We start from the raw sequence: 55,286 nt of genomic DNA on the forward strand, positions 1-55,286 counted from the left end.
GCTGTTGGAAAAACATTCCTCATGAAGCTGGTTGAGAGAATGCCAAGAGTGTGCAAAGCTGTCATCAAGGCAAAGGGTGGCCACTTTGAAGAATATCAAATATATTTTGATTTGTTTAACACTTTTTTTGGTTACTACGTGATTCCATATGTGTTATTTCATAGTTTTGATGTGTACACTATTATTCTACAATATAGAAAATAGTAAAAATAAAGAAAAACCTGGAATGAGTAGGTGTGTCAACTTTTGACTGGTACTGTGTATACATAGATATATATTATAGATAACACCCTGTTCTTTCTAAACAGTCTGCTCTGAGTGTCACGGATACTGATCATGAAAAGTTGTGATTGTTAATTTGTATTTATGTATATTTCAGTGGTGGATACACTATGGCTGATTTTTTTGGATGAATTTATAATGCAGCAAGCAATAGCATTTCAAAGAGCAGCTCAGAGCACTCCTTGTTCCATTTAATCACGCCCCATGACGCCAACCAATCAAATCCTTTCTCTTCAGTCTAAAAAGGAAGTAAACAGTGACCGATAACAATTTAAACGTTAGCGTTTTTATTGTTATTTTTTAGACATTTATTAACCTAATGGAACTAAAAATATGACTAATTTAACTGCTAAGCATCACATACTTACCCCATGTAGTCTTTAATTCGCGTTGGAGACAGGACTTGGTTGATCGATGTTATCTAGGTGACGCTAACTAGCTGCTAACAATGGCTGACTGTATGGTTTTTCACACTCAAATAGCCTCCATTATGGAGGTGCTAGCGAATGCAGCCGTGGCAGAGATCTGTAAACTCGTAGACGATGACTACGCAGTGTTTCGTTTGGAAATAACTCAAAGCCAGAAAGAAAACCGGGGTTTGCGGAGGAAATTACAACTACTGGAACTGAAGGTGGCACGGGAGCGCGCAGAGAAGACAATACGAGAGCGCGTCGTCGCCAGTCGTCCCAGTAGTGCCAAGATCGTCGACCGATACAGAGGAATGGCAAGAGGTACATTTTGCCCCGTTCCCTTCTGACCACATGTGTTTGGATAATATGAAATAATTCCAGTGATTACTTTATCTTGTAAGAAGTTATGAGAAGTGTTACTTACATCCTTGCCAATTCTAGACTGCGTCAAAACTCAATAGTGTACAATGGTCAATAAAGCATTGAGCATTGACAGCACCTAACCTAACTACCTCTTTTCACCCAATCACTCTCTCAGGTGAAGGACAACTCACTGGAAGCCACAGGAACTTTGTGAAGCCAGCGGGCCACAATACATGGAGAAATAACGAACCCATAGCTGTAGATGAAGGGAGTGGAACCTCAACCCAGCACGTTATCGTAATAGAGGTATGTGCAACAGTGGTCCATTAAAATTACAGTACATCAAATGTGACAAGTTTCAGAAAGGCTTTCCTCAGCTATTCACTTGCTTACATGTGCATCCAAATGTATCTGCCATAGGGGAGACTTCCCCACAGCATTGTTATCCATTTCCACTCATGTACTGGTAATAACCTCCCCTCTTTTTGTCAGTCTGCAGATGCAGAGGCTGCAGGCCCTGGGGTCAAGCAGGAGAGATCTGAAGGAGAGGAGAACCCACGGCACAGCAGAGACATCCAGAATGGACCCTATGAAGCCACGGAGGACCCCACCACCGCTGCTGCCGCATCCCAGCCCAGGACCCGACGCAGCATCATGGAGGTCAGTGGAAGGCCGGATGCCGTCCTCAATTCAGAGACAGACACCAAGACTTTAACTGTAACACACAGGCTCTTAGACACAGGATCTGAACAAATATCAGACCCAGAGAGACTGGGGCAGGGGCCACTGGGCTGTCCTCCTGCACCCGGCTCAGAGTACTTACCGGTATTTCACCAGAGCCAGAGGCCTGTTCATTCCTGTGGTGATGGTGACACGTTAGACACTGGTGGTGATGATGATCCGTCTTGTTCTTACACTACAGAGATGGACCCTGGCAACATATCCTTGGGTTTAGAGAGACAGACTGATATGTTTAGAGGGGAATGGAACCGGTATAGTAGTAGTGTATACTCTGAAGGGTGCCTAGATAAGAAAGAGGGGGTTATAGTCGTGGATGACGTGACTGTGAAAGTGGAGGGCGACACCCCTCTTCCATGGAATGTAGACAAGACTCACTTAGGGGAAGGACACTCACAGGGCAACACCAGTGACTTCTTAGACTACAGGGAAAGACTACAGACAAATCCAAATGTTACGACCCACTCCCCTTTACACGTGTTCACGAATCGCGACCCAGTGTCTACGTCAATGGCACCTTCCGATTCACACAGCCGTGTCCTTTTCGATCAGGCATGGAACTCAAATGACAGGGCTAGAGTCCAGGCTCGGGGAGGGGGAGGAATATCAGGCGGTAGTAAAGAAAAACGGTTCCTCTGCATGTTCTGTAGCAAAGGCTTCAGCTGCTCCCAGAAGGTGGAGATCCACCAGAGGGTCCACACAGGGGAGAAACCCTACAGCTGTACCCAGTGTCACATGCGTTTCACCCAGGCTGGTGACCTGAAGAGGCATCAGAGGGTCCACACAGGGGAGAAACCTTACAGCTGCCCCCAGTGTGAGAAGAGGTTCTCCCGCCACCACCATTTGAAGATGCACTTGAAGGTCCACACAGGAGAGAGGCCGTTTGTCTGAACGCACAGCTGGTAGAGGTTCACCAGCAGAATACACCAGCAGAAAAAACATTCCACTCTATAAAACAGCTTCTGACGTTTAAATCAAACCCTGCATTAAAGAAGATTTTTTTTTTATTTGTTGTCTGCAGAAAAGACCCACAGATGCATTTGAAATAACGAGAGTAACAGATTTCAGTGTTTAATATTCCTGGGTAGAATATTGCATCCAGACATTGTGTGATATATGGAAATGTGTGAGCTGAAAAAGTCTGTTACATAGTGTTTGTACCGTGTAGGCTATATGATGTTCACAAATGACAATTTCATTACTTCTGTTCAACTACTTAATTTTTTCTCAAAGACTCTTTTTGCAAATTTTTATTTGAGACATTTGTATGTGTGGTTTTCATATGGTGTATTTAAAACGTGTTTGTTTAATAAACACAAAATGGGACTTTTCATTCTGACTTTCATTTAAATTTCCTTTTAATATACTGTGCTTTAAGAACATATTCAGACCCCTTGACTATTTCCACATTTGTTACATTTTAGAATAAGGCTGTAAAGTTTAAATTATTTTTTTCCCCTCAATCTACACACAATACCCCATAAGGAAAAAACGAAAACAGGTTTTTAGAAGAGAAAAAAACTCATTTACATAAGTATTCAGACCTTTTGCTATGAGACACGAAATTGAGCTCGGGTGCATCCTGTTTCCATTGATCATCCTTGAGATGTTTCAACAGCTTAATTGGAGTCCACCTGTGGTAAATTTAATTTATTGGACATGATTTGGAAAGGCACACACCTGTCTATATAAGGTCCCATATTTGACAGTGCATGTCAGAGCAAAACCATGTCATGAGTTTGAAGGAATTGTCCTTAAAGCGCAGAGACAGGATTGTGTCGAGGCACAGATCTGGGGAAGGGTACCAAAACATTTCTGCAGCATTGAAGGTCCCCAAGAACACAGTGGCCTCCATCATTTTAAATGGAAGAAGTTTGGAACCACCAAGACTCTTCCTACAGCTGGCCGCCCAGCCAAACTGAGCAATCGAGGGAGAAGGGCCTTGGTCAGGGAGGTGACCAAGAACCTGATGGTCACTCTGACAGAGCTCCAGAGTTGCTCTGTGGAGATGGGAGAACCTCTCTGAAGGACAAACATCTCTGCAGTTCTCCACCAATCATGCCTTTATGGTAGAGTGGCCAGACGGAAGCCACTCCTCAGTAAAAGCCACATGACAGCCCGCTTGGAGTTTGCCAAAATGCACATAAAATCTTCAAACAAGATTCTTTGGTCTGATGAAACCAATATTGAACTCTTGGCCTGAATGCCAAGCGTAAAGTTTGGCAGAAACCTGGCACCATCCCTACAGTGTTGCATGGTGGTGGCAGCATCATGCTGTGGGGATGTTTTTCAGAGGCAGATACTGGGAGACTAATCGGGATCGAGGGAAAGATGAACGGAGCAAAGTAAAGAGAGATCCTTGATGAAAACCTGCTCCGGACCTTATCCTGGGGCCAAGGTTCACCTTCCAACAGGACAATGACCCGAAGCACACAGCCAAGACAACACGTGAGTTGCTTCAGGACAAGTCTCCAAATGTCCTTGAGTGGTCCAGCCAGAGCCCAGACTTCAACCCGATCTAACATCTCTGGAGAGACCTGAAAATAGCTGTGCAGCGATGCTCCCCATCCAACCTGAAAGAGCTTGAGAGGATCTGCAGGGAAGAATGGGAGAAACTCCCCAAATACAGGTGTGCCAAGCTTGTAGTGTCATACCCAAGAAGTCTCGACACTGCCTAAGGTGCTTCAACAAAGTACTGAGTAAAGGGTCTGAATCCTTATGTAAATGTAATATATCTGTTTATGTTTAATAAATGTGCAAAAAATGTCTGTTTTTGCTTTGTCATTATGAGGTATTGTGTGTAGATTGATGAAAGGGAAATAAGGGTTTAATCAATTTTAGAATAAAGCTGTAACATAACAAAATGTGGAAAAAGTCAAGGGGTCTGAATGAACTGCACATCAGATCTGATCTCACACTATTCATACACACAACAGCGCTTTATAACCAATATACACTTACTAAATATACTTACACATACCCAGACACTAACAAACACCTACTGTACACTTCAAAATAGTCTAGTCAGGGTTGTATGACTTGATTTATGATAGCTAACTTATTTATCCACAACAACATATTTATGTCCACCATGATGGGTTTAACAACAATTAAGTAATTCTGTAACTACAGTATAGGACTCAAGTGTAGTGGGGATGGGTAAACACTCCATGTTGAAAGTGTGTTTATCTGTGTGTACGTACCTGAGGGAGTATATGTCTGTAGTCTGTATCACCTCTCTCTTCCAGGAGGAGGGTCCAGAGGTGCTGCTGGTGAAGGAGGAGGGGTGTGAGGAGGGTCTGGGGAACCCTGGGGGTACCATGGTCATGGAGGACAACCAGACTACACCTCCTGAACCCACAGAGGACCCAGCTGAGCAGCACAGGACCACACACAGTCTCAGTGAGGTGAGTTCACTGTGAACTACTGTCTGAATGGTATTAGCCTCTCAGAGTAGGAGTGCTGATCTAGGATCAGTTTTGCCTTTTTAGATCGTAATGAATAAGACCTGATTCTCAATCAGCACTTCTACTCAGGGTATCTCAGAGTAGGAGTGCTGATCGCTGTTCATAATAAATATGATTGTATGGACAAATCCTATATCAGCACTCCTACACCAAGACACTTTGTGGATACGGGCCCAGGTCTTGATTAATTTAGTCTTAACCTTTCTCGGGCAGGCGTTTCGCTAGCGGAACCTCTCGACAACATTCCGCTGAAAAGGCAGCGCGCGAAATTCAAAAATATTTTTTAGAAATATGTAACTTTCGCGCATTAACAAGTCCAATAGAGCAAATGAAAGATAAACTTCTTGTTAATCTACCCATCGTGTCCGATTTCAAAAAGGCTTTACAGCAAAAGCACAACATATGATTATGTTAGGTGATAGCCAAGTCAAAAAAACTGCAATTTTTCCAGCCAAAGATAGGAGTCACAAAAAGCAGAAATATAGATAAAATTAATCACTAACTTAATCACTAACTAATCTTCATCAGATGACACTCATAGGACATCATGTTACACAATACATGTATGTTTTGTTCGATAATGTGCATATTTCAATCCAAAAATCTTAGTTTGCATTGGCGCGTTACGTGTAGTAATGTTTTGATTCCAAAACATCTGGTGATTTTGCAGAAATACTCATCATAAACATTGATAAAAGATACAAGTGTTATTCACAGAATTAAAGATAGACTTCTCCTTAATGCAACCGCTGTGTCAGATTTGTTTTTTACTTTACGGAAAAAGCATAATCTGAGTACAGCGCTCAGAGCCCAATCCAGTCAAAGAAATATCCGCCATGTTGGAGTCAACAGAAGTTAGAAATAACATTATAAATATTCCCTTACCTTTGATGATCTTCATCAGAATGGACTCCCAGGAATCCCAGTTTGACTATAAATTACTGATTTGTTCCATAAAGTTCTATAAAGTCATAATTTCTGTCCAAATAGCCACTTGTTGTTAACGTGTTCAGCCCAGTAATCCATCTTCATGATGCGCGAGCACTACGTCCAGAAAAAAACTCAAAGTTCGATTACAGGTCGTAGAAACAAGTCAAACGATGTATGGAATCAATCTTTAGGATGTTTTTAACATAAATCATCAATAAGGTTCCAACCGGAGAATTCCTATGTCTGAAGAAAAGCACTGGAACGAGAGCTAACTCTGTCGGGAGCGCACGTCACGAGCCTGAGACACTCTGCCAGACCCATGACTCATTCAGCTCCCATTCCCCCCTCCTTTTTAGCAGATGCCTGAAAAAAGTTTCTAAAGACGGTTGACATCTAGTGGAAGCCTTAGGAAGTGCAACTTGACCCCATAGACACTTTGTATTCGGTAGGCCAAGCTTTGAAAAACTACAAACCTCAGATTTCCCACTTTCTGGTTGGTTTCTTCTCAGGTTTTCACCTGCCATATGAGTTCTGCTATACGCACAGACATCATTTAAACAGTTTTAGAAACTTCAGAGTGTTTTCTATCCAATACTAATAATAATATGCATATATTAGCATCTGGGACAGAGTAGGAGGCAGTTCACTCTGGGCACGCTATTCATCCAAAAGTGAAAATGCTGCCCCCTATCCCAAAAAGGTTAAGTCTAGGACCATGCCTTTGAATGATCAAACCATTAAAGGGGTAAGTCAGATGAACTGGTGGATACCATTTTTCATCTCTGCGTCCAATATCCAGGAAGTTAGATGGAATTTCACGAGCCAGTGCTAACTTGCTTAGCACAAAAACTGGATTAGGTGTAACCGAAGACTTCCATTCTTTGCACTAAGCTTGTTAGCACAGCCAGTTGCCAAAATCCCAAACTATCCTTTTAAAGAGTGCCAAGTAATCAAATAAATGACAATGTTTGCATAGTATCCATGGCAATCCCTCATTGCCCAATCAAATCATATCAGATTTCTTGATCCTCTCCCTCTATCTACAGTCAGTAGACAAAGAGGATGGGATGCCTGATCTGCAGCTGGTCAAAGAGGAGACAATAGAGAACAGACCAGAGAGTGGACTAAAGATCTGGGATGAAGGTAAGGGAGAAATACATATCGAGAACATATATATACTATGTGTATATATACATCAATAGGAATAGAGATGCACCTGCATAACATGAAATAAATACAACTTGTGTTTATCTACTAAAACAAACATTATAATGTTTGAACTTGACCAGGTAATTGACTCAAACTCCATATGTTGAGTTTTCTGCCATGTAACCTCTTCCTGCAGGTGGTTGGCTCGAAGCTAACAGAGGAGACTGGGCAGTCATCTTGGATTCCCAGACCGGTGCAGCCAAGGTTCCTGTGGACGACGTCACCGAGCAGGCCAGGACCGGAGGCGACATAGTGGAGGTCAGTGGATGGGAAAGTGTCCTCAGCTCTGGGCTGGGCAACAACACTGTTAACCACAACCAGAAACAGACAGTCAAACACAAAACAACATCTCCATGACCTCAGACTGGCTGAGACTAGGGCGAGGTGTAGATTTGGTCTACGGGGACGGGGTGTCCGTATGTGGTGGGAAAGAACAGACACGGCTAGTGATGCTCCTATAGTTGTGATTCACAGAGACTGATGGCGCATCAGGTTAACCCCGAACAGGTATTACCTTTAGCATGCCTTCGATTAGCCTGATGACTCACACCAAATTATTTATCTTCTTATTTAGCTTCACACTTTACTCTGAGACTGCCATCATTGAAGTCGTTTGTGGTGATGAGGGGCGTTGTACAAAACAAAGTCATCAGCGATTGTATCGTCTCTAACCAGTCAGAGTATTTGTATTTATAAAGGATATCGTTGTGGAAATCTGTTGAAGCTCAAGTCGGCTACACAATGCAATGCTCTTTCTATTGGCTGGCTGGCTGGCTAGCTATGTAGCAAGCTAGCAAACATAGCTACAAACAATAATACCAAATATAAAATCAGCATGTGACGTAGCTATTTAGCTGTTAAATCGCCTAAACAACCTGCAATATCAATCTCACCATGTTCAACCTGCAGATTGATGTGCCTCACAATGGAGTCTAACATTGGCAACAGCAAATATACTTTTGAGGAGATGCCAGCATGGTGCATTCTGAGCAATTCAAAAACTCAACATTAGCACAATGTTTGTCAAGAAGAAGTACAACATTACAAATATTGTCAGTGATTTTAAATAACTAACTTGCTATCTGTAATATCATATAGCTTTGGAATCGTGACATTATGTACTTTAGAGGAAAATAGGCATGTTTCTCGACATATACACTGACTTTGAGAAGGGATTGCGTGATGATTAGCTTAGAAACTGCGTGACGCAGTATGACAACATGAATGCGATTGGTCGACAGTCTGCTGGGTGGGGCTTTAAACGTTGCTTCATTCATTGGATTCCTATCTCCTTTCTGTAACATCTTTGTCAACGGCACCATGCAATGCACCCTGGACTAAAGAGGCAGACAAATAGGAAAAATGTGCAAGACCCTCTGTTAAATTACACATTTCTTGAGGTAGGAATATCGCCAAAATATGTTCCAAGGCTCATTGGAGAGAAGACATCCTCCCTGAGTTATGACATTGGCCAGTATTGAAATCTGAGATGTATGATAGATGTTTTCACGATCTAAAGTAATATTCCTATTAACTTCCAGAGTAGTGAGAGACTTAACGCGGTGCTACATCATACCGGACGCATTTCTGCCTGCTTGAACGCCAGTAACTCAGATACGCATGAAAACATGAAATGGCCCAGGGAATCGATAGAACATCACTCAGAGATGCACAAAAACAATATAACATTCAAAATGGGTGAACCTTGCCTTTAAGGCAGCTAGTATATATACAAATATTACATGACATTACACTTGCACTTTTCACAACACCTTAAGTATGTGCCCTCAGGCCACTACTCCACAACATCTTATTTACAACACAAAATCCATGTGTACGTGTGTGTAGAGTGCGTGTGTTAGCATGTGTATGTTTGTGTCTGTTCCTATGTGTGTGTGTCTCTTCATAGTCCCCGCTGTTCCATAAGGTGTATTTATCTGTTCTTTAAATCTGATTCTACTGCTTGCATCAGTTACCTGATCTGGAATAGAGTTCCATGTAGTCATGGCTCTATGTAGTACTGTGGTCCTCCCATAGTCTGTTCTGAACTTTGGATCTGTGAATAGACCTCTGGTGGCATGTCTTGTGGGGTATGCATGGGTGTCCGAGCTGTTTGCTAGTAGTTTCAACAGACAGCTCGGTGCATTCAACATTTTAACAGTACTTACAAAACAAGTGATGAAGTCAATCTCTCCTCTACTTTGAACCATGAGAGATTGACATGCATATTCTTAATGTTAGCACTCCGTGTACATTTAAGGGCCAGCCGTGCTGCCCCGGTTCTGAGCCAATTGTAATTTTCCTAAGTCCATATTTGTGCGCCAAAACTAGGGCCTGTAGAACCTGCCTTATTGATAGTGTTGTTAAGAAGGCAGAGCAGCACTTTATTATGGACAGACTTCTCCCCAGATTTAGTTGAAGTTTGGGGTTTAGAGTATCAAAGCCAATGACAAATTTTCAAACCGCCGCTTTACCCATGTGTGTTCTGGCTCTGGCCCAACCCATCGGTTTCTGGACCAATCAGTCGGGCCCGAATGCGTTCGCATTGGTGAAGGGTCGGGGAGGTACTCAGATCCAGACTCATTGCGGAGAAGAAAATTACAGTTGCAGTCGGAAGTTTACATACACCTTAGCCAAATATATTTCAACTCAGTTTTTTGCAATTCCTGGCATTTAATCCTCGTAAAAATTCTCTGTCTTAGGTCAGTTAGGATCACCACTTTATTTTAAGAATGTGAATAGTAGAGAGAGATTTATTTCGGCTTTTATTTCTTTCATCACATTCCCAGTGGCTCAGAAGTTTACATGCACTCAATTAGTATTTGGTAGCATTGCCTTTAAATTGTTTAACTTGGGTCAAACGTTTCGGGAAGCCTTCCACAAGCTTCCCACAATAAGTTGGGTGAATTTTGGCCCATTCCTCCTGACAAAGCTATTGTAACTGAGTCAGGTTTGTAGGCCTCCTTGCTCGCACACGCTTTTTCAGTTCTGCCCACAAACTTTCTATAGGATTGAGGTCAGGGCTTTGTGATGGCCACTCCAATACCTTGACTTTGTTGTTCTTAGGCCATTTTGCCACAACTTTGGAAGTATGCTTGGGGTCATTGTCCATTTGGAAGACCCATTTGCGACCAAGCTTTAACTGATGTCTTGAGGTGTTGCTTCAATATATCCACATTATTTTCCCACCTCATGTTGCCATCTATTTTGTGAAGTGCACCAGTCCCTCCTGCAGCAAAGCACCCCCACAACATGATGCTGCCACCCCGTGCTTCACGTTTGGGATTGTGTTCTTCGGCTTGCAAGCCTCCCCCTTTTTCCTCCAAACATAACGATGGTCATTATGGCCTAACAGTTCTATTTTTGTTTCATCAGACCAGAGGACATTTCTCCAAAAAGTACAATCTTTGTCCCCATGTGCAGTTGCAAACCGTAGCCTGGCTTAATTATGGCGGTTTTGGAGCAGTGGCTTTTTCCTTGCTGAGCAGCCTTTCAGGTTATGTCATGTCGATATAGGACTTGTTTTACTGTGGATATAGATACTTTTGTATCTGTTTCCTCCAGCATCTTCACATCCCCCCTCTACTGGGGGATGGATGTAAAAATCGCTCAAAATCAGCCATTGGAGCCCATACAAATTAGAACCAAGGTTGTCTTGTTAAAACTTTTTAATTCTCTTACTTTAAATACTATGACTGTTTTCTCATTAGCTGAGATTTGTGTTTGAAATGTCCCATACTTTGTTGTTATCTTTATCAACCCACTGCATACCCCTAATAATATATATTTTCGGGTGCAGGGTGTGCTATTAGCATGCTAACAAACAGGCTGGTAGAATAGTTAGCATAGTTAGCCATCGTTAGCATTCACTGTCTGAAGTAACCGTAGTGGAGTGTAGTGGAGTTGACTAATGACTGACATGAATATATATATATATATAATTCACAACATTTGGACGGAAGCTATAATCTAGTTAGTTAAAAATATATATATATGTGTCATTATTGCTTGAATTCAGGCTTGGCTTAAGTGCTTTCAATGGGAAAGATTGCTTCAGTACCACACTTCTGTGATTTTTGTTGAAAACGTCACTGTCCCATATGGAGTGTATGACCATCTTGTTGAAATCAAATACAAAATTGAATCTGTGCTGACGGACTTGGTTATTTTTGTATCATTGCAGGGACTGAGTTTCCTATATCTCAGCCCAACCAAAACATACTTCATTCTTGAATCAACACAGGGATTTTCTTTTAAAAAAAGAAACTCCAATGTTTCCATATGGTTAGGTAGTTGACTGTGGTTAGCATTTTATAATGTCATGTTTCTGTGTGTACAGCAAGGTGTTTCTTATATAAAAATGTATCAATGTGTATTTACAGTCTGCAGTCCATGAGGACGTGCTGATATCTGGTGTTGCTGGCGGGAGAGACTGGACCTCTGAAGCGGCTGGTCTCAAACCCTGGCCCCGGATCAGGACACTGGATCAGGAGCCGTCGCTCTTCCTTCGCGAGTCAGAACCAGGACCCAACCGCGAAGGACAGAGACCCCACCACCACACAGAACACAACCAGTGGACAGGTGGACTGAACAACAGTCCTGGTGGTCATCAGAGAGACAGAGGCTCTAGTCAGGGATCCAGTCTGCAGCCCAGACCCTTCTCTTCACAGTCTCAGTGCAGGGATGAAGCAGGGCCTGGGGCTGATAGAGATAGACCCTCCTGTTCCTATGATACAAACACCACAGTATCCATGATGAACAGAGCAGGTCACCTTGGGCTTCAGCCTTCACAGAGAGTGGTGGGAGACCCCCCTGGTGGGAGTCTAACAGGAAGTCTGTCTTCTCCTTCAGGGTCTCGTCTAATGCATGGTGACTGGGTTCATAGAAAGCCTGGGCCTGGGTCTAGCCTTCCTCAGTTACCGCATGGTTTCCCCACCAATACAGACAGGGTCAGGATGGGCGTTCACCACAATAAGTACTTATCCTGTAACATAGCACATAATCCCAACCACACCCAAACAATGGCTAGAGGTCAAGGAGGGAGCTCAAATACTAACCACCTGAGGGTGGTTGCTCCTGCTTCTACCTCCTCTGGTGTCATTGGTACACAACGTGGGAGGCCGAGCATTAGGACGGACGCCGACAAGCCATACACCTGCCCCACATGTGGGAAGCGCTTCACTGAGGCGAACTATGTGAAGAGGCACCAGACCGTTCACACCAAGGAGAGGCCCTTCAAGTGCAAACGATGTTACAAGAGCTTCTCCTTCCTAAGTAGCCTTATCAGACATAGGAGTATCCACAACGTGGAAAAATTGTAGCAGTGTGGCTTGAGATGTACACAGGGGATATCTGGGAACCATTATTTAGCTTAGCAATTCTCAACTGGTGGGTCGCAGGAAGGTTTGGAATGGGTGACGGGTGTCTAAGTAAAAATGCTTATATGTACAGTTGAAGTTGGAAGTTTACATACACCTTAGCCAAGTACATTTAAACTCTGTTTTTCACAATTCCTGACATTTAATCCTATTAAAAATTCCCTGTTTTAGGTCAGTTAGGATCACCACTTTATTTTAAGAATGTGAAATGTCAGATTAATAGTAGAGAAAATTATTTATTTCAGCTTTTATTTCTTTCATCACATTCCCAGTGGGTCAGAAGTTTACATGCACTCAATTAGTATTTGGTAGCATTGCCTTCAAATTGTTTAACTGGGCCAAAAGTTTTGGATAGCCTTCCACAAGCTTCCCACAATAAGTTGGGTGAATTTTGGCCCATTCCTCCTGACAGAGCTGGTGTAACTGAGTCAGGTTTGTAGGCCTTCTTGCTCGCACACGCTTTTTTAGTTCTGACCACACATTTTCTATAGGATTGAGGTCAGGGCTTTGTGATGGCCACTCCAATACCTTGACTTTGTTGTCCTTAAGCCATTTTGCCACAACTTTGGAAATATGCTTGGGGTCATTGTCCATTTGGAAGACCCATTTGCGACCAAGCTTTAACTTCCTAACTAATGTCTTGAGATGTTGCTTCAATATATACACACAATTTCCCTTCCTCATGATGCCATCTATTTTGTGAAGTGCACCAGTCCCTACTGCAGCAAAGCACCCCTACAACATGATGCTGCAACCCCAGCTCTTCACGGTTGGGATGGTATTCTTCGGCTTGCAAGCCTCCCCCTTTTTCCTCCAAACATAACGATGGTCATTATGGCCAAACAGTTCTATTTTTGTTTCATCAGACCAGAGGACATTTCTCCAAAAAGTACGATATTTGTCCCCTTGTGCAGTTGCAAACCGGCTTTTTTATGGCGCTTTTGGAGCCTTTCAGGTTATGTCCATATAGGACTTTTACTGTGGATATACACTGCTCAAAAAAATAAAGGTAACACTAAAATAACATATCCTAGATCTGAATGAATGAAATATTATTATTAAATACTTTTCTCTTTACATAGTTGAATGTGCTGACAACAAAATCACACAAAAATTATCAATGGAAATCAAATTTATCAACCCATGGAGGTCTGGATTTGGAGTCACACTCAAAATTAAAGTGGAAAACCACACTACAGGCTGATCCAACTTTGATGTAATGTCTTTAAAACAAGTCAAAATGAGGCTCAGTAGTGTGTGTGGCCTCCACGTGCCTGTATGACCTCCATACAACACCTGGGCATGCTCCTGATGAGGTGGCGGATGGTCTCCTGAGGGATCTCCTCCCAGACCTGGACTAAAGCGTCTGCCAACTCCTGGACAGTCTGTGGTGCAATGTTGGTGGATGGAGCGAGACATGATGTCCCAGATGTGCTCAATTGGATTCAGGTCTGGGGAACGGGCGGGCCAGTCCATAGCATCAATGCCTTCCTCTTGCAGGGACTGCTGACACACTCCAGCCACATGAGGTTTAGCATTGTCTTGCATTAGGAGGAACCCAGGGCCAACCGCACCAGCATATGGTCTCACAAGTGGTCTGAGGATCTCATCTCGGTACCTAATTGCAGTCAGGCTACCTCTGGCAAGCACATGGACGTGGCTGTGTGGCCCCCAAAGAAATGCCACCCCACACCATGACTGACCCACCGCCAAACCGGTCACGCTGGAGAATGTTGCAGGCAGCAGAACGTTCTCCACGGCGTCTCCAGACTGTCACGTCTGTCACATGTGCTCAGTGTGAACCTGCTTTCATCTGTGAAGAGCACAGGGCGCTAGTGGCGAATTTGCCAATCTTGGTGTTCTCTGGCAAATGAAAAACATCCTGCACGGTGTTGGGCTGTAAGCACAACCCCCACCTGTGGATGTCGGGCCCTCATACCATCCTCATGGAGTCTTTTTCTAACCGTTTGAGCAGACACATGCACATTTGTGGCCTGCTGGAGGTCATTTTGCAGGGCTCTGGCAGTGCTCCTCCTGCTCCTCCTTGCACAAAGGCGGAGGTAGCGGTCCTGCTGCTGGGTTGTTGCCCTCCTACGGCCTCCTCCACGTCTCCTGATGTACTGGCCTGTCTCCTGGTAGCGCCTCCATGCTCTGAACACTACGCTGACAGACACAGCAAACCTTCTTGCCACAGCTCGCATTGATGTGCCATCCTGGATGAGCTGCACTACCTGAGCCACTTGTGTGGGTTGTAGACTCCGTCTCATGCTACCACTAGAGTGAAAGCAACGCCAGCATTCAAAAGTGACCAAAACATCAGCCAGGAAGCATAGGAACTGAGAAGTGGTCTGTGGTTATCACCTGCAGAACCACTCCTTTATTGGGGGTGTCTTGCTAAGTGCCTATAATGTCCACCTGTTGTCTATTCCATTTGCACAACAGCATGTGAAATTTATTGTCAATCAGTGTTGCTTCCTAAGTGGACAGTTTGATTTCACAGAAGTGTGATTGACTTGGCGTTACATTGTGTTGTTTAAGTGTTCCCTTTATTTTTTTGAGCAGTGTAGATTTGTAGTACCTGTTTCCTCCAGCATCTTCACAAGGTCCTTTGCTGTTGTTCTGGGATTGATTTGCACTTTTCGCAACAAAGTACGTTAATCTCTAGGAGACAGAACGCGTCTCCTTCCTGAGCGGTATGACGGCTGCATGGTCCCATGGTGTACTATTGTTTGTACAGATGAATGTGGTACCTTTAGGCGTTTGGCAATTGCTCCTAAGTATGAACCAGATTTGTGGAGGTCTCCCAAACATTTTCTGAGGTCTTGGCTGATTTCTTTTGATTTTCCCATGACGTCAAGCAAAGAGGCACTGAGTTTGAAGGTGGGCCTTGAAATACATCCACAGGTAGACCTCCAAATGACTCAAATTATGTAAATTAGCCTATCAGAAGCTTCTAACGCCATGACATAATTTTCTGGAATTTTACAAGCTGTTTAAAGGCACAGTCAACTTAGTGTATGTAAACTTCTGACCCACTGGAATTGTGATACAGTGAATGATAAGTGAAATAATCTATCTGTAAACAACTGTGTCATGCACAAAGTAGATGTCCTAACTTACTTGCCAAAACTATAGTTTGTTTACAAGAAATTTGTGGAGTGGTTGAAAATCGAGTTTTAATGACTCCAACCTAAGTGTATGTAAACTTCCGACTTCAACTGTATATATGTGTAAATATATATAATACATATATACTGTATATTTTTCTTCTTTATTTTTACAAAAATACTAGTCTCAACTTAAACCACTTAAACCACTTAAAGAAAGTGTGTAGAAATTATAATGAACTTTCATTTTTCAGATAATAAAATACTTTGAAGATTTTTTTAATCACAGTATTTTAATATAGAGTTATTAGCAGTGCCATTTTTGATTAATTTTGTGTTCTCAAACCAGTGAGTATTTATTGACAATGAAAGAGGTGGGAATGTTGTTCCATTGTCATATAATTGCTACATTTAATATCAATATGGAATTAAAAATAGTTTTCCAGATTGTATTTTTTGTGGTTATTTTTCGTGATGCGAATATTGGGTCGCGATAGACAATCTGGTTCAATTGGGGTCCCGAGGCAAAACCAGTTGAGAACAATTCTCTTTAGCTGACATATTATAGTCATCATGTGAAGTGTACTGGGGTAAGAGTTTTTAAAATTATTATTACTAAGTCCCTCAGTTGAGCATCTGGGTACGCTCACATTGTCACATGATACTGACTTGTTGTTTGATGTTCTGGCATAGCCAAAACACTGTCATTTTATTAAAGTTTAACACTATTTACTAATGATTGGGGGTGGGCATCGATACATTTACATATCAGGATATTATTTTTTACAATATATTGTATTATTTTTGCGTTAGTCGGCTGTACCTGCACCAAAACTCCAGTATTTTTCCTTCATAGCTTGTTCTCCATCTTCTTTTTCAAGATGGATCCAAGATATTTTCAGCACTTATTTTCATGACTGATTAAAACTAGTTTTGTAATGTCTCTCTTGTCCCAATGCAGCAGACATATGTTGAGCAATATGTTTGGAACATCGAATTGCAATAAAGTTACAGTATTGAATCCCAATACATATAGAAGCGTGAGAATCGCAATACATATCGTTTCGGCATCTAATTATCGTTTTAGTATAGTATTGAGAGGTCCCTGGCAGTTTCCAACATTACATACAAACATATACTAAACAAAAATATAAACATGCAACAATTTCAACATTTTTACTAAGTTACAGTTCATATAAGGAAATCAGTCAATTGAAATAAATGTATTAGGCCCTAATCTAGGGATTTCACATGACTAGACAGGGGTGCAGCCATGAGTGGGCCTGGGAGGGCCTAGGCCCACCCACTTGTGAGCCAGGTCCACCCACTGGGGAGCCAGCCCCAGCCAATCAGAATGAGTTTTTCCCCACAAAATGGCTTTATTACAGACAGAAATACTCCTCAGTTTCATCAGCTGTCCGGGTGGTTGGTCTCAGATGATACCGCCGACGAAGAAGCCGGATGTGGAGGTCCTGGGCTGGTGTGGTCACACCTGATCTGCGGTTGTGAGGCCGGTTGGACATACTGGCAAAATCTTTCAAATGACATTGGAGGCGGCTTATAATAGAGACATTAACAATCGGGCTCCTGAGTGGCGCAGCGGTCTAAGGCACTGCATCTCAGTGCTGGAGACGTCACTACAGACCCTGGTTCAATTCCAGGCTGTATCACAACCGGCCGTGATTGGGAGTCCCATAGGGCGTTGCACAATTGGCCCAGGGTCGTTAGGGTTTGGCTGGGGTAGGCCGTCATTGTAAATAAGAATTTGTTCTTAACTGACTTGCCAAGTTAAATAAAGGTTAAATAAAAAAATCTCTGGCAACAGCTCTGGTGGACATTCCTGCAGTCAGCATGCCAATTGCACGCTCACTCAAAACTTGAGACATCTGTGGCAAAATTTGAGTGAAAAAAGCTTTTTGTGCATGTGGAAAATTTATGGGATCTGCTATTTCAGCTCATGAAAAATGTGACCAGAACTTTACATGTTGCGTTTATATTGTTGTTCAGTATATTTACCTTCTGAATTTGTTTTTTCTTATGTTCTATTCATAAAATATACCATGTTTTTTTATAACACCTTTATAACAAGCCAAGTCTGCTGAGATGTAAACCTGAGGTCTTGCTTTCATTGGGGAACAAGTCCAAAAACAACCCTTACTGTGGCCTTTCCCCTATAGCCCTCCCATGGCACTATGTAGTAGCTAAATATATTTTTTCGTCCTCACTGTATCCACTTTAATCTCCCATATCTGTTATTATGTGTATTATGGTTATGAATATCCCAATGGCTGTAGCAAACATTGACCCTCAGTAATTGACTTTCTCAGTCACACACTCAAAGTTGGCTTTATTTATACTGATGTACGTCACTGATAATTTCTCTATTATCAATGCAACAATCACCAAAACATGCTCAAGTCAAGTCCCTCAACTGTTTCTCTTATTAAAACCCCAGAGCTCAAATGCTTATCTATCATCTGTGGTATGGGATCTTTACAAACAGTCCTTGACCTCAAGCTGTTTGTAGTAAATGGCCTGAAAGCTTCAGGTCTTGTGATGACAGGTGAAATATTAAACATGAACTAAAGTACACCTGTACTTGATATTCCAGATTGAAAACTAGGGAGTGTACATCCTTTTAACTTCTGATCAGGAGGGTAATTAACCACATACCCCTCATTAACCCTTTGTTAACTTGTCACTTGAAACAGGCTTGTCTGTTTTTTTAAAGACCGTAAACCTAGGTTAGAACAAGGACAGATTAATATTTACCTTTCTGATGTGATGTAGCTGGAATAAAGTAATTATATTATTTTCTACTCTAGCTAACACACTGTTCTTTCTAAACTAGTCTGGTCTGAGCTTTTATTTATTTTACTAGGCAAGTCATTTAAGATAAAATTCTTATTTTCAATGACAGCCTAGGAACAGTGGATTAACTGCCTTGTTCAGGGGCAGAACGACAGATTTTTTTTATCTTGTCAGCTCAGATCTTGCAACCTTCCGGTTACTAGTCCAATACTCTAACCACTAGGCTACCTGCCGCCCCAAGCTTGAAAGATAGTGATCATGAATAGGAGACACTTCAAGTATGCACACTTCAAAGAACAGTGTGCATACCTTTTTCATTCGACGGCACCCTTTGAGCTATGATGCAAATCAGTAAGATCCTTTGTAAACAGAAGTGAACATTGACCGAGAACATTGAAGCAAGGCAGTAAGTCACAGAACAGTAATTTTCCGGTCACATCTGGGAAACCGGAATGCTTACAGACCTGCTCTCAGATGCAGAGTAGCCCACATTTTGCGAGCAAGGAGAGGCCAGAGATAGCCAGACTAATAAATTGGACTAAGGAACAGATGTTGTGTATTGGAGAAAGGCCATCAGTGCGGGTTCTGCAAACAATACAGTGGGTGAAGGCGCGGCATGAGCATGGTGAACGGAAAGATGTGGTTATGGACAGGGAGGAAGAAGAGCCTAGTGTAGGGAAGCTGTGTGTTGAGGAAGAATGCTGCCAAGTACAAACCGTACTCTGCTGTTTCTGATGGCTCAGAAATTGAACCTGACAAGAGTGAAGTTGAAGTACCTCTGGTGGCAGGTGTGATGAAGACCTCCCAAGTCCAAACCTCGCCCCGATGGTCATGCGAAGGATGATTCGGTCCCAGTGGGAGTGACATTTTTGGAGAAAGTGGATCCCTGCCTTTTGGCTGACCCATATGTAGTCTCAAGCTGGGGGGGGGGGATGATTTGGGTACTGTTAAATTGGTGAAGGTAGCTCGAAGTAGACTTGTGATGATTTTCTGTTTTTCTTCTGCCCAGAGGGAGCAGGTGCTTCACGTCACAGGCCTCGGGACAAGACCTGTGACTTGAAAGGAGTGATTACTGGGGTGGCGTTGAGGTGGAGCAACTGAAATTGAAGATTCCCTATGTCTGTGATGCCTGCCGTTTGGTGCGACGCATACCCGGTGGCGAGCGTGGTGAAACTGAGAAGACACGGTCTGTCCTTTTGAGTTTGAAGCCGTCTTTACCCGATAAAGTCATGTTAGGACATGTCAGTTGTCCCGTGAGAGCTTTTGTGCCGAACCCACTAAGGTGTTTCAGATGCCAAACTTATGGTCATGTTTCAACAGTGTGTAGGAGGGCATAGGACAATGGAATGTGTAGTATCGGTGAAAAAACGGTGTCAACTGTAGGGGTGCCCATGTTGCTGGGGATCAGAAGTCCCTTGTGCAAGAGAGACCGGTTGAGGTTGTCAGGGTCAGAGTAGAACAGAAGGTATCATATGCCGAGGCAGTGACGAGAGTAGTGGATGATGGGTCAGGTGTGAGGAGTAGGCCAATACATAGTGATATGAATTTGTGCTTTGGTAAGGTTGGCTTCTTAGCGTTCATTGCCATGGTTATCAACTGTGCCACAGTAATGGCACGTAAATCACAGAAAATAGCTGTTGTGGTGGCAGCTGCAGAGAAGTACTTGGGTGTACAAGGTTTTACAGCAAAAGAGACAAGGTGTGTTAAATGAGTCATGTCCTCCCCAGGCCGTTGGCCTGTTGTAGGATCAGTTGGGGTCAAAGTAGTGAAAAGGGGTGGTGTTTATTCATTAAATAATATATAGGTGTAATGTTAGTTGGTGGTGCATTAAAATGTACCCCTTTTAATTTTGTATCACAAAATATAACGTGGTCGACCACACACTCCCGTACAGTAGGTGGCGGTATGCACAAACAAAATGTGGAACGCCGTGAAAACAAAGAAGTCCAAGAACCATTTCCACGTCAGCTTTTTTAAATTGTTATTTAGACGTTCTATAACACATACTTAAACCATGTAGTCTGTAATTCACGCTGGAGACAAGACTTGGTTGATATATGTTATCTAGGTAAAACTAGCTAGCTGCTAACAATGGCTAACTGTGTGGGTTTTCACACTCAAATAGCCTCCATTATGGAGGTGCTAGCGAATACAGCTGTAGCTGAGATCTGTAAACTCGTAGACGACGACTATGCAGTGTTTCGTTTAGAAGTAACTCAAAGCCAGAAAGAAAACAGGGTATTGCGGAGGAAACTACAGCTACTGGAACTGAAGGTGTCACGGGAGCGCGCAGAGAGGACAATGCGAGATCGCGTCCTCACCAGTCGTCCCAGTAGTGTCAAGATCGTCGACAGATACAGAGTAATGGCAAGAGGTACATTTTGCAGGCCGATGCGGCACGGCCTGTCGCGGTTCTTCTCAGTGCCTGTAGACCCGTTCGCCTCTGCACATATGTTGAGGTGTTACCCAGATGTGGGTCTTGGTCAGTTTTTGTATGCAATAATTCTCCTGATTTACTTAGCTATCTTGTGCAAAGAAGAGCCAAAATCATAGTGTAGGTATTGTACAGTCATTGCAACTCAAACCATAGAGATCCTATTGTGCTCACTGTGTGTTGGCACGCCCCCTGTAATCCTATTGGCTACTATTGTTCATGGTTATTTCATATATAGTGGGCATGCGTCTGGTGATTGTCTTCATTTGCTTGATGGTTAACGAAACGGGATTGAAGCACTGTTTATCTTGTGCCAAAGCTAAGCATTCTAACACATACTAACGAACCGGTATACCCTTAGCTAGTTGCTACTAAACTCACACAGCACAGTGTGAATATCTTACTTGAGGAAGGTAATAAACAGCATCAACCAGAGTATTCCTTGTTGTGGCCTCATTGTAACCTACGCATCATATAAAAGATGACCCACAACAAAATTCTAACCAGATTCTTGATTTACTGCATTTCTTATTATGAATTCAATTATTTACTTACTGTGATGCATGGAACATAATACATCAATCTATAAATAGTATATCAATAAGTTATGAGAAGTGTTACCTTACATCCTTGCAAATTCGAGACAGTGTCTATAGTGTACAATATACCGTTGCATTGACTGTAGCTAACCTAACCACCTCTTTCACCCCCAATCACTCTCTCAGGTGAAGGACATGTCACTGGAGGCCACAGGAGCTTTGTGAAGCCAGCGGGACACAATACATGGAGAGATGACCAACCAATCACTGTTGATGAGGGGACTGGAACCTCAACCCAGCACGTTATCGTGATAGAAGTTAGTGCAATAGTGTTGCATTAAAAATGAGTTACTTTGTAAATCAAACATGGACGGTTTATAACAGAAAGGCTCTCCTCAGCTATTCACTTGCTTACATTTACATCCTAATTTATCTGCCATAGGTGAGCTTGTGAGAATTCCCTACGACATTGTTATCCAATTCAACACATGTACTGATAATATCCTCCTCTCTTCTTGTGTCAGTCTGCAGATGGAGAAGCTGCGGGTCCTGGGGTCAAGCAGGAGAGGTCTGAAGGAGAGGTGGACCCACGGCACAGCAGAGACATCCAGACTGGAGTGGCAGGAGAGCCCTCTGTAGCCACGGAGGTCACCGCCCCAGCACCTCCCAGGACCCAACGCAGCATCACGGAGGTCAGTTGAAATCCAAACACTGTCCTCAAGTCAGAGACAGACACAGAGACTTTAACACACAGGCTTTTACACACAGGATCTGACCACTGATCAGACCCAGAGAAACTGGGCTTGGGGAGACTGGGCTGTGCTCCTGCTCCCGGCTTGGAGTATTTACCGGTATTTCATCAGAGCCAAAGGATGGTCCAGACCCGTGAGGGTGGCTATAGTGATGCGGTAATGATCCCTATTGTTCTTACGCTACAGAGATGGACCCGGGCCACATGCCCTTGGGTTAAGAGACCCAGACTGATCTGTCTAGAGGGAACTGGAACCCGTACAGTAGTAGTGTATCCTCTGAAGGGTGCCTAGATAAGAAAGGGGAGATTATTGTTGTAGATGAGGTAACTGTAAAAGTGGAGGGCGACGTTCCTCCCACATGGAATGCAGAAAGTCACCTAGGAGACAGAAACTCACAGGGCAGAGATTTATTAGATTACAGGGGAAGATTAGAGACAAATCTAAATATTGCCACCCACTCCTCTTTACATGCGTTCAGGGATCGCGACCCAGTGTCTACGTCGATGGGGTTTTCCGATTTACAGGGCAGCGTCCTTTTCGATCTGGTATTGAACTCAAACGACAGGTCTAGAGCCCAGGCTCAGGGAGGGGGAGCCACATCAGGCAATAGTAAAGAGAAACGGTTAATCTGCATGTTATGTAACAAAGGCTTCAGCTGCCCCCAGAAGGTGGAGATCCACCAGAGGGTCCACACAGGGGTGAAATCCTTCAGCTGTACCCAGTGTAACATGCGCTTTGTCCAGGCTGGTGACCTGAAGAGGCACCAGAGGGTCCACACAGGGGAGAAATCCTACAGCTGCCCACAGTGTGAGAAGAGGTTCTCCCGCCAGGACCACCTGAAGATGCACCTGAAGGTCCACACAGGAGAGAGGCCGTTCGCCTGTACGTACTGCGGGAAGAGGCTCTCAGAAAGGAGATGGCTCAGGATACACCAGCAGAAAAAACATTCCATTGGATAACATCGAAAGTAACCATTCCGCTCGATAGCTTCTCACATTTAGATCAACCCCTGCATTAAAGACAAAAATGAATTTATTGTTTTCAGCAGAAAAGATTCCCAGGTGCATTTTGGAATAACCAGAGTAACAGATTTCAGTGTTGAATATTCCTGGGTAGAATACTGCATCCAGACATTGTGTGATATATAAGCCTAAAAAGTCTGTTACATATTGTGTATATACTGTGTAGGATGTATGATGTTCACAAAATTTCCCAAGACACCTTTTATGAGAAAATGAATGCAGTTTATCAAGTTCATGCTGACTTTTTTTGTTGAGGCGTGTACGTGTGTTTTTCAAATGGCGTATTAAACACTAAACACTTATGTTTAATACAAACAAAATGGGACTTCATTCTAACAATGATAAATCTTAGCCCTGGCGGCAACGCAATAGGTCCAGGGTTGTGTCTAAAAAAATCTTTGCTGTTTTCACAGTGATAATTGTGGTTGCAGTAGCTAGTGGTGGCGCAAAAGGGCTGAGTTTTGATGAATACATAAGTTGTAGGAGTGTCAAGGTTTGACCCCTCACTTGGCCAATCAGAACATGCTCCATGGCTAAATACTGTATTGCGGTTGTGTATTTACGGTCTTTTATGTGTTGCCTTATCCTCAACTCCGATTGATTTGATTTGTCGCAAAAAAAAAAAATATATATATATATATATATATACACACACACAGTACAAATATATGTTTTTCAATGTTACTGGGATTGCAAAATCAAGTCTGGGACTTATTTGCATTATAAACTCATTTAAAAAATATGAGAAAAACATACGTATACAATAACACATACCAACACATTACAGAGATACAGACAAAAAAAAGAGTTACTCATTAGCCAGCTTTTGACATTTTTTTAAAAAGGTGGTTATGATTGGTATGGCTGAGTTGCTGTGGTAGTTAGTTCCATTCAACAGCGCCAGTATATACAAATGTGTTCTTACCAGGTAGAATGTTAACAAGGAATATTATTATCTGGCTAGTTGGGGATAGGGTCCTGGGGGCCGAGTCTGGGATAATGTTGTAGACCAGACCAAGTTGAATTAATAGTACTCTTTTTTGTTCCCAACGGATAGCCAGCCAAGCAGCATAAAATGCTCGACCCCCTAGAGTTGATGCCCGCGTGGAAATTAAATTAGCATTCAAAAATATCCCCATCAAAATCTGTTTAAGTTAGAGACATCATATTTTTTTGTGTATGGGCTGCGTCGCAATCCTCCGCATCCGCCAACAGCAGCCTTTCGTATCTGCGGTGGAAGGTGGCCGAGCTACAGCGGTGTTTGTTAGACCATGAGACATCTCTCAAATCGGTTTTCTCACAAAAACGTCTGTAGTGTCCAAACCTGACCATAACCAGACACTCCAGTACAATCAGGTAGCTTCTCAACCAAATGTGTGGCAACTGTTGTGAAAAAGGTATTGAAACTATCAGCTACCACTTCCTTGTCTGATTGTATTTCCCCATTGACCTCCAGACCAATGCTTTTACAATTTGCATTCTTCCCTGTCGCTATGTTTAGTGACTGCCACAACTTCCTATTTTCACAAATTTGACCTCATCTGACTAGATTTGTTCCTTAGGGTTGTGTGTCTATTGAGAGCCTCTTCATCTTCGGTACTGTTATATTCTTGAAAATAAGTATTTCTTCATTTAATGGCCTTAATGATTTCCTGATTCATTCAAGGTTCAGTTCTTTAATTCTAACAGTTTTCCATGGAGGCAAAGTATTCACAATGCTTAAGAAACATTTGTTCAAATAGTTCTATCCTGTTTATTTTTTTAACAAAACCACAAAAAAATATATATATATTTTAGTTTTTCTCATTTTATAATCCATATCTAGACATGTAAGTACCGGGTCCCAGTTAACTTTACTCAATTGGTCAATAAATGCATCTTTGTTATCATGTTTCAGAGATCTCACAGTTATTGTGTCATAACGTGGTGTAAAACTTGCCGCCATTGGACTCTGGAGCAGTGGAAACGCGTTCTCTGGAGTGATGAATCACACTTCACCGTCTGACAGTTCGATGGATGAATCTGGGTTTGGTGGATGCAAGGAGAAAGCTACTTGCCCCAATGCATAGTGCCAACTGTGAAGTTAGGAGGAGGAATAATGCTCTGGGGCTGTTTTACCATGGTTCCAGCGAGGCCTATTAGTTCCAGTGTAGGGAAATCTTAACGCCACAGCATACATTGACATTCTAGATGATTCTTTGCTTCCAACTTTGTGGCAAAAATTTGGGGAAGACTCTTTCCTGTTTCAGCATGACAATGCCCGTGTGCACAATGCGAGGTATACATCAATAGTTTGTTGAGATCGATTTGCAAGAACTTGACTGGCTTTAATCCATTTTATAAGAGATTCTCCTACATTAAAATAGTCCAGGCATTTATATATAAATTCCAGTCGTACTTTATCAAAGGCCTTTCCCCCGATTTTTCATAGTGTTCTATTGTTTCCAGTACTTGTCTTACAGTGCATTTGGAAAGTATTCAGACCCCTTGATTTATTTCACATTTTGTTACGTTACAGCCTTATTCTAAAATCGATTAAATTGTTACACACAATACCCCATAATGACAAAGCGAAACAGGTTTTTAGATGTTTTTGCACATATATTAAAAATGTAAAACCGATACCTTATTTACGTAATTATTCAGACCCTTTGCTATGAGACTCAATTGAGATCAGGTGTATCCTGTTTCCATTGATCATCCTTGATGTTTCTACAACTTGATTGGAGTCCACCCGTGGTAAATTTAAATGATTGGACATGATTTGGAACGGCACACACCTGTCTATATGAGGTCCCACAGTTGATATGGCTTGGTTTTTGCTCTGACATGCACTGAGGTTGAAGGAATTGTCCGTAGAGCTCCGAGACAGGATTTTGTCAAGGCACAGATCTGGGGAAAGGTACCAAAAAATGTCTTCAGCATTGACGGTCCAAGAACACAGTGGCCTCCATTGTTCTTAAATAAAAGAAGTTTAGAACCACCAAGACTCTTCCTAGAGCTGGCTTCCCGGCAAAACTGAGCAATTGGGGGAGAAAGGCCTTGGTCAGGGTGGTGACCAAGAACCCGATGGTCACTGACAGAGCTTTAGAGTTCCTTTGTGGAAATGGGAGAATCTTCCAGAAGGACAACGATCTCTGCAGCACTCCACCAAATCAGGCCTTTATGGTAGAGTGGCCAGATGGAAGCCACTCCTCATTAAAAGGCACATGACAGCCCGCTTAGAGTTTACCAAAAGGCACCTAAGGACTCTTGGACCATGAGAAACAAGATTCTCTGGTCTGATGAAACCAAGATTGAACTATTTGGCCTCAATGTCAAGCGTCACATCTGGAGGAAACCTGGCACATCCCCACGGTGAAGCATGGTGGTGGCAGCTTCACCATGTTTTTCAAAGGCAGGGACTGGGAGACTAGTCAGGATTGAGGGGAGAGATGAACGGAGCAGAGTACAGAGAGATCCTTGATGAAAACCTGCTCCAGACTTGGGAGAAGGTTCACCTTCCAACAGGACAACAACCCTAAGCACACAGCCAAGACCATACAGAAGTGGCTTCGGGACAAGTCTTTGAATGTCCTTGAGTGGCCCAGCCAGAATCCGGACTTCAACCCGATCATTCTCTGGAGAGACCTGAAAATAGCTGTGCAGCGATGCATACAACCTGACAATTTGAGAGGATCTGCAGAGAAGAATGGGAGAAACTCCCCAAATACAGGTGTGCAAGGCTTGTAGTGTCATAACCAGGAAGACTCGAGGCTGTAATCGCTGCCAACGGTGATTCAACAAAGCAAAAAGGGTCTGAATACTTATGTAAATGTGATACGTTTTTTTCCTGTTTTTTTCTAAAAACCCGTTTTTGCTTTGTTATTGTGTGTAGATTGATCAGGGGGAAAACCCCATTTTAAACCATTTTAGAAAAAGGCTATAAAGTAACAAAATGTGGAGAAAGTCATGGTCTGAATACATTCCAAATGCACTGTATATTATTTCAATTGTATTGTCCATGTAAAACACCTGTCTAATTAGGATGAATAATATCCTCCAATACCGTTTTTTAATTCTATGCGCTATGCATTTGCTAGGATTTTCTCATCACAACACTCGAGTGTAAGGTGTCTCCAGTTTTTTAGGTGGACTCAATCTTTATATTCACCATCTGGGTCCTGTTTCGGTAATAGTCAAATAAGACCTTCTTGCAGAGTTTCTGGTAGTCTTTATAGGAGTGGTCAAAACATGTTAATAACGGACCTTGGAGTAAATCAATTTTTTGGGGGGATATACTTCAACGGGTAAGTCATCCAGCCATGGAGTTTTCCCAGACTTGAGACTTTAATTGCATCTAGAATTTCCTGCTCTAATTAGGCCTTCACATTAGTCTTTCTGTATAACTGTTAATTTTATACTATTCATAGAAAACAAATCTTACAATTAACTTCCTTTAGTGGAAATGGAGGAGACTCAAATGGAAACATATGCTTTAAGTACTTTGCTTCCTCTTAAAATATTGTTGGTGAGTCATTGAGGACGTTATTTGTAACAAGTTTCTATAAAACATTTTTGGTAGCATTTCAATGTCGGAAGATAATCTTATTTGGTGCATTTTTCCCGATATTCCATCCAGTTCAGTTTATTTTTATAATATATTACACTTGGTCTTTCTTGAATACATTCCTCCATTTCTTTTTGTTTTTCCTCTAACTTACTCTGAGCCTCTATGGTACTGTTTTTATAGCTATCTATCTCTACTGTTAGTTCCTCTATTTCCTTTTTCAGATGAACTCTTGACCTAAAATGTTTTTGTTGAATTGCATGGCCTCTTAAGGCACATTTAAGTGTCACATACAATAATGGTATATGCTGTACCTATGTTATGTAGGAAAAAGTGATTTATTCTGTTTATTCTATTTATTCTGATTTATTCTGTCTTGTTTAAAAAACTATTTGTCATCCAGTAGGCTTAGTGTAGTGCTACAGCAAAAACCAAAATGTGCACTCTTTGGGGTCCAGAGGACCGAGTTTGGGAACCATTGGATTAGGCTAAGATCAACATACTGTATGTTCTTGTATAAAACCACAGTGGCACATTTCTTATTGCCACAGATGGCCCAATAACAAGGTCCCTGAGTCCATATTCATCAACCATTTTCCCAATCTCTGGGCCAAAAGATTGCCTATCTGCCCCCCAGTCATGCACAACTATTGTCCTCATAAGATTGAATACTTTCTTACATTTAGTCTCAATACATGTAATATGACGTCTCTCTCCAAGTAAGCTTTTCATCAAACCATAGCCCCAAATACTTAAATTATGTTACCCTTTTCAATTATTGTCCATATAATCGAACACTGACATCTTCCTTTGTCTTTTTGTTAGCAAACAAGATATGAATACAGATAACTTCAAACCCCATGATAAGGATCATTCCTCTACTGCTAAAACAGCTCGTTGCCTTTTATCTATTACAATGGCACCATTATCTGCATATAAGGCCGCCCCTATACCCTGTATCACCGTGAATAAGGTGGGACTAATGGTGCTACCCTGTGGAGTTCCATTTTCCACCTCATATTCTCTTGATAACTCCGATCCCAACCTGACCTGGAAGGTTCGATCAAGCAAATCCATAATCCAGTTGTACATTCTCTCACCTATACACACATTCAATTTAACCAGTAGCCCTTCCCTCCACATTGTATCAAATGCTTTTTCTATGTCAAAATATACAATAGACATCACTTCCTTCATTGCCAAAGCTTTGGTCACTGCAGTACTAATTGTAACCAATACATGAAGGATAGTCCTTATTTTTCTGAATCCACTTTGAGATGGACTTAGATCCCTATGTTCCAGATAACACAACAATCTACCCACAATCAACGTTTCCATTAGTTTGCAGAGATTTTATGTAAGTGCAATAGGTCTATAACTAGCAGGACTGGATGGATCTTTACCAGGCTTCAGCTGATTTCTTTTTACCCACAACATGATGGGTTTAAAAAATAATGAAGTAATTATATAACTGCAGTATAGGACTCAAATGTAGTGGGGATGTTGAAAGTGTGTTTCTCTGTGTGTACGTACCTGAGGGAGCGTATGTCTGTGTAATCTGCATCACCTCTTTCTTCCAGGAGGAGGAGGGTCCAGAGGTGCTGCTGGTGAAGGAGGAGGGGTGTGAGGAGGGTCTGGGGAACCCTGAGGGGACCATGGTCGTAGAGGACAACCAGACTACACCTCCTCCTGAACCCACAGAGCAACCAGCTGAGCAGCACAGGACCACACACAGTCTCACTGAGGTTAGCCCACTGTGAACTACTGGCTGAATAGTATTAGGTCAGGGCCTGTTTTGAAAAAGCAGCAATGCTGATCTAGAATCGGTTTTGCCTTTTAGATCATAATGAATAAGACTATATAGACCGGTAGGGAACTGATCCTTGATCAGCACTTATACTCTGGATACTGGCCCTGGTCTTGATTATTTTTGCTTTAAGTATGGGACCATGCCTTTCAATTATCACACCATTAAAGTGTCAAGTAATCAAATCAACTAACACATCATTTGCATAGTATCACATCAACCAACAAGTTTGCATAATACTCATAGCAATCCCTCATTGCCTAATCAGAAGATTCTCCATAGCAGGGTGCTCATATCAGATTTCTTGATCCAACATCCTCTCACTCTGTATCTCTTACAGTCAGTAGACATGGAGGATGGGAAGCCTGGTCTGCTGCTAGTCAAAAAGGAGACCATACAAGACAGACCAGAGAGCATTGATCTGCTTAGTGGACTAAAGATGGGGGCGCCAAGTAAGGGAGAAATACATATAGCCTAAATACAGTAATAGATCTTCAACAGGAATTTTCTTCATTCATTAAATGAAATCCATGCAACTTATGTTTACATACAAAAACACACATTAATGTATGAACTTGACCAGGTAATTGACGACAACTACATGTTTTTAAAGTCTATTTTCTAACCTCTTCCTGCAGGTGGTTGGCTGGAGGCTAACAGAGGAGAGTGGGCGGCCATCTTTGATTCCCATACCCAGACGGGTGCAGCCAAGGGCCTGGGGGAGGATATCACTGAGCAGGCCAGGATTACTGGTGACATAGTGGAGGTTAGTGGATGGGACAGCGTCTTCAACTCTGGGCTGGGGAACAACACTGTTAACCACAACCAGAAACAGACAGTAGAACACAGAACAATGACCGAACAAAGTCTCCATGACAACAGACTGGCAGAGACCAGGGCAAGGCGTAGATTTGATCTACAGGGACGGGGAGGTGTCCATATGGAGCGGGAGAGAACAGACACAGATTTGGCTAGCTATGCTCCATCCTGCTCCTATAGTTGTGATTCAGAGAGACTGATGGTGCCTCAGGTTAACCCCCTAACAGTTGCTGCCTTCAGCCTGCCTTCTATAGGATCTATCAACTGGAACATGGACCCTGCAACAACACAGACACTGCCTGACCTTCGTCCTCCTCTCCTTATGTTAAACCAGACTTCAGACAATGTCAGTCCCTCAACAATAAATGGCTATACAATCCCATTAACAAATGACAGTAGTAGCGCTATCAGCAGATCTAATGGCAAAGATAAGCGCTTCTCTTGTTCATTCTGTGGGAAAGCCTTCAGTTTCCCCAAACAGGTGGAGATCCATAAGAGGATGCACACAGGGGAGAAACCATTTGGCTGTACCCATTGTCAGATGCGCTTTGCTGAAGCTTGTCACCTGAAGAGGCACCAGAGGGTCCACACAGGGGAGAAACCTTTCAGCTGCCACCTGTGCCGGGTCAGTTTCTCCCACTCGTCCAGCTTGAAGAGGCACCAGAGGGTCCACACAGGGGAGAAACCAAATAGCTGCCCCCAGTGTGACAAAAGGTTCTCCCACCAGCACCATCTGAAGATGCACTTGAAGGTCCACACGGGAGAGGGGCCAATCACCTGTACGCAATGAGTTTCTCAGAGAGGAGCTATCTCAGGAAAGACCAGCAGAAAATGCACATGGCCCATGTATAGAGTATACTGACATGTTATGTAGTACTAGATAGTTTGTTTGTAGTTCATTCTGTTGGTTATGGATGTAGTAGGGAACTGGATGAGGTGAACTGAGGAAAGAATGAGTATGATGAGGCATGGTTGGTGTGATGGCGTCTGTAAAAATGCTTCTCTGATGAAAGGTGACAACCTTGTCCTGTTATAATGAGGAAATGATAGTGCCTTAATTCATGTTTACTTGACATGAAGATGAGTAATGTAATGTTGAACCTTTTCCGAAGTATGTTTTCAAAGCGAGGGTACCAAATGTACAGGAAGGCAGAGGCTACGAATATGAAGTTTTCATCCCCGCTTCACCCCTCTGGAAAGGTCTTTCTCAAATCTAAGGATCCAAATTACATTCTGCGCATGTGTTATTTACTCATGTTCACGTTTCTCTATTTAGGTCACCCTCTTCTGGACCCGAAACCAATTTGAGCGATATGATAATCTAGCCGGTCTTTGCCTCATATGTCTGAACAGCTGCGATTTGAATGAACTTTCCAAAAATATGTATGAAGGCTACAACCTTCTCTGTCTGGTGTAATGGATATTGCCGTAGCAATAGTCTCAGACAAGACAGTCTACACATTGCATTGGGACAAAACAATTTGCGTTTGATGTGATGCTATAATCTTTATAGTCATGCTAGTCTGCCTCCTGTTTAGCCATTGTTTGTTAATGATGATGAAAGAAGAACATTGCTAGACAACTGTTAAAGACAAATAACTGATAGTTCTAACTGTTTTGTGTACAAGCGGCAGTGGAGTCACATAAGGACTCAGCACTGAGCAGCAACTGAAAGGAGAAGGCTAGTAGATCCCCGCATGCGCAGAAATCTCTGTATTTTTAGCAACAGCAAGTTGGGTTCCAGACAATCTGGAAACGCAGCCACTTGGTTACTGAAAAAGTAAAGTGTTATCATATTGAGAAAAGTTATTCAACTCTTCATGTATTGTTTTGTGCAGTAAAAGTACTGTACTTCACGCTATGCATGTGTATGACCATTTTGTTGAAATTAAATACAACATTTACTCTGTGCTGACTGACTTGGTTATTTTTGTATCGTTGCAGGGTCTGCGTTTCCCTTATCTCAACCAAACCAAAACATTATACTTAAATTATTGACTAAACAGTTATGGAATTTTTTTTTAAACTTCAATGGCTTCATATTATTAGTTACTTGAATCACAGTGTTAGAGATGGGCTTGACTGTGATTAAAAACATTTTGTTTCTGTGTGTACAGCAAAGAGTTTCTTATATTAACCTTTATATGCTCTTCTGTAAAATTAGTGTTTGCAGTCAATGAGGACCTGCTGATATCTGGTGTTGCTGGCGGTAGAGACTGGACCTCTGAAGCGGCTGGTCACAAACCCTGGCTCCGGATCAGGAGCCTTCACTCTTCCTTCCCGAGTTGGAACCAGGACCAAACCACGAGGGACAAAAACCCCACCACCACACAGAACACAACCAGTGGACAGGTGGACTGAACAACCTCAGTCCTGGTGGTCATCAGAGAGACAGAGGCTCCAGTCAGGGATCCAGTTTAATATTTACCTTACTGGAGGTGATGTAGATGGAATAAAGTCATTCTATTGTTTTCTACTCTATTCTTGCTAACACTGTTCTTTCTAAACCAGTCTGCTCTCAGCTTTCAAGATACTTTGAGGAGTTTTAATGTGTAATGTAATAAGCACTACCCTATTTCAAAGAACCGTGCGCATACCTTTTTCATTTAACCATACCCTTTGGTGACTATTTAACAGTCGGATGGCCTGGAGATTGAAGCTGTTTTTCAGTCTCTCGGTCCCAGCTTTGATGCATCTGTACTGTCTCCACCGTTTAGATGGTAGCTGGTGAACAGGCCGTGGCTTGGGTGGCTGAGGTCCTTGATGATCTTCTTGGCCTTCCTGTGACACCGTGTGCTGTAGATGTTCTGGAGGGCAGGCAGTGTGCCCCTGGTGATGCGAGGGGCTAACCGCACCACCCTCTAGAGAGCCCTGCGGTTGCGGACAGTGCAATTGCCATACCAGGCGGAGATAGAACCTGACAGGATGCTCTCAATGGTGCATCTTAAGGGCCTGCCTCATGAGGTTGAAGAGGTGCAACACCACACTGTGTGTGGATTGACCATTTCAGGTTGTCAGTGATCTGCATGCAAAACAATATTAAGTATTTTTTTATGGGTTTATTTTTGTGTTTTTGTATTATGTAGTTCCCCCCTTTCCTAAAATGTATATTTTTTTCCTATGGGTTACCACCCTGTACAGTAGGTGGCGGTATGTACCTCTAACAATTGTTTACAAACCGCCGTAATACCAAAGAAGAGAACAGTGACCGAGAACATTATCCACGTCAGCGTTTTGTGTTATTATTTAGACGTTTATTAACACCATTTCACTGCACAGCATAATATACTTACCCCATAATTCGCGTTGGAGATGGGACTTGGTTGACATGTTATCTAGGTAACGCTAGATAGTTGCTAACAATGGCTAATTGTATGGTGTTTCACACTCAAATAGCCTCCATTATGGAGGTGCTAGCGAATGCAGCCGTGGCAGAGATTTGTAAACTCGTAGATGACGACTATGCAGTGCTTCGTTTGGAAGTAACTCAAAGCCAGAAAGAAAACAGGACATTGCGGAGGAAACTACAACTATTGGAACTGAAGGTGGCACAGGAGCGTGTCCTTCCCAGTAATGTCAAGATCCTCGACCGATACAGAGGAATTGCAAGAGGTACATTTTACAGGAAGCTGAGGCTGCGGGGCCTATCGACCCCTTCCCGTCTGCGCATGTGTGAATTCAGATGTGTTAACCAGAATTGGGTCTTGGTCCATTTTTGGATAGTATGCTATAATTCCACTGATTTATTTTGCAAAGACACCATCATATTCCAACCAGGTTATTTGCTGCATTTACCATTATGACACATGGAACATAACCAATCGCTCTATAAATAGTACATCAAAAAGTGATGCTTAGTGTTTCATCCTTGCCAATCCAAGACAGTGAGTACGTTGACATGCACAGTAATAATACGATATTAAACTGATTATGGCAGTTGGCGGATTATTCAATAATCATGTAAACACACTGTTTATCTTAATCAGCATAATGTCCAAATCGAATGAATCATACGGCAATTAAAATAACCTGTTTTTTTTTTTAGCAATCTTTTATATTATTAGAGCATATAAACACCTAAATCTGCGTTTCAGTTTTGTATTTGATCTGCCATGTGCTAGCACCAGCCGAGAGAGCCTCCCTCTTTTACGCAAGTGAAGTGAAGCCTGACCGACAACGTCATTGCGTCAATTTCCTTAATTCTGCTTTCAAACGTAATCCCAAAAATTTTCCTGGATATGTGTGCAACAAAAGTTCATCATTCACCTTTTCCTACTAGTTCTGTCAAGTCTATGCATACAATATGATGCATGTGTTGAAGATATCCAATGCATGCACCACACAGAACACTCTGCAACAGCAATGCTGTGAGGGCAAACAGGAGTGCGATGGCAATGTCTGTGTAATGGAGGCGTGAGTTCTGAACAACGGAATGTAGTTTTCATGTTACAAACTTTTCATGGCCGAACTCTGAATCAAAGATCCTTCCCAAAAAGAACATGGTCCTGTGGTAGAACGTTTTATTTTGATTGGTAATTTTCTGCATTCATCAGGTAGCCTAATTTCAGATGTGTCCATATATAGAGGATTATTAGAGAAATCGTTGTTCTTGCAAAACATGTAAATGTTTAATCAAACTCTTCTATTAATCTGTACTGTAGTCCAGATTGGACGTATAAATAAATAATTCCCTCGCTATGTCGATCACAATTTATTTATCTCAAAGTTGCTTTGTAGAGATCACGAGAAACAATAAATAGGAGTGGACGCATTGATGATAGATTGACAGTATGGCTGAGCAGCGCATATGGTGGATCAGCGCATATGTTTTTGTTGATTGCTACACTAAGGGATGGTACATTTCATGCTAACATCATGCTTTCATTTGTGTTTGGAACTCATTATCAGTTTATAAGTTAGAATGTTAGCAAGCTAAATGTCCCTTACCTTGAGCTAAGAGCTCTTGGGGCATCTAAACCCTCGTGGGGCATTTAAGCCCTGAAAGTGCTCATTCCCCCAGGCTGTTTTCCACCCCCAAGACCACAGTCAATCGCATGCAAGCAACAACACAGCTACAGAGCCTTCAGAAATCCATGAGCAGTTTCCTTCCTCTCCAGCAACTGAGTTAGGAAGGATGCCTGTATCTTTGTCGTGACTGGGTGTATTGATACATCATCCAAAGTGTAATTAATAACTTCACCATGATCAAAGGGATATTCAATGTCTGCTTTTTTCATTTCATTTTATCTACCAATAGGTGCCCTTCTTTGTAATGCATTGGAAAACCTCCCTGGTCTTGGTCTTTGTGGTTGAATCTGTGTTTGAAATTCACTGCTCGACTGAGGGACCTTACAATTATCTGTATGTGTGGGGTACAGAGAGGAGGTAGTCATTGAAAAATCATGTTAAAAAAACTTGTTAAACTTCTTATGGCTGCGATCCCGTTAACAGGATCGATATGACAACAGCCAGTGAAAGTGCAGGGCGCCAAATTCAAAACAGAAATCTCATAATTAAAATTCCTCAGACATACAAGTATTTTACACCATTTTAAAGATAAACCTGTTGTTAATCCCACCACAGTGTTCGATTTCAAAAAGGCTTTACGACGAAAGCACACCAAACGATTATGTTAGGTCTGCACCTATTCACAGAAAAACACAGAAAAACACAACATTTTTCCAGCCAAAGAGAGGAGTCACAAAAAGCAGAAAGAGAAAATTAATCACTAACCTTTGATGATCTTCATCAGATGACACTCATAGGACTTCATGTTACACAATACATGTATGTTTTGTTCGATAAAGTTCATATTTATATCCAAAAATCTCAGTTTACATTGGCACGTTACGTTCAGTAATGTTTCGCTTCCAAAACATCCAGTGATTTTGCAGAGAGCCACATCAATTTACAGAAATACTCATCATAAATGTTGATGAAAATACAAATTATGCATGGAACTTTAGATCAACTTCTCCTTAATGCAACCACTGTCAGATTTCAAAAAAACTTTACAGAAAAAGCACACCATGCTACAATCTGAGTACAGTGCTCAGAGCCCAAACAAGCCATAAAGATATCCGCCATGTTGTGGAGTCAACAGCTGTCAGAATAGCATTATAAATATGAACTTATCTTTGATGATCTTCATCAGAATGCACTCCCAGGAATCACAGTTCAACAATAAATGTTTGATTTGTTCCATAAAGTCCATCATTGATGTCCTTTTTGTTCTCGTGTTCAGTACACAATCCAAACTCTCGACGTGCGGGCAAGTCCATGCGAAAGTTCAGACGAAAAGTCATATTACAGTTCGTAGAAACATGGATGGTTTTAACATAAATCTTCAATAATGTTCCGACCAGAGAATTCCTTTGTCTGTAGAAATGTGAAGGAACGCAGGTCTAACTCTCACGTGAGTGCACGTGACCAGCTCGTGGCACTCTGGCAGACCCCTGACTCAAAGAGCCCTCATCATCATTTTTTCTCAGGTTTTTGCCTGCCATATGAGTCCTGTTATACTCACAGACATCATTCAAACACTTTTAGAAACTTCAGAGTGTTTTTTTATCCAAATCTACTAATAATATGCATATATTAGCAACTGGGCATGAGTAGCAGGCAGTTTACTCTGGGCACCTTATTCATCCAAGCTACTCAATACTGCCCCCAGCCATAAGAAGTTAAGCAAATTTGTACTCCTGAACTCTTTTAGGCTTGCCATAACAAAGGTGTTGAATAATTAATGACCCAAGATATTTCAGCTTTTCAATTTTTGTTAATGAGTAAATATTTTAGAAAACACTTCCACTTTGACATTATGGGATATTATGTGTAGGCCGGTGACAAAAAATATCTACATTTTAATCCATTTCAAATTCAGGCTGTAACAACAAAATGTGGAAAAGTCAAGGGGTGTGAATACTTTGAAGGCAGTGTAACTTGTCTAATCTTGTTAGCTAGGTAGACAGCTTGTTATACAGTAACAGTCAAACATTTGGACACACATACTCATTCCTCATTTTCTTTATTTTTTACTATTTTCTACATTGTAGAATAATAGCGAAGACAAATTATGAAATAACACATGAAATCATGTAGTAACCAAAGAAAGTGTTAAACAAATCAAAATATATTTAATATGTTAGAATTCAAAGTAGCCACCCTTTGCCTCTGACAGCTTTGCATAGTCTTGGCACTTTCTCAACCAGCTTCACCTGGAATGCTTTTCCAACAGTCTAAGGAGTTCCTACATATGCTGAGCACTTGTTGGCTGCTTTTCCTTCCTTCTGCAGTCCTACTCATCCCAAACCATCTCAATTGGGTTGAAGTCGGGTGATTGTGGAGGGCAGGTCATCTGAAGCAGCACTACATCACTCTCCTCCTTGTTCAAATAACACTTACACAGCCTGGAGGTGTGTTGGGTCATTGTCCTGTTGAAAAAAAATTATAGTCCCACTAAGCACAAACAAGATGGGATGGCATATCGCTTTGGTAGCCATGCTGGTTAAGTGTGCCTTGAATTCTAAATAAATCACTGACAGTGTCACCAGCAAAGCACACACCACCTCCTCCATGCTTCACGGTGGGAACCACACATGCCGAGATCCGTTCACCTACTCTGTGTCTCACAAAGACACAGCGGTAGGAACCAAAATCTCAGATTTTGACTCATCAGACCAAGGGACAGATATCCAGATATTGCTCGTGTTTCTTGGCCCTAGCAAGTCTCTTCTTATTGGTGTCCTTGAGTAGGGGTTTCTTTGCAGCAATTCACCCATGAAGGCCTGATCCACAAAGTCTCCTCTGAACAGTTGACGTTGAGATGTGTCTGTTACTTGAACTCTGAAGTATTTATTTGGGCTGCAATCTCAATTGCAGTTAACTCTAAAGAATTTATCCTCTGCAGCAGAGGTAACTCATGGTCTTCCTTTCCTGTGGCGGTCCTCATGAGAACCAGTTTTATGGTGGCGCTTGATGGTTTTTGTGACTGCACTTGAAGAAAGTTCTTGACATTTTCCGGATTGACACACCTTCATGTCTTAAAGAAATAATGGCCTGTCGTTTCTCTTTTCTTATTTGAGCTGTTCTTGCCATAGTATGGACTTGGTCTTTTACCAAATAGGGCTATCTTCTGTATACCTCCCCTACCATGTCACTACACAACTGATTGTCTCAAATGCATTAAGAAGGAAAGAAATTCCACATAACTTTAAACAAGGCAACCTCTTAATTAAAATGCATTTCATGTGACTACCTGGTTGAGAGAACACCAAGAGTGCGCAAATGGTGGCTACTTTGAAGAATCTCAAATATAAAATATATTTTGATTTAAAAAAAATTTGGTTACTACATAATTCCATACATGTTATTTCATAGTTGATGTCTTCAATATTATTCTACAATGTAGAAAATAGTACAAATAAAGAAAAACCCTGGAATGAGTAGGTGCATCAACTTTTGACTGGTACTGTATATGCTGGTTGTTTGCATGCATAACTGATGTTTATAATTGTAAGGGACACTTCCTGTTTTGTGGATAATATTTATATTTACAGTGGGTGAGCTCCATTCCTGACAGGCTGATCAGATTCAATAGCAGTCTGAGGCAGATAAGTCAGGATTCTACCTTGTAGGCAGTTTTATTGCTGATGCTTTTTGCAGGCAGACTAGCAGTCAGTGCATTATATATATGATCAAGACTGGGTGGGCTCTATTCCTGGCGGGCTGATCAGATTCATTAGCCGCCTCAGACACTGATAAGACAGGATGCTGTCTAGTAGGCTGTCTGCAAGGAGCTTTACATATCAAACAGCCTTCAAGGCAGTATCCTGATTTATCAGCCTCTGAGGCTGTTATGTAATCTGATCAGCCTGCCAGAAATAGAGCTCAACCCTTGGATCAGATATGCATCTGCCCGTAAAGCACTATGACAGCTAATCTGCCTGCAAGGAGCCTTACCTATGAAACCGCCTCCAAGGCAGCATCCTGACTTATCAGCCTCTGAGGCTGAAATTGAATGTGATCAGCCTGTCAGGAATGGAGCTCACCCACTGTAAATGTAAATATTATCCACAAAACATTATTTCCGCAAATAATTATATACATATCAGTTATGCAAGCTAACAACCAGAGTTGATAACAAGCTAGCTTGCTAACAAGACTACGTAGCTAGCTAACTAGCTAGCTCCCAAGGCTAGAAACGTTAGCTGCATTGTTCCTTGCATGCTATTGGCTGTGGTCTTGGGGGTGACATGCAGCCTGGGAGACGGTGCAGCCTGGGAGAAGGTGCAGCCTGGGAGACCGTGTTGCCTGTCAGGCATTGTTCAGGACTTAAATGCCACCTGTCAGGCATTGTTCAGGACTTAAATGCCACCTGTCAGGCATTGTTCAGGGCTTAAATGCCTCGCATTGCAATCAATGCAACCACAAGGCTTCTTGATGAAGTGGTTATTGTGCATCTGAGCAAATGAATGGATAATGCGTGGTACTTTTGATTATCTCGTGATCTCGACAAAATAACTTATGTCGTGATCTTGAGGGAGCTATTTAATTTATTTATATGTTCTCTTTGGACTTCCATAAATCTGACTATCCACAATAATCACATTATTGTATTATTGTGTGTATGTAACTGTACTCTGTGTCAAATCTGTCAATAGTGTACAATATAGCTTTGAGCATTGGCAGTACCTAACTTAACCACCTCTTTTCCCCCAATCACTCTCTCAGGGGAAGGACATCTCACTGGAGGCCACAGGATCTTTGTGAAGCCAGCGGGACACCAACCAGTCACCGTTGATGAGGGGAGTGGAACCTTTATCATGATAGAGGTTAGTGTAATAGTATTACATCAAAATTACAGTACATTAAAAGTGGCCAGTTTATTTCAGAAAGGCTCCCCACAGCTATTCACTTGCTTACAAGTACATCTGAATTTATCTACCATAGAGGAGCTTGTGAGACTTCCCTAGCACATTGTTATCCAATGGAACTCATGTACCGGTAATAACCTCCTCTCTTTTTGTGTCAGTCTGCAGAGGCTGCAGGTCCTGGGGTCAAGCTTGAGAGGTCTGAAGGAGAGGGAGACCCAGGGCAAAGCAGAGACATCCAGCTTGGAGCAGCTGGAACGCCCCCTGTAGCCACGGAGAACCCCACCACCGCCCCAGCGCCCCCCAGGACCCGATGCAGCATCATGGAGGTCAGTGGCACGCCGAACGCCGCCCTCAAGTCAGAGACAGACACAGAAACAGAGACTTTAACGGGGCTATTGCGATTGGACTGTCCTGCTCCTCGCTCAGAGAATTTACTTCATGGGAACCTGAGCCCGAGGAAGGTTCTGTCCCATCAGGACTCAGGTGATGCGTTACAGACTGGCAATGATCCATCCTGTTCATATGCAGCAGAGACAGAGATGATACCTGCTGACATGCCTGTGGGCTTAGATACACAGACTAATCTAATGAGAGAGGACTGGAACCAGTACAGTAGTAGTGTATACTCTGAAGGGTCTCTAGATAAGAAAGGGGAGGGTCTGGTCGTAGATGAGGTGACTGTGAAAGTGGAGGATGACGTTCCTCTGACATGGAATAAAGACCAGACTCATTTAGGAGGACAGTCGCAGGGCAACACTAGTGACTTCTTAGACTACAGGGAAAGCTTAGAGACCAATCTAAATGTGTTCAGGGATCGTGACCCAGTGTCCGCGTTGATGGGACCTTCTGATTCACAAGGCTGCGTCCTTTTTGATCAGGTGCTGAACTCAAACGACAGGACTAGAGCCCAGGCTCAGGGAGGGGGAGCAACATCAGACAATAGTAAAGAGAAACGGTTCCTCTGCATGTTCTGTAACAAAGGCTTCAGCTGCTCCCAGAAGGTGGAGATCCACCAGAGGGTCCACACAGGAGAGAAACCATACAGCTGTACCCAGTGTGATATGCGCTTCGCTGAGGCTGGCAGCCTGAAGAGGCACCAGAGGGTCCACACAGGAGAGAAACCCTTCAGCTGTACCCAGTGTCATATGCGCTTTTCCCACTCATCCAGTCTGAAGAGGCACCATAGGGTCCACAACCCTACAGCTGCCCCCAGTGTGAGAAGAGGTTCTCCCACCAGAACCAGGTGAAAATGCAGCTGAAGGTCCACACGGGAGAAAGGCCGTTCGCCTGTACCCACTGCAGGAAGAGGTTTTCAGAGAGGAGCTACCTCAAGCTACACCAGCAGAGTAACCATTACACTCGATAGCTTCTGACGTTTAGCTCAAACCCTGTATTAAAGCAACAATGTATTTTTATTGTTGTCAGCAGAAAAGACCCACAGATGCATTTGGAATAATGAGAGTAACAGATTTCAGTGTTGAATATTCCTGGGTAGAATATTTCATCCAGACATTGTGTGATATATAAGCCTGAAATGTCTGTTACATATTGTGTTTGTACTGTGTAGGCTATATGATGATCTCATTAATTCCATTCATCTACTTTCTCAAGATACTTTTAATGGTCAAGTCTATGCGGTTTATCAAATTCATGGAGATTTTTAGTTTAGACAAGTGTATGTGTGGTTTTCATATGGTGTATTTAAAACTTGTTTATTGAATAAATACAAAATGGGCCTTTTCATTCTTAGACTTTCATTGAGACTCGTTTTGGCCCTGTACTTCAGCACTTTGGATTTGAAAATGACTGAGGTTAATATGTAGACTGTCAGCTTTTATTTCAGCGTATGTATTTTCATCCATATAACCTTTTAGAAATTACAACACTTTTGGTACATAGTCCCCCCTTTTTAAAGGACCAAAAGTATTGGGTCAAATTCACTTAAGTGTATTAGCACGCAATTGATTGGGGCGGCAGGGTAGCCTAGTGGTTAGAGCGTTGGACAAGTAACCGAAAGGTTGCAAGTTCAATTCCCCGAGCTGAAAAGGTCGTCAGCTCTGTCGTTCTGCCCCTGAACAGGTAGTTAACCCCCTGTTTCCCTAGGCCATCATTGAAAATAAGAATTTGTTCTTAACTGACTTGCAGACTTGAATAAAGGTAAATTAAGTACACCAAGCGTGTGACTCTACAAAATGATTGGATGCATTTGCTGTTTGTTTTGGTTGAGTTTCAGATGATTTTATGCGTCTAACTTTATCACTCATCATTATTCAATATTCATTCAGTACTATCTGTAATTATGGTAGCATCCACATTAATGTAGAAGTGTTTAGAAACATTCTATTCTTATTTACAATAAAAGTGACTCAAATTATTTACCATTCATTTCTACTGGGCACAAAATAATTTGAAAAACAACCAAAACAAACAACAAATGCATCCAACAAGTTTGTAGAGTCACAGGCTGGATGTAGTCATTGCGTGCTAGGACTATGGTACAAATGTAAAAAAATTACACAAGTGAATTTGTCCCAATACATCTGGTCCATTAAAATGAAGGGACTATGTACAAAAAGTGCTGTAATTTCGAAACGGTTCACCCGATATGGATGAAAATAGCCTCAAATTAAATCTGTCGCTCTGCACTTTCATTGTCATTTCATCATTTCAAATCCAAAGTGCTGGAGTACAGAGCCGTAACAGAATTGTCACTGCCCCAATACTTTGATCTCACTGTACATCAAATTTGATCTCACCCTATTCTGTATACACCCAACAGCGCTTTATAACCAATATACACAAAATGGGACCTTTTTATTTATCTTTCTCCCCAATTTTGATAATGTCTCATTGCTGCAGCTCCCCAACGGGCTCGGGAGGCGAAGGTCAATTCATGCATCCTCCGAAACATGACACGCCAAACTGCACTTCTTAACACCGGGCCCGCTTAACCAGGAAGCTAGCTGCACCAATGTGTCAGAGGAAACACAGTTAAACTGACAACCGAGATCAGTCTGAAGGCGCCCGGCCCGCCACAAGGAGTCGCTAGAGCACGATGAGCCAAGTAAAGCCCCCCCGGCCAAATCCTTCTCTAACCCGGGCGACGCTGGGCCAATTGTCCGCCACCCTATAGGACTCCCGATCACGGCCGGTTGTGATACAGCCCGGGATCGAACCCGGGTCTGTAGTGACGCCTCTAGCACTGCGCCACTAGGGAGGCCAAAATGGGACTTTACATTTGAAGACTTTTAGACCCACATACTAACAAACACCTACTGTACACGTCAAAATAGTTTAGTCAGGTTTGTCTGACGGTTACTTAACATAGCCTACTTATATTTACCCACAATGTTATATTTATGTCCACCATGATGGGTTTAAAAACGATGATGTCATTCTGTAACTACAGTGTAGGACTCAGACGTAGTGGGGATGGGTAAAAACTCAATGTTGAACGAGTGTTTATTATCTGTATGTATGTGTGTGTGTGTGTGTGTACGTACGTACCTGAGGGAGTGTATGTCTGTGTAATCTGTATCACCTCCCTCTTCCAGGAGGGGAGGGTCCAGAGGTGCTGCTGGTGAAGAAAGAGGGGTGTGGGGAGGGTCTGGGGAACTCTGAGGGGACCATGGTCATGGAGGACAACCAGACTACACCTCCTCCTGAACCCACAGAGTGTCACTGAGGTGAGTCCATCCAGGTCTTGATTCATTTTGTCTTAAGTGTGGGACCATGCCATTAAATGATCAAATCATTAAAGTGTCAAGTAATCAAATCAAATTGTATTTGTCACGCTCTTCGTAAACAACAGATGTAGACTAACAGTGAAATGCTTACGTACGGGTCCTTCCCAACAATGCAGAGAGAAAAATAACTAGCATGTTTGCATAATACTCAAAGCACTCCCTCATTGCCCAATCAGAAGATGCTCCATAGCAGGGTGCTCATATCAGATTTCTTGATCGATCCAACATCCTCTCTTACAGTCAGTAGACATGGAGGATGGGAAGCCTGATCTGCTGCTGGTCAAAGAGGAGACAATAGAAGATGGACCAAAGATGGGGGAGCAAGGTAAGGGAGAAATACATATAGCCTACATACAGTAATAGATCTTCAATGGCAATAGTGATGCACTTGGTTGTTTCTTTTGTTGTTGTTTTTTCTAAATTCATAAAATTATATCAATATGTTAAAATATAAAAACACACATTATAATGTATGAACTTGACCAGGTAACTGATTTAAAACTTATTCCCTCTACAATGCCTGTAAAGCCTATTTTGTAACGGTGGTTGGCTGGAGGCTAACAGAGGAGACTGGGCTGCCATCTTGGATTCCCAGACCCAAGAGCCCGGGGACGACCGCGCAGGCCAGGACCAGAGGCGGCATAGTGGAGGTCAATAGATGGGACATCATCCACAACTCTGGGTTGGGGAACAACACTTTAAACCACAACCAGAAAGACAGTAGAACACAAAACAACAACTGAATTTAGTCTCCATGACAACAGACTGGCTGAGACCAGAGCGAGGCGTAGATTTGGTCTGCGGGGGCAGGGAGGTGTCTGTATGCGGCTGAAGAGAACAGACACAGACTCGACTAGCGATGCTCTGTCCTGCTGCTATAGTTGTGATTCAGAGAGACTGATGGCGCCTCAGGTTAACCCCCTAACAGGTGCTGCCTTCAGTCTGCCTTCTATTGGATCTATCAACTGGAACATGGATCCTGCGACAACACAGACACTCCCTGGCCTTCATCCTCCTCACACTCTCCTAATGTGCAACCAGACCTCAGTCAATGCCAGTGCCTCAACACTAAATGGCAACACAAGTCCATTGACAAATGACAGTAGTAGTGACGTTATCAGTAGATCTGGTGGCAAAGAGAAGCGCTTCCCGTGTTCATTCTGTGGGAAAGTCTTCAGTTTCCCCAAACAGGTGGAGCTCCACCAGGGGATGCACACTGTTTCAGCCTGTAGAGTCCACACAGGGGACAAATCCTGACGTTGCACCAGTGTGAGAAGAAGTTTCTCCCATCATTACCAGCTGAAGATGCACCTGAAGGTCCACACGGGAGAGAGGCTGTTCACATGTACGCACTGCGGGAAGAGGTTTTCAGAGAGGAGCTACCTCAGGATACACCAGCAGAAAATGCACACGGCCCATGTATAGAGTATACTGACATGTAATATAGTACTAGTTCATTTGTAGTTCATTCTGTTGGTTTGGGATGTAGTAGGGAACTGGATGAGGTGAACTGAGGAAAGAATGAGTATGATGAGGCAGAGTAGATGATATGGTGATGGTTGGTGTGATTGTGTCTGTACAAATGCTTCACTGATGAAGAGTGACAAACTTAGTCCCTTTAGGTTGATACTGATGTTTTATAGTGAGTTAAGGATAGTGCCTTAATGCATGTTTACATGACATGAAGATGTATGTAATCTTGAACCTTTTCCAAAGTATTCTCAAATTAATTTGATCAAAGCGAGGTTACCAAATTTACAGAAAAGGTAGCGTTACCATAGTGAGTAGTTATTCTACCTATATAGTTTTTTTGCAATAAAAGTACCGTACTTCAAAGTTATGTGAGTGTATGACTATTTTGTTGAAATTAAATAGAACATTTACTCTGCTGATTGACTTGGTTATTTTTGTATCACTGCAGGGACTAAGTTTCCCTTATCTCAGTCGAAACATTATACCGAATTATTGAATCAACACATATGGACTTGTTTTATAATGAACTCCAATGGCTCTATATTGTACTTGAATCACAGTATTAGATGGGCTTGACTGTGGTTTACATTTCATAATGTATTGTTTCTTATATAAACCTTTTATGCTCTTCTGTACAATGTGTCTTGTTGTCTGCAGTCCATAAAGACCTGCTGGTATCCAGTGTTACTGGTGGGAGAGACAGGACCTCTGAGTTGGCTGGTCACAAATCCTGGCTCCGGATCAGGACCCTGGATGAGAAGCCTTCGCTCTTCCTTCCCGAGTCAGAACCAGGTCCCAACCACGAGGGACAGAGACTCCACCACCACACAGAACACAACCAGTGGACAGGTGGACTGAACAACCTCAGTCCTGGTGGTCATCAGAGAGACAGAGGCTCCAGTCAGGGATCCAGTCTGCAGCCCAGACCCTTCTCTTCACAGTCTCAGTGCAGGGATGGAGCAGGGCCAGGGGCTGATAGAAATAGACCCTCCTGTTCCTATGATACAAACACCACAGTATCCATTGTGAACAGAGCAGGTCACCCTGGGCTTCAACCTTCAGAGGGAGTGGTGAGAGACCTTCCTGTTGGTAGTCTATCAGCAAGTATGTCTTCTCCTTTAGGGTCTTGTCTAAAGCGTAGTGACTGGGTTCATAGAAGGGCCTTCCTCAGTTACTTAATGATTACCTCAAACAGCATGTTAGTTGTGTAGGGCTTAATGATGTTGATGGTAAAATCTGTAGCATGAAAACAGCTGTGTTAATGTGACCATTATATCAGTGCATTTTTTTATTATTTTATTTATCCATTACCTCCATGGGGCCACTTGAAAGTAAAATAAATAAAGACCTGGAAATCTACAGGCCAACTTGGATTCCAATCCTACACCCACACAGGCATTCTAATGAACTCTATATGAAAACCCCTCTGTGTCTGCATAGTCTTGAGTCTCACTGGGCGTTTCCTAACCCGACCAGCCCCTGACCTGACAGGCCTAACGGAGTTATCATTATGATTAACCTGTTCAACTACAACCACCAATAGTGGGTACACAGTCGGTGGATAGTCAAGGTCAAGGGTTCTGTGACTGTTGCTGGAGCTTCTGCTACCAGCAGCATCTTCAGAATACCTTTCTTCTTCAGAGGGTTCAGACAGTTCTTCTCCAAAGGTTATCTCTGACACGCTTGTGGCACCCTCAGAATGTGGTGAGTTCTGAGGGTCCCTCGCCAGTGGCCCATCTTCCAGCACATCTGAGGGCTCTGACTGTGTTTAATCTGTTCTGATATCCGCACACTAGTCCTCTCACCAATGTCAATTTCTGGTATATCGTTCATGGATGAGTCCTCCATCTCCTCACTGTCTCCCGTATTAGGTGTCTCCAAGGCAGTGTCAGGGAGAGGCAAGAAGTTTACAGGCATTATCAGATTACGGTGGACTGTTTTCTCCTGGCTAGTTGACATGTTATGTATCTTGAAGATGTGGATGTCACTATTCTTCTCCGTAACAATATAAAGGTTGTTCTCCCAACGATCAGCCAGCTTCCTCTTTCCACGTTCACCCTTATTCGCCAGCAGCACCCGATCACCGACCTCCACTGGAGCTCCTCTGATCTTCCTCTTCAGCTGTTTGGTTGCCGACACCTGTACCGTCTCCATGGCCTCCCTCAGCTCTCGCTCTCTCATCAGGGTCTTGATGTACTCGTCATAGTCTACAACCTCTGAGTCTTGCAGCACGGTACCAAACATCATGTCGACAGGCAGACGTGGGGTTCTCCCAAACATCAACTGGAAAGGGGCGTGGCCTGTGGTTTCATGGACTGTACAGTTGTAGGCGAAGGTCAACAACTTCAGCTTCTGGGGCCACCTATGCTTCGCTCTCGTATGTAAGGTCCTGATCATGTTTCCCAGCATTCAGTTAAACCGTTCGACTCCCCCGTTCCCCATCGGCTAGTAGGGAGTCGTGTGCGACTTCTGGAGTGCTGCGGCACTCAACAACTCAGCAATCAATTTACTTTCAAAGTTGGCCCTTTGGTCGGAGTGGTTACGACGAGGAAAACCATACACACATAAGATGTTGTTCCACAGCTAAAGGGCCACTGCTTTAGCTGATTGGTTCGGACACAAGAAGGCATGGGCCATGTTAGTAAAATGGTCAGTGACGACCAGAACACCCAAGGACTTGAAGTCCACACAGACCCACTCGAGGGGCTCAGTCGTGATGATGTACTCCAATGGAGCTCTGGCCTCTGGCTCGGGGGTCTACTGAACACACACCTCCTGTAGGTCTTGACGTACTCTCTCACATCAGACTCCAGACCATGCCAGAAGAACCTCTGTCTCGCCAAGTACAACATCCGCTGTTGCCCCTGTTGGGTTCATCTTGGGGTCATGATAGGGGCTGTACCAAATGTTTGATGTATTATAATAATTGATTATGCTTATGTTGTATTAATAGAAAGGGAAGGGTTATAAGACCTCTACCTCTTTACATTTATAGGGTCCTAGACTACAGATTAACAATAAATATCCATTATAAAGTTTAATATTGTTCCACAGTTATTTTCTAGTCTCTGCCTCTTGTAAATAAACGGTTCGAGAGATGTGTGAATTATGGCAGTTAAAACAGGATGTCTGTGAGAAAGAACCCTGCAGGGGAGTGAAAGAGAAGAGACTAGTCAGACATTCCACTATAAATCAACTTGGGGAGTGGACATTTACTGCTGAGCCTTTAGATAACACTGAAACTATTGTTTGTATAGTTGTGTATGCATGGGCTTGATAGGCAGTGACATCACTAAGCCTGGACTTCAGGCTTAATAAAATAACTTGGACCCTTTACTTTTTTGCAGAACTTACTCGGAAACATGCGTGCTATGTTCCTGTTGTGAACTTCTGTCTGCAATTGCATTAATAAATGAATGATTGATTTCCTTAAAGATATTGTCTGAATGCTAATTTCACCAATGATCCAATGATTGACAAGGAACAAAGAACGAACCCCAACACCCCTGATGACCGACTTCATCGTGGACACCCTTCAAGACTGTCGCCCTCATGGAGGTGGGTACTACATACTGGTACGTCTTATTCTTTGACAGCAAACATTTGGTTACGCGATATAGTACACGCATTTTCAGAGTGAGCTTCTCCCAGGTCTTCAAAATCCGAAGGGCCTCGAGTGGTTCATGGCCACGTTCCCTCCCAGAAGGTCTCAGGCCCCTGTCCATGTAGAAGACAACTCTGGCCAGTGTGTCATCCTGTGGCTGCTTTGATATCAGGTCGTCACGGGATAGCACTCTCACGTCTGACATCTCAGATGGCACCAGTAACTGAGTGAATTGAGGCAGCTCTCGAGGTCAAATGAGTGGTTTGACCAGTGGAACACATCTTGCACCTTCTCAGCATGTACTCCCGCAGCTTCTTCCAGCAAGGCCTTATATAGAACCCTTGTGATGCGGTGGAGAGCGCTCGGCTGCACAAATGGCTGTCTACTGAGTGCATCAGCAATGACATTCTTGGGACCGGGGATGTACTTGATGTCAAACTCGAATGGAGCGAGCTAAGCAACCCATCTATGTTCACAGGCATCCAATTTGGGCTTGGACAGGATGTACATTAATGGGTTGTTGTCTGTCCATACAGTAAAAGGCTTGCCCCTTAGCCAATAACTAAATTTCTCACAGACGGCCCAGCGTAAAGCAAAAAGTATAAGTAAGTGCATAAGTAAGTGATTTTCTAGCACATGCTATGGGTCTGGCTGCAGACTCATCCTCTGGCATCTGGAGGACAGCACCTAAGCTATTACTTGATGCATCTACAGAGAGCAAGAAAGGTCTACTAAAATCAGGGTGGGCTTGCATGACCTGATTGAGGAGAGCTTATTTCAACTGACTGAAGGCCTGTTTGCACTCACCAGTCCAGTCTGCTGCGAGTTTCCTATGTATTCGTCTTTTCTTGTGGCCTTTTCCATGGCGTGGTGCCTTCATCCCAGTTGTCAGTCCATGCAGCGGCTTAGCGATGGTGGAGCACCCCTCAATGAACTGCTGGTAATAGACTTTCATTCCAAGGAAGGACCGAATCTTCCCCTGGGAGAGCACGTCTGTGTTATCCTCCATGAGATCCTTCTCGGTCATCCCTGCAATAGCCTTCACTTTTTCTGGGTCTGTGGCCACACCTCCTTCACTGATGACGTGCCCCAAGAAAAGCACTGACCTTTTCGTGAAATGGCATTTCTTTGGAGCCAATTTCAGATTATGGGCTTTGAGACGCTCAAAAACTGACTCCAAGTGTTGCAATCCAAGTTCTTCAGTCGGAGCAAAAACCAGCACATCGTCCATGTAACAGAGAAAGCTAGAAAAAAAATGTGTCCCCAAAAATGCTCAACATCATCCTCATGAATGTAGCTGGACTATTGCAAAGTCCCTGTGGAAGACGGTTATATTCATATGAACCAAAAGGAGAAGTGAAGGCTGTAAACGTCTTGTCGTCTTCATGCACCTCCAGATTGTAGTAGCCTGAGGTCAAATCCATCGTAGAGAAGAAGGCGTTGACACCCAGGGCCGCCAGAGCATCAGCTTGGTGAGGTAGAGGGTCCTTTACGGTGCGAGCATTGAGCCATCGGAAGTCTGTACACAGTCTCAGATCACCAGACTTCTTCCAGACCAGCAGAAGCGGGAGGCATACTCACTGCTGGATTTCCTGATTATCTCTTGCACTTCCATCTCATCCAAGGCCTGCCTGAGCTTGTCATAATGGTTAGAGGAGAGCCTACGGTAAGGTAGCCTAAAAGGCTTAGTGTCACTGAGTCTGATGCAATGGACATAACCAAATCAAATCAAATCAAATCAAATTTTATTTGTCACATACACATGGTTAGCAGATGTTAATGCGAGTGTAGCGAAATGCTTGTGCTTCTAGTTCCGACAATGCAGTAATAACAAGTAATCTAACTAACAATTCCAAAACTACTGTCTTGTACACAGTGTAAGGGGATAAAGAATATGTACATAAGGATATATGAATGAGTGATGGTACAGAGCAGCATAGGCAAGATACAGTAGATGGTATCGGGTACAGTATGTACAAATGAGATGAGTATGTAAACAAAGTGGCATAGTATAGTATAAAGTGGCTAGTGATACATGTATTACATAAGGATACCGTCGATGATATAGAGTACAGTATATACGTATGCATATGAGATGAATAATGTAGGGTAAGTAACATTTATATAAGGTAGCATTGTTTAAAGTGGCTAGTGATATATTTACATCATTTCCCATCAATTCCCATTATTAAAGTGGCTGGAGTTGAGTCAGTGTCAGTGTGTTGGCAGCAGCCACTCAGTGTTAGTGGTGGCTGTTTAACAGTCTGATGGCCTTGAGATAGAAGCTGTTTTTCAGTCTCTCGGTCCCAGCTTTGATGCACCTGTACTGACCTCGCCTTCTGGATGATAGCGGGGTGAACAGGCAGTGGCTCGGGTGGTTGATGTCCTTGATGATCTTTATGGCCTTCCTGTGACATCGGGTGGTGTAGGTGTCCTGGAGGGCAGGTAGTTTGCCCCCGGTGATGCGTTGTGCAGACCTCACTACCCTCTGGAGAGCCTTACGGTTGAGGGCGGTGCAGTTGCCATACCAGGCGGTGATACAGCCCGCCAGGATGCTCTCGATTGTGCATCTGTAGAAGTTTGTGAGTGCTTTTGGTGACAAGCCGAATTTCTTCAGCCTCCTGAGGTTGAAGAGGCGCTGCTGCGCCTTCTTCACGATGCTGTCTGTGTGAGTGGACCAATTCAGTTTGTCTGTGATGTGTATGCCGAGGAACTTAAAACTTGCTACCCTCTCCACTACTGTTCCATCGATGTGGATAGGGGGGTGTTCCCTCTGCTGTTTCCTGAAGTCCACAATCATCTCCTTAGTTTTGTTGACGTTGAGTGTGAGGTTGTTTTCCTGACACCACACCAGTAGCCTTTCTGCAATCTAGTTTGTGCCGGGAGAAGATAAGATGAACTAGCTTGGCCTTACACTATTGCAACAACTGAGTGGACTCAATGTCAATGTCACCTAGCCCTAATTCGTGCAACACCTCACTTGTCACTCTGTGCGGTTTGACGGCACTGTCAATGGTCAAGCTATCTGCACTACCATTGTCAAAGTATGGATTGTCATCCATTTTGTGTACCTGCTGCACCAGGGGCATTGGTGGGACAGTGGGCCCATCTATATAGTCAGTGTCAAAGTCCTCTAATGCCATGCAAGGAAAAACGTGCGCTATCTTGGCATTGATCGGGGGTGACAGCGTAGCCTAGTGGTTAGAGTAACCGAACGGTTGCAAGATCGAATACCCGAGCAGACAAGGCACAAATCTATCGTTCTGCCCCTGAACAAAGCAGTTAACCCACTGTTCCTAGGCTGTCATTGAAAATAAGAATTTGTTCTTAACTGACTTGCCTAGTTAAATAAAGCTAAAAAATTCAAATTGTGTCTCATTGTTACTGGCTTTGGTGAGGGATTGATAACTTTGACTGAGACCCAGCCATCGCTTCACAATGTCGTTACTGTTCTCCCCACTAGAATGTTTTTCGGTCTTGAGCGTACCCTCGTAGGCTCAATAACAACAGCACTGCCCGCGAATACATTTTGAGGCATACACAGCCGACCCCAGACTAAATGCTCCTGCTAGGCTCCAATGTGACTGCCCGCTTCAGCCTTACCGTGCCACTCTTTCTGGCACTTCGGTTCCTTTCCATCTCTCTACATTAGCCAGCAGACGGAACAGTTTGTCATCTCTATTGTGTTAAGATGATATCTTCTCCCAGAAGTCACCGGTTGTCTTCAGCTCCCTGATGAGGTGTTTTATCACGTTGCTGCCTAGGATGAGCTCATCACGTTGGTCATCCACTACTAGAACAGGGACAGAGACGCTGCTGCCATATACAGACCGATTCAATTCGCACACGCCTACAGTGTTGGTCTTCAACCCCCCGCAGCCAACCAACACCACTTCGGTCAGATGGAGGGAGCCACTCTTGAGCACACCTGCTTTCTCAAGGTGTGGCACCGCCGTTGAGCTCAATGTGAATGCCATAGAACTGCTGTCAATCATAGAGCTCACCTCAATAACATCCCCCAGTAACAGACTAGTATAGAAAAGTTCATTGTTGTGGAGCACTCTGTGTATTTTGCATAATGACTTTTTCGTTTGACTTAATTTAATCACAAACACTTGAATATATTGACTCTAAACCTACTCCACTACCTGATTGGGGCACCCCACAAGACCCAGCACTTCCCCCCCGTGCGGGCCAGCTACCGTAGCTTGTGAAAGTATTCACCCCCCTTGGCAGAAAACTTGAGCGTGCATAACTATTCACGCCCCCCCCAAAAAGTCAATACTTTGTAGAGCCATCTTTTGCAGCAATTACAGCTGCAAGTCTCTTGAGATATGTCTCTATAAGCTTGGCACATCTAGCCACTGGGATTTTTTCCCATTCTTCAAGGTAAGCTCCAGCTCCTTCAAGTAGGATGGGTTCTGCTGGTGTACAGAAATCTTCAAGTCATACCACAGATTCTCAATTGGATTAAGGGCTGGGCTTTGACAAGGCCATTCCAAGAAATTTAAATGTTTCCCCTTAAACCACTTGATTGTTGCTTTAGCATTATGCTTATGTTATTGTCCTGCTGGAAGGTGAACCTCCGTCCCAGTCTCAAATGTCTTGGAAGACTGAAACAGGTTTCCATCAAGAATTTCCTTGTATTTACTGCCATCCATCATTCATTCAATTCTGACCAGTTTCCCAGTCCCTGCCGATGAAAAACATGGATGGTATTTTCAGGGTGATGAGAGGTGTTGGGTTTGCACCAGACATAGCGTTTTCCTTGATGGCCAAAAAGCTAAATTGTAATCTTATCTAAGCAGAGTACCTTCTTCCATATGTTTGGGGAGATTCCCACATGTCTTTTGGCGAACACCAAATGGGGTTGCTTATTTTTTTCTTGAAGCAATGGCTTTTTTTCTGTCCACTTATGTAAAGCCCAGCTCTGTGGAGTGTACGGCTTAAAGTGGTCCTATGGACAGATACTCCAATCTCCGCTGTGGAGCTTTGCAGCTCCCTCAAGGTTATCTTTGGTCTCTTTGTGAGTTGGTCTGTGGTCTGTGAGTTTTGGTGGGTGGCCCTCTCTTGGCAGGTTTGTTGTGGTGCCATATTCTTTCCATGTTTTAATAATGGATTTAATGGTGCTCTGTGGGATGTTCAAAGTATCTGATATTTTTTTATAAGCCAACCATTATCTGTACTTCTCCACAACTTTGTCCCTGACCTGTTTGGAGAGCTCCTTGGTCTTGGTGGTGCCCCTTGCTTAGTAGTGTTGCAGACTCTGGGGCCTTTCAGAACAGGTGTATAATTACTGAGATCATGTGACACTTAAAGTCCACCTGTGCGCAATCTATTTAACTAATTATGTGACTTCTGAAGGTAATTGGTTGCACCAGATCTTATTTAGGGGCTTCATAGCAAAGGGGGTAGTCATGACATATAGTCATTTTTTTCACTTCACCAATTTGGACTATTTTGTGTATGCCCATTACATGAAATCCAAATAAAAATCCATTTAAATTACAGGTTGTAATGCAACAAAATAGGAAAAATGCCAAGGGGGGTGAATCTTCCTGCCACTGTGCCGTGTTGCTGTTTGATGGAGCAACGGGAGTTACCGATGAAGCGTGAGGACATTCTTGACGTGTGTGCCCAGCTGCATAACAGAGGAAGCAGAGGTAGTGTGAATAACAATTATCCATTGTGCTGTGATTTGCGTCTCCACACACTTTGCATTGCAAAGATGGGTTCTCCCTTAACCGTTTCCAGAGGAGGCCCAGGAGATCATAGCCGCCTACAGGTTATTGTGGCCTCTGCTCCAAGACCCGTTCAAGCATGGCAATCACACGATCCAATGCCTCGGATGAGCCATTTGTGAGCTGCTGCAAGGGGTCCGGGCAGTTTGCAACAGCCGACACTGGCCTACTTACTTCCTGCGTCAGTGTGGTGACCAGTGGGGGTAGCCGCAAGGTACGTGGAGCCTTGC

At 43.0% G+C, this 55,286-nt stretch overlaps 2 protein-coding genes across 10 annotated transcripts; both read left to right on the forward strand.

Moving 5' to 3' along the window:
* Window positions 1-494: 494 nt before the first annotated feature.
* LOC110534623 (uncharacterized) lies at window positions 495-33,098 on the forward strand. 5 transcript variants are annotated; one of them, XM_021619617.3, is made up of 7 exons: window positions 495-1,013; window positions 1,231-1,361; window positions 1,548-1,715; window positions 5,042-5,200; window positions 7,237-7,333; window positions 7,536-7,657; window positions 11,782-16,909. In XM_021619617.3, the coding sequence occupies exons 1-7, from the start codon at window positions 731-733 to the stop codon at window positions 12,718-12,720; spliced, it is 1,899 nt and encodes a 632-aa protein (XP_021475292.3). In that variant the 5' UTR covers window positions 495-730; the 3' UTR covers window positions 12,721-16,909. The 5 variants fall into 5 exon arrangements, with proteins under 5 accessions (XP_021475292.3, XP_090043575.1, XP_036790376.2 ...); XM_090187449.1 differs by lacking the exons at window positions 1,231-1,361; window positions 1,548-1,715; window positions 5,042-5,200; ... (1 more) ...; window positions 7,536-7,657; window positions 11,782-16,909 and adding exons at window positions 21,855-21,985; window positions 22,193-22,360; window positions 29,572-29,736; ... (1 more) ...; window positions 30,437-31,331; window positions 31,409-31,602 and having other exon boundaries at window positions 527-1,013; XM_036934481.2 differs by lacking the exons at window positions 495-1,013; window positions 1,231-1,361; window positions 1,548-1,715; ... (2 more) ...; window positions 7,536-7,657; window positions 11,782-16,909 and adding exons at window positions 20,607-21,069; window positions 21,855-21,985; window positions 22,193-22,360; ... (2 more) ...; window positions 30,437-30,564; window positions 32,782-33,098.
* A 692-nt stretch (window positions 33,099-33,790) lies between these two features.
* Window positions 33,791-49,145, forward strand: LOC110534671 (uncharacterized). Of its 5 annotated transcripts, none has more exons than XM_090187537.1 (6): window positions 33,791-34,229; window positions 40,350-40,450; window positions 40,651-40,818; window positions 44,047-44,178; window positions 44,479-44,563; window positions 46,369-49,145. In XM_090187537.1, the coding sequence occupies exons 1-4, from the start codon at window positions 33,980-33,982 to the stop codon at window positions 44,074-44,076; spliced, it is 549 nt and encodes a 182-aa protein (XP_090043663.1). In that variant the 5' UTR covers window positions 33,791-33,979; the 3' UTR covers window positions 44,077-44,178; window positions 44,479-44,563; window positions 46,369-49,145. The 5 variants fall into 5 exon arrangements, with proteins under 5 accessions (XP_090043663.1, XP_090043662.1, XP_090043661.1 ...); XM_090187536.1 differs by having other exon boundaries at window positions 44,767-47,070; XM_090187535.1 differs by having other exon boundaries at window positions 33,798-34,229; window positions 40,651-41,735.
* Window positions 49,146-55,286: the final 6,141 nt, after the last annotated feature.

The sequence above is a fragment of the Oncorhynchus mykiss genome, chromosome 10, assembly GCF_057628025.1.
Source record: "Oncorhynchus mykiss isolate SJ-2025 chromosome 10, ASM5762802v1, whole genome shotgun sequence".
Taxonomy (NCBI): Eukaryota; Metazoa; Chordata; class Actinopteri; order Salmoniformes; family Salmonidae; genus Oncorhynchus; species Oncorhynchus mykiss.

Excerpts from the sequence above, each read along its gene's own strand:
- LOC110534623 (XM_021619617.3), top strand. The coding sequence starts at position 731 with ATGGCTGACTGTATGGTTTTTCACACTCAAATAGCCTCCATTATGGAG. Across the intron at positions 5,201-7,236 it reads CCACACACAGTCTCAGTGAG|TCAGTAGACAAAGAGGATGG; the intron begins GTGAGTTCACTG and ends CTCTATCTACAG. Across the intron at positions 7,658-11,781 it reads CCGGAGGCGACATAGTGGAG|TCTGCAGTCCATGAGGACGT; the intron begins GTCAGTGGATGG and ends GTGTATTTACAG.
- LOC110534671 (XM_090187535.1), top strand. The coding sequence starts at position 33,980 with ATGGCTAATTGTATGGTGTTTCACACTCAAATAGCCTCCATTATGGAG. Across the intron at positions 34,230-40,349 it reads ATACAGAGGAATTGCAAGAG|GGGAAGGACATCTCACTGGA; the intron begins GTACATTTTACA and ends TCACTCTCTCAG. Across the intron at positions 41,736-44,046 it reads GGTTCTCCCACCAGAACCAG|GAGGGGAGGGTCCAGAGGTG; the intron begins GTGAAAATGCAG and ends TCCCTCTTCCAG.